Source organism: Silene latifolia, chromosome X (assembly GCF_048544455.1).
Source record: "Silene latifolia isolate original U9 population chromosome X, ASM4854445v1, whole genome shotgun sequence".
NCBI lineage: Eukaryota > Viridiplantae > Streptophyta > Magnoliopsida > Caryophyllales > Caryophyllaceae > Silene > Silene latifolia.
The window spans coordinates 295,225,630-295,297,718 of record NC_133537.1 but is presented as its reverse complement, the minus strand read 5'-3'; positions in this window follow the sequence as shown (position 1 = coordinate 295,297,718).

The window sequence follows — 72,089 nt, the reverse complement described above, 5'->3', positions numbered from 1 at the left end:
TGCCACAGTCAATTGCAACTAATAGGCAGGGGGCAAAAGGGCTGTCAAAAAAATCCTAGCTGAAGACACCGGAGTAGGCAGGGACACCCGGACTGAAATGAAGAAGTAGGCGGAGACAGCCGTAAAGGGCCTCTGACCGAAATACAGGAGAATGCAGGGACACCCGTAAAAGGACACCCGCGCCAAAACGAAGACGTAGGCGAAGACGCCCGTAAAGGAACAATCTGACCGAAATACTAGAGTAGGTAAGGACACCTGGACCGAAACGAAGAAATAGGCGGAGACACCTATAAAGGTACACTCTGGCCGAAATGGCCAGAGTAGGCAGGGACACCCGTGGAGGTACTCCCAGACCGAAACAATGGAGTAGGTAAGGACCCCACAAAATGATACCTTGACCTAAATTCTGGAGTAGACATAAACACTCGTAAAGAGACGATCCTGCTAAAACGAAGTAAGGAGGGGCACCAATAAAGGGACACCCAAGCTTAAGCGAAAAGGTGTAGGCAAAACAAGGAAGGGACAAAGCACGAAAACATTTAACAAAAGGAAATGTTCCAAAGTGTTACAAGCCAACTGGCCGAATAAAGTCCGAACAACTATAAGGAGTCAACCCATAAATCGGCGGCCGTCTGCCCAAAAAAGACCCAACTCCGTCTACGCTATGCTGAAAACCAAAGTAAGCAAAAAAGTAGATAAAAGGTAGGCAGGAAAAGGACAAATCATATCCCAACGAGAGGACTGCCCACCCGTGTCTTGAAGACTCAGATTAGGTTATCCCGGCAGGGCACGAACATCAGAACGACAAACCGAATCCTTATTTCGGTGATGTACTCGCCGGCTCCGGATCAGTAGTATTTTGGGCTTGAAGATCCCCATCGACCTCAAAATCTTGATCCACGGTATCGACAAACGGGGAAACAACTGCCCAGAAGCAGCGACATTATCAGCAGCAACGACGACAACATCATTGTTGCCCTCAGGGGCCAAAAAGGCATAACGAGCTTAGTTGAATTGGGATAAACACGATTGATGTGATCACGCATCTCCTGCTCACACTCGCCATAGCCCCTTACAACCGCTGCAGTTGACACCTTGGTCCACATAGGAACGGTCTCTTCCATCTCTGTCTGAAGCGCGGCAATACGAGAGGCCATCTTCTCCTCCATGTCATGGGCAGTAGCCCGCGCACCTTCCTTCTCGGACAGAACCCCCTGGTTAGCCAAACTAACCCAGTCAAACTCAGTTATCGGCTCTTCAGCTTTCCGCTCGAAGTGGACGAGCTGGTCCTCAAAGCCATAACTTGCGTCTCGGCATCCCTAATAGATGCATCAGAACAGGACAAGAGCTCCTTCAAGGACCCAACCTTCTGCTTAGCCAATTTAAGTGCAAAGTTTGCTGCTTCCAGGTTCTAGGACACAAGTTAGGCGTCGCCCTCGGCGTCCTCCTTAGCTTTCAACACTGACTCCTTCTCACGAAAAATGGCCCGGAGATCCAAAGATGAACCATATATATGCTGACAAGACTGAGAAATATATTCACAACTATTAGGGCCCTCTGCATAACGATGCCCAGATCTCCCACACGCCCAAAAACATCCTCAATGGGTCGGGGACATGGAGGAAGAGGATCAGGGAGGCCCATATATCTAACAAAATATCTCGAGAGGGGACCACCCATCACTGGTGTAGATGCCTCATTTTTACACCTTCCGCCAACCACCCAGTGATAATTGGGCAGCATGTTTGGTACGCGGAACGATTTATGACAGTCCATAAGTTTATCATCAAGTGATAGCTCAAACACTTGTGTCTACCCCTTGGTCATCATCTACGTGCCGATACGGTCGTTTTGACAGTAATTAGAGTTCATTTGGAGTCCGGGTCAAAAACGCTTCATTTTCTAAGAAACCATTTAAAATGCCGAGTCGGAATGTTCTAGAATATTCCAGATATTTATTCCATAATTTAATTTTATATCTTTTGGTAAAATATATCTCATATATGATATTTTACGGAATAAGGAATTAGAGATCTACCGCAATTCCCTAAAAGAAACGCGGAAATCTTTCTTCCGCAAGAGGAAACCTCTGGGAAATGACGCAGCAGGTGCTACGCCTCTTGGAAGGACCGCAGCAGGTTATGCGCCTCTTCTCCAGCCTATTTTTGCTGTTTACGGAATATTTCCATGATTTCTTTCTAAAGTTTGTGTCGTTCCAAAACTCTTCACATTTTTTAGTATAGATAGCGACCTCCGGTCTCCATATTTTTCACGTGAGTGTCCGCCCTTCTCTTATCCCTTTGCATTCTAGAACTTGCTCTAAGCATTCAAAGCCTACGTGCTTGATCAATCGACCACGTAAGCTCAGATCTTTCTGAGTACCAGTCACGTTGCATGACCGAACAATTTGACCACTACACATCAATCAATTTAATCTAAAATCCTCCAACGAGGGCACTTTCTACATACATTCGAGTCAAGCAATCACTAACGTTAACTTAGTCAATCTCGTTTCGTCAATCATGTAAGTCTGAGGGTGTAAATCCCATCTTTTTTATTGTATTTTATTTTTTGCAGTCATTAATGTAAGATTTACGTCAAAAGTATATTTAAAACCGATTTTATTGACCTTTATTACAAACTGTTTTTACAAAACAGCAGTAACCAGACGTCGAGAAGAAACGCAGCAGCAGCTGCACCTCTTCGAAGGGTTGCAGCTTTTGCTGCGCCTCTTCCAGAGGCTGCCGCTACTCCTACTCTTCTTCTTCTTCCTCGAGTTTCCTCTGTTTCGTTCTTTTCGCTTTATTTTCTTACTTTATTTCTTTTCTTCAGTACATAAATCATGTTCAATAATTCCTCTTAATTGTAACGTTTTATTCTCGACTTAAATCCCTTATAATTCGATATTTGCGGGTTTTCGTCATTAAATCAAACCCGGATTTTAGAAACTCGATTTGTTCATATCAAGTTCTGGGATTCGTCCTTGATACATAATTTCCTTGTTTAATTCCAGTTTATCAAGTTTATTCGATTTTCAATTTCGTTTCTTTTGTAATCCCGACATCGTAAATAAGTCTAACTCGTTCTAACTCGTCTTAATCCGTTTTTCATCACTCTTATGACGGTTCCAGATGTAATTAATATGCTAAACCACTTCAACTTGAGTCTAAACATCAATAATTAAACGTAATTATACCAATGAACATTAACAAATAGCGGTTCTGACTTCACAGCCAAAGCTCAACTCAAGAACAGACGCAGGAATAGCTGCGCCTCTTCCAAGGGACGCAGTAGATGCTGCGCCTGTTCTGAGATGATTTCGGTCCCTGGCCTTTTGTTCTCGCTTTGATGTAGCTTTAATTACGTGATTAATTAACTAATAATCGTAATATCACCCTTAACCTGGCTTATTTTGTCACTTTAATTTCCATCTTTTATTTTCTCTTTTATCTTCAAAATTCCGTCTTAAGTATACTTTTGACGTTGTTTATTCATCGTATTGTTTATGTATGGTTTATTTATTTGCTTTTTCACATGTAATTAATATAAATTCCAACTTTGTCATTATTAATTGCTAAATTACGTGTTAACCGACATAGTTTAATTCACATGCTAGGATTAATCTGTGGATGTTTCATTGGATGCATATAATCGACAACATATCAAATACGAACGATTTCCCTAATCATTTGTAGAGGCCGCTATCGAGGCGGGAGGGATTAGGTGTTCGATTAAAGAGCTTCCTAATACGTACCTCACCCCTTACTCCAGATCTCTATGAACATCCGTGTTCATTGGCATCCACGAGAGTCATTCTAGACATAGAATGCTAAGGGTAACGAGTTCTTAGTGTTCATGTCACTACTTTGTGTCTTGACATGGCACGAGTATTCGAACGGTTACAATTTTCCATATAAGAAATTCTTAGGGTTCAACGAGTCATTTTTATGGCTCCACTAGCAAGTTTGATGAGGTCAACCTTGTCGAATCATCTAAAAAGAATAGTCCGCCAAGGAAGTTCACAAACATTGGTGATTCATATTCCAACGCTTTGAAAAGGTTGATGAAACAAGGCAAGCTCCAACCCATAGGACCTATGCCCGACTCAGAGAAGAAGTCTAAATTATGGGATGAGAATGCATACTGCGAATATCATAGAGGCAAGGGACACGATACGGAGAAATGCTTCAAGTTGAAACATGTCATCCAGGATATGATTGAAGATGGTCATTTACCCATACCTCCCGGAGGTAAGCCTAACAATACTCAGAATCCTCTTGGAGTTCTGATGATCACAGATGAAGAATCCACCTTGGATTGTTCACACCTCATTTCCCCATTCGAGGATGAGATTCATGCTGTGGACATGGGCCACCTGCACGCCAAGCCAATCTGTGAACATGCAGCGGTCTTTTGAAAGCCACGCTCGGCGGCATAAAAATGCTTTCGACCGGATCGCTTTAGATCGGTCGGTTTCATCTCGGTAAAGGTCTCGAAATGTTATAGAGATGTTCGGAGTCGCCACCAAGCATTTGTGGGATGCTTGGAACCCGTTCGAAATCCACTTTATACCTCGGTCAAACGAAGCACAAAGCAGTGTTTGGCATAGGTACTAAAGATAAGGACTCGCCCCCCTTTAGCATTCTATGCCTAAAATGACTCTCGTACGCCCTGGATAAAGCCATCCACTATCCAAAGGCTGTGAGTAAGGGGTGAGGGTACGTATTGGGAAGTCCTTTAATCGGACACCCAATCCCGCCCGCGTTAGCGGCCTCTACTGATCGATCGTGGTTGTTTAAGTGCAAAAGTTTATAAAACGGTTTAAATGCATGAATGCGCATCCAAAAGTTTAACCTAACATGTGAAAGTTTGCTAAGTCGGTTTGTTTATCCACATAGCATGAAATTGATGTCAAAGTTGGACTTAGAATGATTTGCATGTGAAAACGAAAATTAAACATCCATTTACCAAATTCGGGTTATGATGCTTAACACGATCCATTATTCGAAAAAGGGTATCAAATGAAAAAGTGTAAAAACGTAAACTTGTCAATCTGACCCGTCATGTATTCGGGTTAACCGTAATCGGGATCGTCCTAGACAAGTGCTAAAACAAAACAGAACAGTGCCCGGCAGCCTTGTTAAGAGGCGAGCCTATTGGCGAGATAAAGGGCTCTGCCCAGGTATTAAAACATGAAAACAGACGGCCTCTTGGGACGCGAGTCAGACGACGACCCAAGGGGCGTCTCCTGGTTGTTAAAAAGGTTGTTTAAAACCGTTTTTTGTGATTAATGATTTGCAAGTATGATTTGCATGACTCGGAATAATTGCTATTATGTTAGTAATATTCGTTGTCGGATTTGCAAGTTTGAAAAGCATAGTTTACAAATAAAAATGTAAGATGTTTGATTTGAACTAAATATGTTAAGTTCATTTCTTTGTAATTAGTCAAGTTTGTCATCGTACTCGGATTAAACCGACATGGTATAAAGAACCAAGGATGATTATGAATTATGACTAATATGCTTACAAATGTAAATAAGTGAGGAAAATGGTAAATAAAGGAAAGGGTGTTAAAATACCCATTAACATGTAATTAACCAATAATATTATCGAGTCACGGAATAAACCGTCATGGTATAAAGAACCGAGGATGATTTTTGTAATGGTCAAAATATGTTTATCATAAAAATGAATTAAAATGGTAAATAAAAGAAAAGAATTTCCTTTAAAATGTAATTAACCAATTAATATCACCGAGTCACGGATTAAACCGTCATGGTATATGGAACCAAGGGTGATTATAATTTATGGCTAAAAAGTTTGTCATAAAAATGATTTGAAACATTTGAAATGGTAAAAACCGATTGCAAATAAGAAATGAAGTAAAGAGGAAAGATGAGAACAAACACGGATGAGTCTGACCTGGACACCTACAAGAGGCGCGAGCCTCTTTGCATAGCAAGGAGCTCCTGTCTCAGGCCAAAACTCGGTTTTGGCTCGTCTAACCTATATTTGAATCGTGTTATGCGTTGTTCATGCATATAAACTCATAAAAACAGTAAAGACATGAAATAAATAAGATATTTACACCCTCAAACTTACGTATTTTGATGTTTGCGACGTAGACGACTTTAGAGACGGTTTTCTCGTTGTGACTAATCGCGATCAAAGAAGTTTAAAAAAGGTGCCTTAAAAAAGGATTTTATTTTGAAAATGAGTTGAAAATATGTTAATTAAAACATGTTGATTGATGAATTGAGTTGGTCAAATGGGTCGGTCGAATGCACGGCGACGGTACCAAACAAAATGTGTAAGGCTTGTGTTTACGATCGGTTGGTCGTAAACACGTGTCGATTTTGTGACTTAGGAAGTCGGGTCTAGAAGTTTAAGGGAGAAAGAGGGGGCCGACTCTCGCGTGAGGATTATGGTGTGTGATGGTGGGTATTTATTGAGAAATGTGGGGAGGTAGGACGGTTGTGTTTGCTTAGAGGCTAAGCAGACACCCTAAAGAGGCGCGAGCTACCTTGAGATACAAGTGGGTGTATTGTCCCTTTCAGTTTGGACGTGGCCTTTGCTCTATCCATTTTTTGGTTTATGGTATGGAAATGCGATGTCGTGTAACAATATGGGCATCTAATAAGACGATTTTGGGTGTTACTTGAGGTAGGTGTTTTGTGTGCTTGACTCGGGTTTGACACGTGTGAGTCGGGACTTGAATTTCGAGTTGGTTTTTGGCTCGGTGTCGGTTTTGACTCTAATTAGGGTCATTTTAATGGAAATGACATGATTAAGACATTCATGGCATTATTTTTTACATTCGAGATTTGGGTTGACTCGGGTTGACTCAGGTTGACTCGAGTTACGGGTTTCTGAGTCGGTTTTGGGTCCGAAGACAGTTTTGACTCTAATTAGGGTCATTTTAATGGAAATGACATGATAAAGACACTCATGGAATTTTTTTTGACATCCAAAATTTGGGCTGACTTTGGTTGACTCGAGTTGCGGGTTTCTGAGTCGGGTTTGGGTGCAAAGACGATTTTAACTCTAAATAGTGTTATTTTAATACAAATGAAGTTAGAAAACTTTTGAAATCATTTTTCATATCCTAGTAATACATTAAACTGTCTCATGAATAGTCAATCCGCGCACGCATATCAAAAACACGTTATAGTCCGATCATCATCGGGTGGTTTTTGGAAGGTGCAGATACTGGGTATCTACAGAGCCCCCACTTTGACTGAGGCTTGGTCAGGGCGAAAGTCAAAGTATGATCTCCTGGTCAATCAAAGATTACAACATGAAGACCATTGCGACGTCAAGGCGACTCAAAAAGGTTTGAGCCAAGGACATGCCGTCGGGAAGGGCGACGTCGAGGCGACTCGAGGATTCGAGTCAAGGACATGTCGTCGGGAACAGTTTAGAGTGTGTCGACTTCCGGTTCGGGTCGTTTAAAGTCCATTAGACTACGTATAAAGGCTCGCCATCCATAAGAAGGAGTCATACCTGAGGCATCTTCGGGATATGTCCTTGAATCTTTTGCGCGCAAAGGCTCGCCAGCCGGTGTTGAAGGTGGTGCGTTTTGAGGCTTGCCAGCCATAGAAAGGAGTCATACCTGAGGCATCTTCGGGATATGTCCTTGAATTGTTTCTTTTGTACGTGCAAAGGCTCACCAGCTATGTTGATGGTATGTTTTGAGGCTCGCCAACCATATTGAAGGTGATACGTTTTAAGGCTCGCCAGCCATCGATGGTCGAATGATCAACTCTGGAAAATATCCTGTTTGACTTCCATTTAAAATTGGCACTCGCTGGGGAGTTAGAAACTTCTCAGGACTCGCCGGGGATATGAGTTGCTGCTCGTTGGGAGGTAGCGTATGCCATGTAATTGATGCGGTTAAAGCCCTTGGACTTGACGGGTCGCCGTTTGTTGGGAAGAACCCAATACTTAGTTGGAGTGAGTTTATCTTCTCAAGATTACCTGTATGGTTAGTGACCACACAAATCCGCAGTCGCATAGACAAGCACGTTGAATGCAAGCATATAAGCACGTAAGCACATAAACATGTAAGTAATTAGCACGTAATATCTCGCGTAATGGGAGATAAGAGTTTCGGAAGTTGTGAAGCTTAAAAGCTGTTAAGAGTTGGAGTTTGTTTCTCGTAGATTCGTGATTTGATAGATTGGAGACACGTGACCGTTACGATATTGACACACACAGACTCATACTGACAGACTGACAAATAGGCGGTCGTGGATGCGACACAAACTCAGTAGCGACACGACACGGGGGTTACTTTGACAGACTTTGCCAATGTAAGTGCAACTCCTTAGCCAAAAGAGGGTGACAACACGCATCAAATCCCTGAGGTTGAAGGTCCACTCGGCAGGGGAACACGAATTGATTATCTTCTTTAGACATCTTTGCCTCCGTTTGTTTGTTTTGAGATCCCTTCTCGAGTTTTGATGATTCGGAGAGCGGAGCAATGTAATACCCCGTATTTTAATAATAATTTATAAGAATAATTTATGTAATTTAATGGGTAATTAAATGACATTTCTAATAATAAATACAAGTGAGACGTTAATTAAATAATAAATTAATAATCCAAGTTGGGAGTTGGGTTTGGCTAGTATTTGTGCTTTGGGCTTAGTTGGTAATCGGGTGTTGGACAGTGTGGTATTATTATATGGGCCGAAGTTATTAAATTGGTGTTAGTATAATCGGGATTTATATCGGGAATTAATAATAATATAACAAGGAAATAATATTATATAAAGGTAATTATGATTATAATAATAATAATAATAATAAAGTTATGACAATAATAAATTAGTAAATATTATATGAGAAAATCATAGTTATGGTAGGATTAATAGTATATGATAAATAATAATGATATAATTATAATGACAATTCCTATACTAATTAGAATAAGGAAAGTTATGTAGTTTTCGTATTCTCTAAATCTTACACTATAAATACCCTATTAAATCTGAGAAATAAATCACAAATTAAGAGGAGGAGCTTTTGGAGACGGAATTAGCAAGCGATAATTAATAGGTAACAATTTTTAATCTTGTTTTATTTTCTTATACAGCTGATTGTCAGACGATCTTAAGACACTTTGAAACTGACCCAAACCTTGACGGAATGAGACCAAACTTTGGGAGGTGGTTCGTGGGGTTGCAAGGATTAGAATGGGTGTAGTGGTGGTGTCAGGGATGGCCTAGGGTGGCGGTGGCAGGCGGCTAAATGTGGCTGGTCAGGGGTGTTGCGGGTTAGGTCGTGGGTATTTGTAGTGGGTAATTGAACCCCTAATTGGCCGAGTCTTGACCTGGGCATGGTAGGGTTGTGATGGGGGGAGGTATTCGACCATGTTGTTGGTGTTGGAGTGGCGGCAGGTGGCGGTTTTTGGCGATGGTGGCGAAAACAGGGGAGTGACTCGTGTTTTGGGCAGGCTGTTTTGAGGGGGTTTTTAGTGGTTGTAAGAGGTCTGGGGTGGGGTGGTATTGGGTGGCTTTTGTCGAGGGTAGATTGGTGAGTTGATTAGTGGTTGTAGGTGGCGGTGAAGGTGGTGTTAGGTGGTGGTTTTGGGACGGGTTTTATGGGGTGTCAGGTGAGTGTTGCGGTTGGTGTCGTGTGATAGGGCGTGGGTTTCTGGGTTGTTGGTGGTGGTTTAGCTGGTAGTTAAGGATGAGTTGGATGCGTGGGGTTGTAGTCTAGGGGTGTCGAGGCTGGGTGGTGGCTGTGGCGGCGTGTGGTGTCGGGTTTGGTGGTGTTTGGGAGGGGTGTTGGCCACGGTTTATAAACCGTGTATGGGCGTGATGTGTGTTGTTTTTGTGACGGGTTTTAATTGTTTAATTGGTTCGGGTGAGTCGGGTTCGTAATTGAATCGGGTTTTTAGCTATCATAAATCTTTAATAATTATAATAAATAATTAGTGTGAATAATTAGATAAAAGGAATAAATAAACAAATAAAGTTAGTAATTATAATTGTTGTAATTGTTATTATTATATAGGCGACGGAAGTTGTGAAGAATTATAGTCGAATTGGATTTGCTTTATTTATTTGGATTGCGTAATTGGAAGTGCTTGCTTGCCAGGTAGGGATTATCCTACTCAACTATTTAATTGTGCAATTGTAATTGTTTGTGAATATATTGTTCTTGGAAAATTGTGGTTTCGATTATATGGAGTTGCGATTATGATGTTGGAGATGTAACGAGTATGATGAGAATTTGGATGCTGAGGAGTGGGTGATGGTGATATTATTTTGAAGGGACCGATATACCGCTAGTCCTTGTGAGTTATTTGTTGAAGGGACCGATATACCGCTAGTCCTTGGTTATTATTTTGAAGGAACCGGTCTGAGCAACCGCTAGTCCTTGTGGCGTCAGTTGATCACTGGCCGTCCCTCGAGTCTCTTCTCTAGTAGCCTCACTACTAGGGAGATGTGCACATTCGGAGCTGAGGAAGCGTTAAGATGGAGTTTACAGGAGTGGTTGTGATTGGAGTATATTGTGGACGGATGAATGTTACGGGTGTTACCATAACCTGTGATTGTATTGACAGGGTGGATCTATTAATATTGTGTTAGCACTGTGAGATTTATCATGCCGTTAATTATGTTGTTTAGTTTATTCCTACTCAACCTCGCGGTTGATCGTGTATTCGTGAACACTGCGGTGAACCGTTTTATGGGGAGCGATTTGACAGTACCAAAGATTAGCTGACTTGGGAGCTATGGGATGCGTGAGGACTTGGCCAATCTACCTAGAAGTCTAGACCACATAGAAGATTTTATTACTTTATTTATTTTCCGATGCGAGTTGTATTTATCTTATATTAAGTTTAGTTGGATAATTTGTAATAAACATGTAATCATTAAAGTTTTAATTTAAAGTACTTTGGTGAATTGGACTTTGTTATTCACTACCTCGGGAAACCGAGATGGTAACGGTCCTATTTATTTGGGAATGTCTAGCTAAAGGCTCCTAAATAAATGGGGGTGTTACAAAGTGGTATCAGAGCAAAACGATCCTCAGGCCTAACCAATGAACATAATAATGAACATACGATGTGTCTAATAAAATGAACCCGGATAGAAACTGTTAGGAGCCCACTTAAGGCTTGGGATGAGTAGGGCCCCTCACACCAAACTTCCGGCCCTTTTAGTTTTGAACCGGTAACCCTGAAAGAAATATTTGAGAGTGTGGGGTAATCTAAAATAAAAAACCGTTTGTTTGCCTTAAGAGTTTTGTTTGCCTTGTTTGAATATTGTTTCATTGATTAATGCGGTTACGGGGCCGTAACCTTGCCTTTAGGGAGAGGGGATGTGATATGGTTTTAAGCATTGATGTAGACATGTGATTATGAGATAAATATGTTGACATGTGTGATTAACATGTGAAGTATTAAGGGAATTGTGTGACATTGTGAAGAACGTAATTTAGTTGATTTCCCGGAATTTTACCCTTGATTGTGTTGACTGCCATTTACTACCTGTTTAAAGTTCTCGTATTCAAATTTTATGAGTAATAGCTTTATGAGTTAGCTTTCATATGCCACTGGTCTCATGTACAAATAATATACTGATTAGGAGAAATAAATATTTTAGTGGACAGTAGTCGAAATATTCTTGTGCAGTGATGTTTTCGCGCCATGTTTTTGTAAAATTTGCCATTTAAAAACTACGTAATTATTTGTTATAATTCCAACGCCACTATTTATTAGACTCATGTATGTTTCTATATTGGTAAGCCACGTTTTAAGAAAATATTTTGACAATTTATGGTGATTTTTACAAGTTGACCTAAGTTTCTGACAAGTTGCTGTAAAATTTCTGTTCCGACCAAGTAGTTTGTAAAATGCATTATAAATTGATCTTATGAGTTTTTGACTTGATTCTTTTTCTCATGATTTATTAACCCTTTTTATTTTCTAAAACGTATAAACTCTCAAGAAGTAATCGTGTTATTAGTTATTTATGATTTTTAGAATTGGTAACATGTTTTCCTTAGTTTTGAACAAATGACAGTTTTTGTTTCTTAATATTTTGATATTGAGAATTGTATGAAGTAGATTACTATGTCCAGTGATATGCGGAATGTGTTGCCCTAAGCCTATATATATGTTGCACTTAATCCTAAACCTAGAAAGCATAAATGGGCTCGTCTTGGAAATAGACTTAGGAGGGTCATTTGAGTTAAGAAAAGTAACTAAACACTTATGCTTAACTTTTGTGATAGTTTATTACTTATTTTGGCAATGTATTCGCCAAGAGTTTAAATAAAGATATTTTAAGTTGTGGTTTTGCTACTCGGAGGTAAATCAAATATTTTTGTATTCAGTTAACCATTGATTAGTGTTGGAAACAAAAGTTGTTTTATATTACAATGTGTGTTTCATGTTCTATATTATAATAATGATTTGGTTGTTCCATTTGTTTGTTATTCCGAACTTCGAGGATGAAGTTAATTTTTAGGGGGAAGGAATGTAATACTACGAATATTTTCAATTGTTGTTGTGATACCTTGTGATGCGATTGGTATGGATGATGATCGTAAATAGATGATGGTGTTGAAAGATGATTAGTTGTAAGAATGTTTATAAATGTTGTGGTGGTAGTTGTGAGCGAACTTCGGGACGAAGTTCATTTTAAGGGGGAAAGACTGTAATACCCCGTATTTTAATAATAATTTATAAGAATAATTTATGTAATTTAATGGGTAATTAAACAACATTTCTAATAATAAATACAAGTGAGACGTTAATTAAATAATAAATTAATAATCCAAGTCGGGAGTTGGGTTTGGCTAGTATTTGTGCTTTGGGCTTAGTTGGTAATCGGGTGTTGGACAGTGTGGTATTATTATATGGGCCGAAGTTATTAAATTGGTGTTAGTATAATCGGGATTTATATCGGGAATTAATAATAATATAACAAGGAAATAATATTATATAAAGGTAATTATGATAATAATAATAATAATAATAAAGTTATGGCAATAATAAATTAGTAAATATTATATGAGAAAATCATAGTTATGGTAGGATTAATAGTATATGATAAATAATAATGATATAATTATATTGACAATTCCTATACTAATTAGAATAAGGAAAGTTATGTAGTTTTCGTATTCTCTAAATCTTACACTATAAATACCCTATTAAATATGAGAAATAAATCACAAATTAAGAGGAGGAGCTTTTGGAGACGGAATTAGCAAGCGATAATTAATAGGTAACAATTTTTAATCTTGTTTTATTTTCTTATACAGCTGATTGTCAGACGATCTTAAGACACTTTGAAACTGACCCAAACCTTGACGGAATGAGACCAAACTTTGGGAGGTGGTTCGTGGGGTTACAAGGATTAGAATGGGTGTAGTGGTGGTGTCAGGGATGGCCTAGAGTGGCGGTGGCAGGCGGCTAAATGTGGCTGGTCAGGGGTGTTGCGGGTTAGGTCGTGGGTATTTGTAGTAGGTAATTGAACCCCTAATTGGCCGAGTCTTGACCTGGGTATGGTAGGGTTGTGATGGGGGGAGGTATTCGACCATGTTGTTGGTGTTGGAGTGGCGGCAGGTGGCGGTTTTTGGCGGTGGTGGCGAAAACAGGGGAGTGACTCGTGTTTTGGGCAGGCTGTTTTGAGGGGGTTTTTAGTGGTTGTAAGAGGTCTGGGGTGGGGTGGTATTGGGTGGCTTTTGTCGAGGGTAGATTGGTGAGTTGATTAGTGGTTGTAGGTGGCGGTGAAGGTGGTGTTAGGTGGTGGTTTTGGGACGGGTTTTATGGGGTGTCAGGTGAGTGTTGCGGTTGGTGTCGTGTGATAGGACGTGGGTTTCTGGGTTGTTGGTGGTGGTTTAGTTGGTAGTTAAGGGTGAGTTGGATGCGTGGGGTTGCAGTCTAGGGGTGTCGAGGCTGGGTGGTGGCTGTGGCGGCGTGTGGTGTCGGGTTTGGTGGTTTTTGGGAGGGGTGTTGGCCACGGTTTATAAACCGTGTATGGGCGTGATGTGTGTTGTTTTTGTGACGGGTTTTAATTGTTTAATTGGTTCGGGTGAGTCGGGTTCGTAATTGAATCGGGTTTTTAGCTATCATAAATCTTTAATAATTATAATAAATAATTAGTGTGAATAATTAGATAAAAGGAATAAATAAATAAATAAAGTTAGTAATTATAATTGTTGTAATTGTTATTATTATATAGGCGGCCAAGTTGTGAAGAATTATAGTCGAATTGGATTTGCTTTATTTATTTGGATTGCGTAATTGGAAGTGCTTGCTTGCCAGGTAGGGATTATCCTACTCAACTATTTAATTGTGCAATTGTAATTGTTTGTGAATATATTGTTCTTGGAAAATTGTGGTTTCGATTATATGGAGTTGCGATTATGATGTTGGAGATGTAACGAGTATGATGAGAATTTGGATGCTGAGGAGTGGGTGATGGTGATATTATTTTGAAGGGACCGATATACCGCTAGTCCTTGTGAGTTATTTGTTGAAGGGACCGATATACCGCTAGTCCTTGGTTATTATTTTGAAGGGACCGGTCTGAGCAACCGCTAGTCCTTGTGGCGTCGCTTGATCACCGCCGCCCCTCGAGTCTCTTCTCTAGTAGCCTCACTACTAGGGAGATGTGCACATTCGGAGCTGAGGAAGCGTTAAGATGGAGTTTACAGGAGTGGTGGTGATTGGAGTATATTGTGGACGGATGAATGTTACGGGTGTTACCATAACCTGTGATTGTATTGACAGGGTGGATCTATTAATATTGTGTTAGCACTGTGAGATTTATCATGCCGTTAATTATGTTGTTTAGTTTATTCCTACTCAACCTCGCGGTTGACTGTGTATTCGTGAACACCTGCGGTGAACCGTTTTATGGGGAGCAGATTTGACAGGTACCAAAGATTAGCTGACTTGGGAGCTATGGGATGCGTGAGGACTTGGCCAATCTACCTAGAAGTCTAGACCACATAGAAGATTTTATTACTTTATTTATTTTCCGATGCGAGTTGTATTTATCTTATATTAAGTTTAGTTGGATAATTTGTAATAAACATGTAATCATTAAAGTTTTAATTTAAAGTACTTTGGTGAATTGGACTTTGTTATTCACTACCTCGGGAAACCGAGATGGTAACAGTCCTATTTATTTGGGAATGTCTAGCTAAAGGCTCCTAAATAAATGGGGGTGTTACAAGCAAGACCTTGTCGTCGTCCGAACCGAGCACTAGGCTGTGGGCAGTTTATTTTGGATTGTAGTTGAGACTCAAAAGATGTTTGAAGACAAAGGACGGATGGCGTCTTGAAAGAGAAGCCCCCAGAGTGAGAAGACCGGAATTTAGAAAAAGGAGGAATGGGCGACGTCTTAAGAAAGAAGCCCCCAGTAAAGAGGTATAAGATTATTTTTGCAGCTGGGTGGGCTGCTTTTAAGGATTGAAAATTGGAAATGTTGTGAAAGGAGTATGCTGTTGTTCCCTTGTAATAGGACTGCCTACGTATTCGTGTGTTTGCGAAATCAAACCAGATCGTAGTTCTGCGTGTGTCTGCAATGGATTGCAAATTGAAGGTTTGAAAATTGAATGTGTGTGGTTGAATGGTTGTGCCCTCGTAATAGGACTGCCTACGTATTCGCGTGTTTGCGAAATCAAACCAGATCGTAGTTCTGAATGTGTGTGCCTAAGCGAGTTGTTAGGACCTTAAAGTGATTTCGAGGGGTATGGTTGTGTCCTTGAAGGACTGCCTACGTATTCACGTGAAGTGAAATCAAACCAGATCGTAGTTCTGAATGTGTGCCTAAGCGAGTTGTTAGGACCTTAAAGTGTGAGGGTCACGACAGTAAATTCCGTTTGGTGACTCGTCTGAATGTGTGCCTAAGCGAGTTATTAGGACCTTAAAGTATGAGGGTCATGACGGTAAACTCCGTTTCGTGACTCGAGAAATTGATTTGAGATAATTCCTCCTTGATCATGAATCGAAGAGGTGTAATTTGTGAAAATGTTCCTTATCATGTGAGCACACTAAAAAGTGGACCCTAAGGGTAGACTAGGTATGTCCCGTTCTCGGTAGCAAAGCATTCGAGGACTTCGTATCTGGGTCTGGGTAAAAAATGGCTTCGACATTATGAAATGTGGAGCTTGGTAATAATGGGTTCATTTGACAGATAAAAATCTGGAGCTGAGGGTCACCACGGTGAATTCCATTTGGTGACTCAAAGGTTGATTGGATAGAAATACCTCTTGATCATGAATCGAAGAGGCATAATTTATGAAAAAGTTTCTTGTTATGTGAGCACACTAAAAAGTGGTCTCTAGGAATGAAATGTGCGTGTCCCATTCCAGGGACCAATGTTTTTTGAAAACTCCGTATCTGGGTCAAGGTGAAAATGGCTTCGGCATTTTGGAATGTGAAGCCTGGTAATAAAAGGTTTGTTTGACAGATAAAAATCTGGAGTTTGTATTTTGGGGTGTTTAGGCCGGTGGGTTACGGCTTGTAATGTGGTGCGAAATGGGGTCTCCGGCTTGATGTAGCCTGAGCACGAAATGGTTGGTAAATAATGTGGGATCATATTCCCATTTCTGGACCTTAAAGGTTAAGGTGTGATATTACGAGCTTGAGGTGAATCCTCAGAAGCCTAGATAGTTCTCCCTGTAATAGTCTCTACAAGGACCTAGGGCTGAAGCAGTTTTGGTTGAGGTTTTAGTGTTTGGTGTTTTGGACTTGTCGGTCCTGGACTTGGTATTTTGTACTCACTTGTCCAGGATTTTGTGTGTTGGATGCTTTCTTTAGATTTTGGCCTTTTTGAGAAAAGGGTTTCAATCTTGTTTTGTTTTGATTTTGGCTTGGGTCTTGGCCTTCGCCTGAGTAGCTTTTGGCTATGGTTTTCGCTTTGATTTTTGCTTTGGCTTTGGCCTTGAGTGAATTGCTTTTGGCTTTGGTTTTGCCTTTGCCTTTTCCTCTGGCTTTGGCCTTGAGTGAATTGATTTTGGCTTTGGTTTTTGCTTTGGCCTTGAGCTTTGGCTTTGGGTGAATGGATATTGGCTTGGGCCTTTGATTTTGGCCTTTCGCTTTGACTTTCAGAGAATGGCTATTAGCTTGGGCCTTTGATTTTGGCCTTTCGCTTTGGCTTCGGGTGAATGGCTATTGGCTTGGGCCTTTGATTTTGGCCTTGGCTATGGTTTTGCTTTGGCTTTGGGTGAAAGGATATTAGCTTGGGCCTTTGATTTTGGCCTTTCGCTTTGACTTTGCTTTGGCTTTTGTTTTTTATTTATTGGTTCTTTGTCGTCCTTCATTCGAGGTTGGTAAAGGTGTAGACGGGGATGTACCCATTGGTGAGAGGTTGATACTTGGTGATGGGATGTTTTTGTGGGGAATGGGCTTGCCTTCCGTCATTCATCATAAACAAGGAGATGTTCCGGGTTGGTTATCTGGGTTCGTCGTAGAATCCCTTTGATTGACAGCTCGTTCTAGATCGGGTGCTAATGAAAGGTTTATATTGCCAGACATGGAATAGGTAAAGAGAATGGACACGGATTTTCGAGTCCTCCGCTTACTCGATACGGAACGTCACCCGAGTGTACTCACATTGAATTGGAACATTTTGTTTGTTTTAAATCATTTCTCAAATCAATTCTCTTTTCAACGGGAACTGGTAAAGTGGAGAATGTATGATTGTTGGAAATTGTGCTTTTATTTAGATAAATAAGATGTTAGCACAGACTCGATGAATACATGTGACTCATGGGGACAGCCCCCAGTTTGTCACTTAGGAATAAAACGACAGACACTAGGATAGATATAAGAAAGCCTAAGACTCGGACTCGGACTCAATCGTAGATACGAACTCCTAATCAACATGTTCCTCCTCGAAGGTCTTCTTCGCAGCATCCAGCGGCTTGAATATTTGGTCTTGAGCATTGACCCACTTGAGCACTTCACTCTCGTTGTTGGGAATTATATGAGAATAATAGTCCATGAGGCTTTCATCTCCTTACAGAAAGAGATGTTCATGAGGGTTGCCTTCATCATTTGGTTGGCCTAGGGATGAAGCTGTCAGTTCATGGTTGTTGATCATGTCTTGTATAGTATGCTTCAGTTTGAAGCATGTTTCAGTGTCATGACCTTTTCCTTGATGATATTGGCAATAGGCACTCTCATCCCAGAAACGGGTTTTCCTGCTTTCAGATGGGTCCGGTGTGGGCCCGATTGGTTGTAGCTTCCCTTCAGTCACAAGCTTTTGAAGAGCTGCGGCATAGGTTGTGTTGAGGTTGGTGAATGTCCTTTGAGAACGTTCAACCTTGCTTTTTGATTCGACACATTCAGGAGGATTGTCTTGACTGAGAGGTGAAATTATGATTTTGCCAGCCTCGATCATATCTTGAATGGCATTCTTGAGTTTGAAACAGGTTTCGGTGTCATGGCCCTTGCCTTGATGGTATTGGCAATAGGCATTACCATCCCAGGATCGGGCTCTTTTGTGTTCTGGTGGGTCCGAGGTCGGACCAATGGGTTGGAGTATTCTTTCTGAAGCAAGTATCCTCAGAGCGGTGCCATATGTTATTCCCAGATCCGTGAATTCCCTTTTATGTTTTCCCATGGTTCCCACATTGAAGTTTTTGGGGATGTTTTTGTGAGTTATGTTTTTGTCAACCATGAGCGGAAATAGGATTTGGTTGTTGTCAATGGGAAGTTTTTGGGATGTTGCTTGATATTTTGAATGGGATTTTGGTGAGGCAATTTCATGTTCTTTGTTGGTGGGTTCATGGGTGTGCCAACCATTAGATGAATCGTCATTTTCAAAAGTTATTGGTTGGTGAATGGAGGGTTGGTTTTCTCCTTGGTGGTCAGGTTCATTTTTGGTACTAACAAACCTCTCCTCCAAATTAGCTACCCGGGTATTCAAATCATCGATAGCCACTTGCAGCTTTGAGAATATGTTGTTGATGGAGATGGAGAGCATCATTATAGCGCTTTGTATGCCATCCTCATCAATTGCATGAATTTTCTCATCGTCAGGAGAGATGAGATGAGAGCAGTCTTGGGAAGATTCCTGACTGTGTTCAATGGGGTTTTCAGGATGGTTGTTATTGTTGTTTGTTGAGGAAGGTTGTGATAATTCGCCCTTTTCGATCATGTCAAGGATGACGCCTTTTAGGGGGAGACACGTTTCAGTGTCATGGCCGCGACCTTGGTGATATTGACAAAACAGTTTTCCGTCCCATATACGTCCTCGCTTGTTTGGTAGAGGGTCCGGAGCTGGACCAATTGGTTTGAGCTTTCCTTTGGAGATTAGCCTTTCCAAGGCTGTGGCATAAGGCATACCCAAATCAGGGAAGGACCTATGAGGTCGTCCGACTTTGGTTGGTGGAGCACCTAAGGAATTGGCTTCAGTGGTTTTGGTAGCCCTCCAACTAGGGTTGGTTTTATGGTTGGCAAGTAGCCGGCTTTCAAGGAGCTTAACCCGTTGCTCAATATCAGAAGAGGGAAGATTCCTGGTTATCATTTTATCCTCAACTTGGGAGAGACGAGTGCTCAAATTTTCCATGGTAGCTAGGAGTCGAAGGACCATGTTGTTGGTTTCGGCAGAAGTCATGGCGGATGAAGGTTGATCAGCTTCTTGAGTTTCTGATTGGCGATCGATGGCACCCAAGGGATTCCTAATTGACATAAAGATAGGCGTTATAACTTGTCTTGGCAAGGGATTGCACAAACAAAGGCAAGTACGACACATATGTACAAAAGGCAGTGTTGTTGTGGAGACGCGACGGTATGACTAGGTTATAAGTTCATTAAAGATCGTGAATGACCTCTTGTGTTCGAACTCTTGGTGCCAGACGTTGAACTTAGACTCGAGTGTCGACTTTGGCATAGTGATGCCTAGACAGACGACTTCTGACCGGATTTGGAGGTTTGTCGATGAAGTGACGCCGTTGGACAAGACATGTACACAAACTTGACCTTTGACCCGTAATGTAGGGGAAATGCGGGTTTAAAACCTGACAGGTTTTGACTCTGCTAACGCCATTGAAGATGTCTTAACAATTAGACGACACGACCTAGACCAAAAGGTAGGTACTAACTTCAGCAGGGACTCGACGTTATCGAGACGACTTGACTTGAAATCGACTGGACTCTAATCGACTCGAGGCTGAATCGGAAAAGTGGACTGAAATTTTCGAAAATAGAAATTTTCAAAAGGATTAATTTGTCGATTTATGGATGGCTTCCGAATAGTAGGGATCTTCAAAAGGTCGGCCAGTTGAAAGGGTTGTCTTAGGTTTGTTTTCAAAAGACGGTTTAAGTTGAGATTGCGGCTGCTCTGAAAACAATGTGTTGTTCACAAAGACAGTTTTTGAAATTCCGAATCACGAAATTGAAAATCGTATTTGGAATCGTCATCACAATGGCCATGAAAACGGTTAAATTTGTTTTCAAAGGATTTAAAATTGGGTTGAAAATTCGAAAACGGTTAAATTTGTTTTCGAAGATTTGATTTTGAATTGAAATTTGAAAACGTTTAAATTTGTTTTCAAAGATTTGATTTTGAATTGAAATTTGAAAACGGTTTAATTTGTTTTCAAATAATTTGATTTTGAATTGAAATTTGAAAACGGTTAAATTTGTTTTCAAAGATTTGATTTTGAATTGAAATTTGAAAACGGTTAAATTTGTTTTCAAAGATTTGACTTTGAATTGAAATTTGAAAACGATTATATGTGTTTTCAAAGATTTGATTTTAAATTGAAATTTGAAAATGATTAAATTTTTTTTCAAATGATTTGAAATTGGAAATTGTGAGGATTAAATTCGTTATTACGACGGGTTAGAAAACCGTTTTAACCTTTGAAAGACGGTATGCAAATCGAAGATTGTGAGAATTGAAATCGTCATTACGACGGCTTAGAAAAGCCAAATTTTATTTCGAAAACGGGATTTGAAATTAGGAAAGTTGCTCGGGATGAAATCGTCATTACGACGGTTTGAAAAACGTTTTTATTTGAAACTTGATTTCGAATTTTGAAAATTCGCTGGTACAATTCGTCATTCTGACGGCGTAAAAAGGCTGTTTGAGAATGCAACGGTCGGCGACAGACCGAGATTTGAAATGGCCATTACGACAACGTAAAAAGGGCTTTTGAAATGGTTATAAAAACCGGGTTTGAAAAGTCGTCATTACTGTTGGAGTTAGTGTCCTCCACAATAGTGCGTTTACATAATAAATCTCATTAAAGGAATATCATCAGATATTTAATTATTTGATCCTCATCAGTTGATTAACGTAAATCGATAACGGTTGGCTGACTGGAGTTTGACGTTATTGTCGTGAGACGGCGGTGATCAACTGACCCCTTTCGGTCACACCTAAAGGAACGAACCCTAATTGACAACTAATTAATTGTATGAGATACAATTTATTTAGTCCCTTGATTTATAGACTAAGAGGTTAGTCGATTATTTTTAGAGAGATTTCGAGTTGCGAACTCGAGGCACGGCAATTATTATTTAATTATGTGATAATTGAATAATAAATTTTGGGAGACGGTTTTTAGTTAATTAATTGTTAATTCACTAAAATTGTACTAATTGATTAATGTGATTAATATTAGTACGTAAATAATATGTGTAGTGGTACACGTATATTTACGGAGTGATTTGGACGAATTAATTATGGAAGTATTTAAACATGAAACGATGTTTAAAATAAAATTACACGTATTTGTGCGATAAATATAAGAACCAACATGGACCCGTAAATGGGCAAGTGGACCGTGTAATATAGAGTTGTGGATGATTAGGAACATAATCATTTCACCTTACTTTATATACTTCCATAAACTATCTTATAATAATTTTGCATGTGATGTAAGTTTGACTAAAATAAGAAAAATCACTCCCACACTCTACCTCTCACCTACCCGGCCCCCTTTCCCTCAATATAGACAAAGATTGTTTATTTTGTTACACTAGCTCACTTCACTTTTGCATGTGAACAAATATTTAGTCTATCTCTCTAAAATTATTACACATCTTTATTAAGAAGTTAGTAATCAAATTTTATTACTAAGAAGTGTTAGTAATATTACAAATAATATCAAGGGTATAATGTTAACAAGTTTCTAGTTAAATACTTGTTAGTTTTGGGTTAAGTTCTTGGGTGCACATTGTAAGGAGATCTTCTCTTTGAAGATTTTTTAGGAGGATCATCCTTTTATTATAAGCTCAAGAACAATCAAGGTAGGAGATCTTGATTGTGCCCATTTTACCATAAAAATCTATGTAAGGAAATTGTTTTTCCTTAACTTTCATTTCTATGCTTTTATATTTACTTGCATGTTACATAGATCATCAAAAATGATAAATTATGAGATAATTTAATTTTTATTAGAGAGTCTAATATGGTTCTATGATCTTTCAAGTGGTATCAGAGCTTAGGCTTGTAATTTGCATGTTGATTTTAAGCATATTAATGAATTATGAGATAAATTATAAAAACTCAAAAATTGTGTTAGAAGAGGTTTTAGCACGAAATTTTTGGGACATGCATACCTAATGATCTCAAAAGATTTGTGGTTAAGTTTGGTGATTTATGAAGTTATTTTGCTATTTTTAATGATTTTTGGTAGAAAACCGAGTCAAAATGCCGTATTTTAGTTAAAAATTGACTAACAATAGTTAAAAGTTGATTCGGTCCATGGAATATTTATGGTATTTCATGCATATTTTCTACTAATTGTATGCAAAAGGTTGAAGGTTGGTTCGAATTGTTTGCTTGTTTATTGATTTTATTAAATAAAAGTCGATAAAAGTGAAATAATTTAGTCATAATTTCGAAACAATTGATTCTGCCCTTGATAAATTTATGTACATTTAAAAATATTATTTAAATGTTAAAAGAGAATTTTAAAATGTGTTTTCACCTTGTCTTGATGTTTATTGGTTTTAGTGGTTAAAAACCGATAAATATCGATCTTTTCCTTCATAAATTTTATCCGGATTTTTGGGGCAATTTTTCTGACATTTTGGTATTCTTGGGAGTGTTCCATAATACTCAATATTTTTGTTTCAATTTTTTGGGTAATTTTTTAATTATTTTGGATTTTTACTTAAATATTATGATTTTACCGATTAAATTAGCAAAATATCACCAAATCAAACTAATTATTTATCATAAAATTAGTGAGGACTAATTTTGAGGTTCAAAACAGTTTGGACAATTAGTTTGGACTTAAATGAGATTTAAGAGTTGATTATTGATTTTTACATGTTAAAAATCGATTAAACCCACAAAAACCGAGATGGATACCAACGATTGATAGATAGCGCGATTTTGGCATGATTTTACAGCATTTTAAGCATATTTATTTAAGTTGAATGAATGATTGTCATTTATTTAAAGTATTTATCTTGTTGTACCTAGTATGGCCTAGTTTAATTTTAATCGTTATTACCTGAAATGAATGGGAATATCGATTTGTTTGTAATTAAATACGATCTCGTATCGTCGGTTTGTAATTAATTAATAGTTTTATTTATTTTATTAATTAATGTATAATAGGAATATCTATGTAATTCAATTGTAATAGTTATTTTTACCTAAAGCGTTTCAAAAGACGGATTACATCGAGATTTGTCTATTTTTGGAAGGTGTTCCAAATCCCACAAGAAGGAGCCACTTATGGAATGAAGAGGCAAGGGACCAAGGAGTTGGTTTCCGAAATGTAATAGACTAGTTTTTATTAACTAGGTGGCCATACTAGGATTTATTCATATGCTTACTTATTTGCTTGTTTTATTTTCGCGCATGCCAAAATCGCCATTCACATGCATTTTATTTTCGCGGTTGTCAATTCACGTCATTTACATTCACCGACTTAGTTCACTTATAGGGAATTTATGATTAAATTGACAAGATCTCTCACATAACTAAAATTGAGATTAGCCTTACCAATTAGTAACACCTATGAATTTCTTGTTCATTAGAGCCACGCTCGCCCAAGCGGGGTGTTCTCTTTTTACCTTGGGTAAGTAGGGTGGTAAACGGTTATCACACGCTAAAATTGCTTGGACTCAACGGGATATACGACGGTCTTGTGTTCCGGGGCTAGTAGATGGATTTAAGGAAATTCGTCGACCAAGAGTTCTAGAGGTAGAATTAGTCAACGTGACTTACCGAATTTACACAATTATGGGATGTTTCGCCCAAGCGATGCTCATTTTTGTTTAATATTTGGCTCTTGGAATCATTTATATAATTTAGTGGGAGATCATTATATAAATGCTAAAACTTGTTAAACATGTTTTCACAAGTAATTTTTAAAACAATGGATGTTAATTTTCCCTTTTTGTTGTAGCATTTTAATGCGCAATGGCAACTTCATCAACTCCATCGATTACTTCACTAGGCAAAAATTCATGGCTAAGGTCCGTAATGGACAAATGCATCTTAAAAGATGACGGTAGTAACTTTCTTGAATGGGAATCCAACATCAAAAGTGTCGCGTTGTCCGACAATGTGCTCACTTACTTGACCGATGCTCCTCCTATCGAGCCCGGTCCAAGAGCTTCATCGGCGGTGTGGAGCGCCTATGATGACCATGTGAGGATGTCGATTGATATCAAGAATGTGTTTATATGGTCGATGTCCCCAAAGCTCAAGCTATCATGCATTTCTTTAAATGCGTACGAGATATTCACTCGTATGATCACTATGTTTTCACAAATACCTAAAGTCCGTCAATACGATGCGGCGGCACGCTTCTTTGAAGCTAAGCTTGAGAGGGGCCAAAAGGTTGGTCCCCATGTACTCAAAATGGTCGAATATGTTGACATCCTAGAGCGTCTAGGGTGTAAGATTCATAAGACTCTTGTGGTGGATCGTATCCTCCACTCACTTCCCACCAAGTTTGCCCACTATAGGGTAAACTACAACATGAATGACATGGATAAGAGTTATCATGAAATTCATGCACTCCTCACCCAAGCTTAGAGGGATATGGAAGCTAGTGGGAGTGAAAAAGGAGATGTTTTAACCATGAAGTTAAAGAACATGTCCCTTGGAGTTAAGAAAGGAAAAGGGAAGGAAAGGTCCCAATTCAAGAAATCGTGAAAGAAACATGACAAGGGAAAGGGGAAGGCCATTGAGAATGGCAATCTCAAGGCAAAAAGTGTCAAACTCTCCGAGGCCGAATGTTTCCATTGTAATGGGAAGGGGCATTATAGGAGGAGTTGTCCCAAATACTTTGAGGATCTCAAGGAAGGGCGTGTGACGCCTATTGGTATGATTTTCTCTCTCTATGTGATAGACGTTAATTATGCTTGTACTTCCACTTGGGTACTTGATACCGGATGTGGCTCTCACCTTTGTAATCATTTGCAGGGTTTAAGGGACGTGCAAGCACTAGCAAAAGGTGATGTGGATCTCCACATGGGCAATGGAGCTAGAGTAGCCGCCGTTTCCGTGGGGACCTATGTCCTCACTTTAGCTAGTGGTCTAGAGTTGTATTTAAATAAATGTTATTTTGTGCCAACTTTAACCAAGAACATCATCTCCATTTCCACATTAGACGCGGAAGGCTTTTGTTTTATGATTAAGGACAAGTGTTGTACTTTTTCTTTAAATGATGTGGTTTATGGCAAGGCCATTTCAATTGGAGGCATTTATGTTTTAAATGATGTTAATGACGTTTATCATATGGAAACTAAAAAGCTCAAAACGGGTGATCCAAACGAATCCTACCTTCGGCATTGTCGTTTAGGCCACATAAACGAAAGACGCATTAAGAGACTTACTTCATCAAAAGTGCTCAAACCATTTGGTTTCGAATCTTATGGCACATGCGAGTCTTGCCTTCTAGCCAAGATGACTCGTGCACCTTTTGCGGGAAAAGGGACACGAGCTAGTGAGGTTTTGGCTCTCATACATACGGATGTGTGTGGACCATTAACCATCACCGCTAGAGGAGGTTTTCACTACTTCATTACTTTTACTGATGACTTAAGTAGATATGGGTATGTCTACTTAATGAAGAACAAGAGTGAAGCTTTTCACAAGTTCAAAGAGTTCCAAAATGAAGTAGAGAACCAATTGGATAAAAAGATTAAAACCCTACGGCCCGACCGTGGTGGTGAGTATCTAAATATTGAATTTGATTCACACCTAAAAGATTGTGGTATAGTATCACAATAGAATCCTCCTGGCACACCGCAATTAAATGGTGTGGCCGAAAGGAGAAACCGAACTTTACTAGATATGGTTCGGTCTATGATGAGTCTAACTGAGCTTCCTAGTTCATTTTGGGGGTTTGCCCTCTTGTCTGCAGTATTTTCACTAAATCGAAGCCCGACTAAAGCGGCCGATAAGACTCCATATGAGATATGGACAGGGAAAGTCCCACATTTGTCATTCATGCGTATTTGGGGTTGCGAAGCGTACGTTAAGATCAAGTCTGACAATAAGCTTGCACCCAGGTCTGACAAATGTCTTTTTGTAGGATATCCAAGGGAAACACCTGGCTATTACTTCTACAATAAACACGAGAGCAAAGTGTTTGTGGCTCGTGATTTTTGTCTTCCTAGAAAAGGAGTTTATTTCTAGGAGACAGAGTGGGAGAAAATTTGAACTTGAAGAAGTTCGAGAGCCACAAACCGAGAATGAGGTAGAGGAGAACGTGGAGGATAGCATTCCCTCTTCCTCTGAAACGGTAATTGTTCCTAGAAAGTCAGGTAGGATTTCTAATCCACCTGATCGCTACCTTGGTAACATCGAAGAGGATGGTGTTTTGTTACTTTTGGAAAGTGATGAACCCACTACCTACAAATCGGCCATGTCTAGTCCCGACTCCTCGCTTTGGCTAGAAGCCATGCGGTCCGAAATGGATTCCATGTACGAGAACCAAGTATGGGACTTGGTGGATTTACCTGAGGGAGTGCGACCCCTTCAGTGTAAATAGATATATAAAATTAAGCTCGGCGTGGATAAACATGTGGATGTTTACAAAGCTAGATTGGTGGCAAAAGGTTTCACCCAAGTTCATGGTTTACACTATGACGAAACCTTCGCTCCAGTCGCTATGCTTAGGTCCATTAGGATAATCTTAGCGGTTGCCGCATTTCATGATTATGAGATTTGGCAAATGGATCTCAAAACCGCCTTCTTGAATGGGATTCTGGAGAAGAGGTGTACATGATACAACCTGAAGGTTTTGTGGATACATCTAACCCTAAGAAGGTGTGTAAGCTTAAAAAGTCCATCTATCGTCTTAAGCAAGCATCTAGGAGTTGGAATCATCGCTTTGATCATGTTATTAAACAATACGGTTTCACTAGAAGTGTGGAAGAACCGTGTTTATACATGAAGTTTAGTGGGAGTAAGGTTGCATTCCTTGTTCTATATGTGGATGACATATTGCTCATTGGGAATGATGTTCCATCACTCACTTCCGTTAAGGAGTGGCTAGGGAAACACTTCCAAATGAAGGACTTAGGAGAGACCAACGAATCTTGGGTATCCAGATCTATAGGGATAGGTCCAAGAGGATACTAGCATTGAGTCAAGAGGCTTATATTGACAAAGTTCTTGACCGGTTCAATATGAGAGACTCCAAGAGAGGATTTCTACCTATGGGCCATAGGATTATTTTGAGCAAGTCACAATCTCCCTCCACCCCTAAGGAAATTGAACACATGAAGACCGTCCCTTATGCTTCCGCTGTTGGGTCTATCATGTATGCTATGATTTGCACTCGTCCCGACGTTGCGTATGCCTTGAGCATGACAAGTCGTTATCAAGCCAAGCCTGGTGAGAGTCACTGGATAGCCGTAAAGAACATCCTTAAGTACTTGAGAAGGACTAAGGATTCGTTCTTAGTGTTTGGAGGAGAAACTGAGTTGCGTGTAAGAGGTTACACGGACGCAAGTTTCCAAACCGATCGGGATGACATGAAATCCCAATCCAGCTATGTGTTTATGCTAAATGGAGGAGCTGTTTGCTGTAAGAGCTTCAAGCAAAGCGTTACCGCGGATTCTACAACAGAGGCTGAGTACCTTTCAGCGTCTGAGGCTGTGAAGGAAGCTGTTTGGATTAGGCAATTCATGGAGGGACTAGGAGTAGTCCATTCCGCCGAAGATCCTATCACTCTATATTGTGAAAACAGTGGACCTATTTTTCAAGCCAAAGTCTAGTAACAAATCTAGACACATTGAAAGGAAATACCATGTAATTAGAGATTATGTGGAAAGGAAGGAAATTGACATTTGTAAGGTTGGGACAGATGATAATATTGCTGATCCTTTAACCAAGCCTTTATCAAAGGCTAAGCATGATGGTCATGTCGTCGCAATGGGATTGAGACGAGTACCAGATTTTCTTTAGATTATGGATATGTAATAATTGGATAGTGTATCTCTTATTATATATATGATAATCACATTCATTGTTTTCGCATTCATTTAGTGTGACTAAATTTTAATACCTTGTTTATCTGAATAAGTTGTGGAGACAATGTTGAACACTATTCAAGTGAATAAGATGAACATTGTATTTTGTCCCTAGTCACTTAATGAGGTGACGTCTCGGAGTGACTATATTGTAAGTCGATTGATGGTTGTTCAACACCATAAGGTCATACGTGATGACTAGTCCATTACATAGGCAGAGTGTGTGACACTTTGCCGGACAGTAACCATTTAGAGAGTCCCTAAGTTCTATTATAGACGTCTGGTCGTGCGCGGGGATCTCTAAGATGTTCTAATGAGTCGATTCTTTTGACTGGAGACTATTATCTGAGCAAGTGCAGTTTCCGAGTGACTTTGGTTTTTGTCCTAGGTCGTGCCGTAAAAGGAAGCCAAAAGGGCATTTACTAGGTCATGGTGATCTGTATTGTGCAATAGGATAGATAGGGCATACAGGAATTGTCCACCCACATTGGGTAAACTATATCTCAAGGCCACTCGAGGAGTTAATGACTACAAATGCGTGGCCACGCTCGGAAGTAATCCGTGAGAGATTTTTCCGGTCAGGTAGTCACACTCCCGATCGAGAAAACCACTCGCGATATGTTCATGTGCAAGTGCGACCTGAAAGACACCTTGCATTGAGTGGGAGATTAAAACGGAAAAGAGAATTGGTAGCGCACACCTTGTGTCGGACAAGTGAGAGATTGTTGGAGTTAGTGTCCTCCACAATAGTGCGTTTACATAATAATCTCATTAAAGGAATATCATCAGATATTTAACTATTTGATCCTCGTCAGTTGATTAACGTAAATCGATAACGGTTGGCTGAATAGAGTTTGACGTTATTGTCGTGAGACGGCGGTGATCAACTGACCCCTTTCGGTCACACCTAAAGGAACGAACCCCAATTGACAACTAATTAATTGTATGAGATACAATTTATTTAGTCCCTTGATTTATAGACTAAGAGGTTAGTCGATTATTTTTCAAGAGATTTCGAGTTGCGAACTCGAGGCACGGAAGTTATTATTTAATTATGTGATAATTGAATAATAAATTTTGGGAGACGGGTTTTAGTTAATTAATTGTTAGTTCACTAAAATTGTACTAATTGATTAATGTGATTAATATTAGTACTTAAATAATATGTGTAGTGGTACACGTATATTTACGGAGTGATTTGGACGAATTAATTATGGAAGTATTTAAACATGAAACGATGTTTAAAATAAAATTACACGTATTTGTGCGACAAATATAAGAACCAACATGGACCCGTAAATGGGCAAGTGGACCGTGTAATATAGAGTTGTGGATGATTAGGAACATAATCATTTCACCTTACTTTATATACTTCCATAAGCTATCTTATAATAATTTTGCATGTGATGTAAGATTGACTAAAATAAGAAAAATCACTCCCACACTCTACCTCTCACCTACCTGGCCCCCTTTCCCTCCATATAGACTAAGATTGTTCATTTTGTTACACTAGCTCACTTCACTTTTGCATGTGAACAAATATTTAGTCTATCTCTCTAAAATTATTACACATCTTTACTAAGAACTTAGTAATGAAATTTTATTACTAAGAAGTGTTAGTAATATTACAAATAATATCAAGGGTATAATTTTAACAAGTTTCTAGTTAAATACTTGTTAGTTTTGGGTTAAGTTCTTGGGTGCACATTGTAAGGAGATCTTCTCTTTGAAGATTTGTTAGGAGGATCATCCTTTTATTATAAGCTCAAGAACAATCAAGGTAGGAGATCTTGATTGTGCCCATTTTACCATAAAAATCTATGTAAGGAAATTGTTTTTCCTTAACTTTCATTTTTATGCTTTTATATTTGCTTGCATGTTACATAGATCATCAAAAATGATAAATTATGAGATAATTTAATTTTTATTAGAGAGTCTAATATGGATCTATGATCTTTCAATTACGACGGCATAGAAAGGTGTATTTGAAATGGTTATAAAAACCGGGTTTTGAAATGGTCATTATAACGGCATAAAAAGGTGTATTTAAATGGTTATAAAAACCGGGTTTTGAAATGGCCATTATAACGGCCTAAAAAGGTGTATTGAAATGGTTATAAAAACCGAGTTTGAAAATCGTCATTACGACGGCCTAAAAAGGCGTGTTAAAATGGTTATAAAAACCGGGTTTGAAAATCGTCATTACGACGGCCTACAAAGGCGTGTTGAAATGGTTATAAAAACCGGGTTTGAAAATCGTCATTACGACGGCCTAGAAAGGCGTGTTGAAATGAAACGGTCGGCGAAGACCGAGGTTTGAAATGGCCATTATTACGGCGCAAAAGGGTGTTTTGAAAGTTGTAGGAAACCGGTTTTTAAAGTCGTCATTAGGACGACATAAAAAGATGCTTTGAAACGGTTGTAAAAACTGGTTTTGAAAATCGTCATTACGACAGCCTAAAAAGGCTTGCAACTGTCGGCGAAAGACCAAGGTTTGAAATGGCCATTATAACGGCACGAAAGGGTGTTTTTGAAAATGACACGGAAGGACTTATGATCACATTGTTGGAATATGTGTCCTCCGACAATAATGCGATCACAATTGTTGATCATGATGATCACATGTTTAAGTCTCATCATAAAGAATACAATTGGGAAGTAATATTTACTGTCAACTGGTCCACACATATCGGTAATGATTGGCTGACTAGAGTTTGACATTACTGTCGTGCGACGGTGGTGATCAGTTGATCCCCTAGGTCATACCTATAGGGCAACACTCTTAATTGATCAATTAATTGATCGTATAACGTTACGAATCAATTAATTTAATTAAAATTGACGGACGATTTTGGAAGTAATTTTTACGTATCTCATTGAAATTTGATTAAATGAGATACGGTCTGAGTAATCGAATCGTATCATTGCTCGGATGAAATTATTGTTTAAGGAAACAATTGAATTCGAATGAATAATTATAAATACAAGTTGTTGTGATTTATAAATTGGTAAAATATTTTGGTACAAGTAATTATGAATTACTAAGTCGATTTTTGTATATGACGTATTTTTTATTAATACGTTGATTTTTAATATGTTAAAAATACATAACAAATTTATGTTACATATGACATGTGACATAAGACAAGTTTGACAAAAATAAAATGGGTTCCATTTTATGAAGGTGCCGAAATTAGGAAGGGGATTAGGCTAAATATTGTGTTTATAATATGAGTGGAAAACATAATGATTACTTACCTTACTAGCCATGCAACCCTAATTTACATTGTGAAGATAAACAAAGGCATGCATTGGCTCCCTTTGCCCCTCCTACCACCCGGTTTTTAGAGGCAAAAACCACTTGGGTTTTCCTCTCAATTTTACCTTATACACAATAATGTTATTGTCTTGTTCATTCATTCATTCATCTCATCAAATATTTTTAGAGAGATAAAAATATTCCACTTCCTCTTCTCCTCTCCTAACCGGTTTTTGGGAGTAAAACCAAATTTATTTTGGGTCAATTTTCTACAAAATTAATATTATCTAGTACTCATAATATTAATTTTAATTAAGAGTGTGCTTTGGGTATTTAGCTTTGGGAGAGATCCTACACTTGGATCTTAGTTCTTCCATTAAAGGAAAGCACAAGAACAAGAGAGAAAGGTGATCTCTCTTGTGCCCATATTAACCGAATATCCAATGTAAGAACAATATTTCTTCTTTATTTTGTTTAAGTGTTTGCATGCATAAGATCATTCATTAATTTTATGACAAATTAAATTAAAATATATATGAGTATGTTAAGTATATAGATCTACTTTTCTTTCAATTGGTATCAGAGCCATGGTTGTTTGCATGCAAATCGGTTAAAAGTTTTTCCGAGTTATAAGAATAACATATAAAACTTGTAAAACTTGTGTTATTATGATATATCACGAAAATCATCATGCATGTTAAAATTTCTGGTCCTAAAATGTTTTTAAGATATTTTGGTTAATTTACGGATTTTTATTGTTCATATTATACATTAATGGCATTAAAATATGATTTTATGAGTAAAAATGTCATTTTTGGATTAAAATTAGCTAAATTTCGAATTTTCCAGTGATTTTTGGTTATGTTGTCACATATATTATTTTGAGATAACCTGTAAATTTTCATAATTTTTGGACTTCTTATGCTCGAAAAATGGATTTTTCATTATTAAATTCGGATTTAGGTGAAAAATAGGTTAATATGAGATAAATTTCGAATCTGGTCATAGAAATTTAGTATGTTGTCACATGCAATTTTAAAAGATTTGTGTAAAATAATAGGCTATATTGAAGTCTTTTTGCATAATTTATGGATTTTTTGAAGAAAAATGGCATGAATAGTGACTTAATTAGTGAAATATTAATAAAACATACTCTATGACTAAGGAAAAACATTATATGTTGCATTTTATTATCTTTTTCAGATCTAAAATTTAAAAGTTGATGTATATAATTTTTCACATGTTTTTATGATTATTTTAGTTAAAACCGATAAACCGCAACATTGTTTTTCCGGATAAATTTCGAAATTTTTAACCTAAGTTTTTTGAACATTATGAGTGTCATGGTATTTTTTTCCAGAATGTTCATGAGTTTAAATTTCAAATTTCAAATTTATTTGAAATTTTGTGATTTATTTGAAGTTTATAGCTTATTTTTGTATTTTTTGGTCCATTAATGAACAATTTTAGAAATATGAGTTAATTATGGTCAAATAATTAGTGAAGACTAAATTTTGAGTCCTAAGAGGTTAGGGTAATTAACTTATGCATAAATATGAATTTATGTAATTTTTGTGATTATAAAATGTTGAAATCATGCAAATCCGTAAAAACCGAGTAATATACGATATTGGCTAATTAAAGGCGATTTAGCATAAAATTGGGCATGTTCAGACATATTATAATGCTGCATTTTCTTTATGATTGTCATAATTTTAATTTATGTAATTTTTGAATTATGTAATTTTTGCTTAGTATGGCCTTAGTTTTTAATTGGTATTTCCCGAAATGTATGGGAATATCGATTCGGTTGTAATTTTATTGTGATCTCGTATCACCGTTTTGTAATTTAATAGATTTATTTTATTTTAGTTACAGATGTATAATAGGAAATTATGTAATTTATTATATAATTTTATTCATCTCGGAGTTCCCAAAGACGGATTTCTTCAAGATGGCGATACATAAAGACGGTGTTACCTCGAGATGCGTGCCACAACCGAAGTTCAAGGAACAAATTATTATCATAAGAGAGAATATGACATCTTATTATAATGTGATTAAATGAGATTTTATTAGTAATTTAACAAGTTATATTACTAAAATTAATCGGTGTTCGCGAAACACGCGAGATGAGAATGATAAGTTAGTTATAATTACAAGATGTTGTGAATTATACTAACTAGTAATTAAATGACCATTTTATGTGAAAGTAATTTTGTATTACTAGTCAATTTGCTAAATGTGATTTATTTAATTTGTAAATGATATTTAATTTGTTAAATATGCATTTTAAATTAAAACATGACATAAGACATGTCACATGTCACATGACATACAATTGTACAATTGACAAAAATAAAATGGAATCCATTTTACTACATAAACCGAAATATTGGTGAGCTTTAGAGTAGTTTTGTCTTTTTCCATTTGTCTTATTCATTTGTCCAAAATGCTTGATAGTGACATGACTATGGACAAAGACTTACACATTTTGTCTTGTGAAGACAAAAAGGAAAAAGAGAAATGGTCTATATGGCCATTGTGCCAACCGGTTTTTGTGTAGTAAAAATAGAGAGATTTTTCTCTATTATTCATTCTTACACTTTTTATGAAAATACCTCTCTCTCTCTCTCTCTCTCTCTCTCTCTCTCTCTCTCTCTCTCTCTCTCTCTCTCTTGTTCTTCATAAAAGTCTTTTTTTATGAATCTAATTTGTTCATATCAATCACTAATAATACTAGTAGTAGTATATGAGTATTAGTAACCGATTTTAAGGTAAACCACATTACAAATATCTAGTACATATTAGTTTGTGGGATTTCGGGATAGTCTTGGGTGCTACTAATTGGAGGGCTTCTATTTTGAAGTCATGAATGTTCATCCATTATTGGAAAGCTCAAGAACTAACAAGAAGGAGATCTTGTTGGTGCCCATATGATGACCGAAATTTAGATGGTAAGGAAAACGATTTCTTCACTTATCTATTTTAGTTTGCATGCATAAGATTTGTATTTAATTTTATGACTAAATTAAATTATCACATATATGAATATGTCAAGTAATGAGATATAGATTTCTAACAAGCGGTATCAAGGGCCTTTGGTTGTTTGCATGAAAATCGGTTAAAGTTTTTCCGAGTTATACGATTAACATATAAAACTCATAAATTTGTGTTATTATGATATATCACGAAATAAATTATGCATGTTAAAGTTTCTGGTCCTAAAATGTTTTTAGGATATTTTGTTTAATTTATGGCATTAAAAATGTGATTTTATGATTAAAATGTCATTTTCGGACTAAAATTAGCTAAACTTCGAATTTTCCAGTGATTTTTGGATATGTTATCACATGTTTTATTTTTAGATGACCTGTAATTTTTCAGAATTTTTGGAGTTTTTTGCTCGAAATATGGATTTTTCATGATAAAAATCGAATTTAGATGAAAAATAGGTTAATATGAGATAAATTTCGAGTATGGTCATTTAAATTTAGTATGTTGTCACATGCAATTTTACAAGATGTGTGTAAAATAATAGGCTATATTGAAGTCTTTATGCATGATTTATGAATTTTTGATGAAAAATAGCATAAATAGTGACTTAATTAGTGAATAATTCCTAAAACATACTCCATGACTTAGAAAAAACGTCACATGTTGCATTTTATTATCTTTTTTAGATCTAAAATTGAAAAGTTGATGAATATAATTTTTCTCATGTTTTTTATGATTTTAATTGATAAATCCGATAAACCGCAACATAGTTTTTTCGATAAATTTTCGAAATTTTAACCTAAGTTTTTTGAACATTATGAGTGTCATGGTATTTTTTTCCAGAATTTTCATGAGTTTAAAATTCAAATTTCAAATTTATTTGAAATTTTGTGATTTATTTGAAGTTTATAGCTTATTTTTGTATTTTTTGGTCCATTAATGAACAATTTTAGAAATATGAGTTAATTATGGTCAAATAATTAGTGAAGACTAAATTTTGAGTCCTAAGAGGTTAGGGTAATTAACTTATGCATAAATATGAATTTATGTAATTTTTGTGATTATAAAATGTTGAAATCATGCAAATCCGTAAAAACCGAGTAATATACGATATTGGCTAATTAAAGGCGATTTAGCATAAAATTGGGCATGTTCATACATATTATAATGCTGCATTTTCTTTATGATTGTCATAATTTTAATTTATGTAATTTTTGAATTATGTAATTTTTGCTTAGTATGGCCTTAGTTTTTAATTGGTATTTCCCGAAATGTATGGGAATATCGATTCGGTTGTAATTTTATTGTGATCTCGTATCACCGTTTTGTAATTTAATAGATTTATTTTATTTTAGTTACAAATGTATAATAGGAAATTATGTAATTTATTATATAATTTTATTCATCTCGGAGTTCCCAAAGACGGATTTCTTCAAGATGGCGATACATAAAGACGGTGTTACCTCGAGATGCGTGCCACAACCGAAGTTCAAGGAACAAATTATTATCATAAGAGAGAATATGACATCTTATTATAATGTGATTAAATGAGATTTTATTTAGTAATTTAAGAAGTTATATTACTAAAATTAATCGGTGTTCGCGAAACACGCGAGATGAGAATGATAACTTAGTTATAATTACAAGATGTTGTGAATTATACAAACTAGTAATTAAATGACCATTTTATGTGAAAGTAATTTTGTATTACTAGTCAATTTGTTAAATGTGATTTATTTAATTTGTAAATGATATTTAATTTGTTAAATATGTATTTTAAATTAAAACATGACATAAGACATGTCACATGTCACATGACATACAATTGTACAATTGACATAAATAAAATGGAATCCATTTTACTACATAAACCGAAATATTGGTGAGCTTTAGAGTAGTTTTGTCTTTTTCCATTTGTCTTATTCATTTGTCCAAAATGCTTGATAGTGACATGACTATGGACAAAGAAGGCTTACATTTTGTCTTGTGAAGACAAAAAGGAAAAAGAGAAATGGTCTATATGGCCATTGTGCCAACCGGTTTTTGTGTAGTAAAAATAGAGAGATTTTTCTCTATTATTCATTCTTACACTTTTTATGAAAATACCTCTCTCTCTCTCTCTCTCTTGTTCTTCATAAAAGTCCTTTTTTTATGAATCTAATTTGTTCATATCAATCACTAATAATACTAGTAGTAGTATATGAGTATTAGTAATCGATTTTAAGGTAAACCACATTACAAATATCTAGTACATATTAGTTTGTGGGATTTCGGGATAGTCTTGGGTGCTACTAATTGGAGGGCTTCTATTTTGAAGTCATGAATGTTCATCCATTATTGGAAAGCTCAAGAACTAACAAGAAGGAGATCTTGTTGGTGCCCATATGATGACCGAAATTTAGATGGTAAGGAAAACGATTTCTTCACTTATCTATTTTAGTTTGCATGCATAAGATTTGTATTTAATTTTATGACTAAATTAAATTATCACATATATGAATATGTCAAGTAATGAGATATAGATTTCTAACAAGCGGTATCAAGAGCCATTGGTTGTTTGCATGAAAATCGGTTAAAGTTTTTCCGAGTTATACGATTAACATATAAAACTCATAAATTTGTGTTATTATGATATATCACGAAATAAATTATGCATGTTAAAGTTTCTGGTCCTAAAATGTTTTTAGGATATTTTGGTTAATTTATGGCATTAAAAATGTGATTTTATGATTAAAATGTCATTTTCGGACTAAAATTAGCTAAACTTCGAATTTTCCAGTGATTTTTGGATATGTTATCACATGTTTTATTTTTAGATGACCTGTAATTTTTCAGAATTTTTGGAGTTTTTTTGCTCGAAATATGGATTTTTCATGATAAAAATCGAATTTAGATGAAAAATAGGTTAATATGAGATAAATTTCGAATATGGTCATTTAAATTTAGTATGTTGTCACATGCAATTTTACAAGATGTGTATAAAATAATAGGCTATATTGAAGTCTTTATGCATGATTTATGAATTTTTGATGAAAAATAGCATAAATAGTGACTTAATTAGTGAATAATTCCTAAAACATACTCCATGACTTAGAAAAAACGTCACATGTTGCATTTTATTATCTTTTTTAGATCTAAAATTGAAAAGTTGATGAATATAATTTTTCTCATGTTTTTTATGATTTTAATTGATAAATCCGATAAACCGCAACATAGTTTTTTCGATAAATTTTCGAAATTTTAACCTAAGTTTTTTGAACATTATGAGTGTCATGGTATTTTTTTCCAGAATTTTCATGAGTTTAAAATTCAAATTTCAAATTTATTTGAAATTTTGTGATTTATTTGAAGTTTATAGCTTATTTTTGTATTTTTTGGTCCATTAATGAACAATTTTAGAAATATGAGTTAATTATGGTCAAATAATTAGTGAAGACTAAATTTTGAGTCCTAAGAGGTTAGGGTAATTAACTTATGCATAAATATGAATTTATGTAATTTTTGTGATTATAAAATGTTGAAATCATGCAAATCCGTAAAAACCGAGTAATATACGATATTGGCTAATTAAAGGCGATTTAGCATAAAATTGGGCATGTTCATACATATTATAATGCTGCATTTTCTTTATGATTGTCATAATTTTAATTTATGTAATTTTTGAATTATGTAATTTTTGCTTAGTATGGCCTTAGTTTTTAATTGGTATTTCCCGAAATGTGTGGGAATATCGATTCGGTTGTAATTTTATTGTGATCTCGTATCACCGTTTTGTAATTTAATAGATTTATTTTATTTTAGTTACAAATGTATAATAGGAAATTATGTAATTTATTATATAATTTTATTCATCTCGAGTTCCCAAAGACGGATTTCTTCAAGATGGCGATACATAAAGACGGTGTTACCTCGAGATGCGTGCCACAACCGAAGTTCAAGGAACAAATTATTATCATAAGAGAGAATATGACATCTTATTATAATGTGATTAAATGAGATTTTATTTAGTAATTTAAGAAGTTATATTACTAAAATTAATCGGTGTTCGCGAAACACGCGAGATGAGAATGATAACTTAGTTATAATTACAAGATGTTGTGAATTATACAAACTAGTAATTAAATGACCATTTTATGTGAAAGTAATTTTGTATTACTAGTCAATTTGTTAAATGTGATTTATTTAATTTGTAAATGATATTTAATTTGTTAAATATGTATTTTAAATTAAAACATGACATAAGACATGTCACATGTCACATGACATACAATTGTACAATTGACAAAAATAAAATGGAATCCATTTTACTACATAAACCGAAATATTGGTGAGCTTTAGAGTAGTTTTGTCTTTTTCCATTTGTCTTATTCATTTGTCCAAAATGCTTGATAGTGACATGACTATGGACAAAGGCTTACACATTTTGTCTTGTGAAGACAAAAAGGAAAAAGAGAAATGGTCTATATGGCCATTGTGCCAACCGGTTTTTGTGTAGTAAAAATAGAGAGATTTTTCTCTATTATTCATTCTTACACTTTTTATGAAAATACCTCTCTCTCTCTCTCTCTTGTTCTTCATAAAAGTCCTTTTTTTATGAATCTAATTTGTTCATATCAATCACTAATAATACTAGTAGTAGTATATGAGTATTAGTAATCGATTTTAAGGTAAACCACATTACAAATATCTAGTACATATTAGTTTGTGGGATTTCGGGATAGTCTTGGGTGCTACTAATTGGAGGGCTTCTATTTTGAAGTCATGAATGTTCATCCATTATTGGAAAGCTCAAGAACTAACAAGAAGGAGATCTTGTTGGTGCCCATATGATGACCGAAATTTAGATGGTAAGGAAAACGATTTCTTCACTTATCTATTTTAGTTTGCATGCATAAGATTTGTATTTAATTTTATGACTAAATTAAATTATCACATATATGAATATGTCAAGTAATGAGATATAGATTTCTAACAAGCGGTATCAAGAGCCATTGGTTGTTTGCATGAAAATCGGTTAAAGTTTTTCCGAGTTATACGATTAACATATAAAACTCATAAATTTGTGTTATTATGATATATCACGAAATAAATTATGCATGTTAAAGTTTCTGGTCCTAAAATGTTTTTAGGATATTTTGGTTAATTTATGGCATTAAAAATGTGATTTTATGATTAAAATGTCATTTTCGGACTAAAATTAGCTAAACTTCGAATTTTCCAGTGATTTTTGGATATGTTATCACATGTTTTATTTTTAGATGACCTGTAATTTTTCAGAATTTTTGGAGTTTTTTTGCTCGAAATATGGATTTTTCATGATAAAAATCGAATTTAGATGAAAAATAGGTTAATATGAGATAAATTTCGAATATGGTCATTTAAATTTAGTATGTTGTCACATGCAATTTTACAAGATGTGTATAAAATAATAGGCTATATTGAAGTCTTTATGCATGATTTATGAATTTTTGATGAAAAATAGCATAAATAGTGACTTAATTAGTGAATAATTCCTAAAACATACTCCATGACTTAGGAAAAACGTCACATGTTGCATTTTATTATCTTTTTTAGATCTAAAATTGAAAAGTTGATGAATATAATTTTTCTCATGTTTTTTATGATTTTAATTGATAAATCCGATAAACCGCAACATAGTTTTTCCGATAAATTTTCAAAATTTTAACCTAAGTTTTTGAACATTATGAGTGTCATGGTATTTTTTTCCAGAATTTTCATGAGTTTAAAATTCAAATTTCAAATTTATTTGAAATTTTGTGATTTATTTGAAGTTTATAGCTTATTTTTGTATTTTTGGTCCATTAATGAACAATTTTAGAAATATGAGTTAATTATGGTCAAATAATTAGTGAAGACTAAATTTTGAGTCCTAAGAGGTTAGGGTAATTAACTTATGCATAAATATGAATTTATGTAATTTTTGTGATTATAAAATGTTGAAATCACGCAAATCCGTAAAACCGAGTAATATACGATATTGGCTAATTAAAGGCGATTTAGCATAAAATTGGGCATGTTCATACATATTATAATGCTGCATTTTCTTTATGATTGTCATAATTTTAATTTATGTAATTTTTGAATTATGTAATTTTTGCTTAGTATGGCCTTAGTTTTTAATTGGTATTTCCCGAAATGTATGGGAATATCGATTCGGTTGTAATTTTATTGTGATCTCGTATCACCGTTTTGTAATTTAATAGATTTATTTTATTTTAGTTACAAATATATAATAGGAAATTATGTAATTTATTATATAATTTTATTCATCTCGGAGTTCCCAAAGACGGATTTCTTCAAGATGGCGATACATAAAGACGGTGTTACCTCGAGATGCGTGCCACAACCGAAGTTCAAGGAACAAATTATTATCATAAGAGAGAATATGACATCTTATTATAATGTGATTAAATGAGATTTTATTTAGTAATTTAAGAAGTTATATTACTAAAATTAATCGGTGTTCGCGAAACACGCGAGATGAGAATGATAACTTAGTTATAATTACAAGATGTTGTGAATTATACAAACTAGTAATTAAATGACCATTTTATGTGAAAGTAATTTTGTATTACTAGTCAATTTGTTAAATGTGATTTATTTAATTTGTAAATGATATTTAATTTGTTAAATATGCATTTTAAATTAAAACATGACATAAGACATGTCACATGTCACATGACATACAATTGTACAATTGACAAAAATAAAATGGAATCCATTTTACTACATAAACCGAAATATTGGTGAGCTTTAGAGTAGTTTTGTCTTTTTCCATTTGTCTTATTCATTTGTCCAAAATGCTTGATAGTGACATGACTATGGACAAAGGCTTACACATTTTGTCTTGTGAAGACAAAAAGGAAAAAGAGAAATGGTCTATATGGCCATTGTGCCAACCGGTTTTTGTGTAGTAAAAATAGAGAGATTTTTCTCTATTATTCATTCTTACACTTTTTATGAAAATACCTCTCTCTCTCTCTCTCTCTCTTGTTCTTCATAAAAGTCCTTTTTTTATGAATCTAATTTGTTCATATCAATCACTAATAATACTAGTAGTAGTATATGAGTATTAGTAATCGATTTTAAGGTAAACCACATTACAAATATCTAGTACATATTAGTTTGTGGGATTTCGGGATAGTCTTGGGTGCTACTAATTGGAGGGCTTCTATTTTGAAGTCATGAATGTTCATCCATTATTGGAAAGCTCAAGAACTAACAAGAAGGAGATCTTGTTGGTGCCCATATGATGACCGAAATTTAGATGGTAAGGAAAACGATTTCTTCACTTATCTATTTTAGTTTGCATGCATAAGATTTGTATTTAATTTTATGACTAAATTAAATTATCACATATATGAATATGTCAAGTAATGAGATATAGATTTCTAACAAGCGGTATCAAGAGCCATTGGTTGTTTGCATGAAAATCGGTTAAAGTTTTTCCGAGTTATACGATTAACATATAAAACTCATAAATTTGTGTTATTATGATATATCACGAAATAAATTATGCATGTTAAAGTTTCTGGTCCTAAAATGTTTTTAGGATATTTTGGTTAATTTATGGCATTAAAAATGTGATTTTATGATTAAAATGTCATTTTCGGACTAAAATTAGCTAAACTTCGAATTTTCTAGTGATTTTTGGATATGTTATCACATGTTTTATTTTTAGATGACCTGTAATTTTTCAGAATTTTTGGAGTTTTTTTGCTCGAAATATGGATTTTTCATGATAAAAATCGAATTTAGATGAAAAATAGGTTAATATGAGATAAATTTCGAATATGGTCATTTAAATTTAGTATGTTGTCACATGCAATTTTACAAGATGTGTATAAAATAATAGGCTATATTGAAGTCTTTATGCATGATTTATGAATTTTTGATGAAAAATAGCATAAATAGTGACTTAATTAGTGAATAATTCCTAAAACATACTCCATGACTTAGGAAAAACGTCACATGTTGCATTTTATTATCTTTTTTAGATCTAAAATTGAAAAGTTGATGAATATAATTTTTCTCATGTTTTTTATGATTTTAATTGATAAATCCGATAAACCGCAACATAGTTTTTCCGATAAATTTTCGAAATTTTAACCTAAGTTTTTTGAACATTATGAGTGTCATGGTATTTTTTTCCAGAATTTTCATGAGTTTAAAATTCAAATTTCAAATTTATTTGAAATTTTGTGATTTATTTGAAGTTTATAGCTTATTTTTGTATTTTTGGTCCATTAATGAACAATTTTAGAAATATGAGTTAATTATGGTCAAATAATTAGTGAAGACTAAATTTTGAGTCCTAAGAGGTTAGGGTAATTAACTTATGCATAAATATGAATTTATGTAATTTTTGTGATTATAAAATGTTGAAATCACGCAAATCCGTAAAACCGAGTAATATACGATATTGGCTAATTAAAGGCGATTTAGCATAAAATTGGGCATGTTCATACATATTATAATGCTGCATTTTCTTTATGATTGTCATAATTTTAATTTATGTAATTTTTGAATTATGTAATTTTTGCTTAGTATGGCCTTAGTTTTTAATTGGTATTTCCCGAAATGTATGGGAATATCGATTCGGTTGTAATTTTATTGTGATCTCGTATCACCGTTTTGTAATTTAATAGATTTATTTTATTTTAGTTACAAATGTATAATAGGAAATTATGTAATTTATTATATAATTTTATTCATCTCGAGTTCCCAAAGACGGATTTCTTCAAGATGGCGATACATAAAGACGGTGTTACCTCGAGATGCGTGCCACAACCGAAGTTCAAGGAACAAATTATTATCATAAGAGAGAATATGACATCTTATTATAATGTGATTAAACGAGATTTTATTTAGTAATTTAAGAAGTTATATTACTAATATTAATCGGTGTTTATGAAACACGCGAGATGAGAATGATAAGTTAGTTATAATTACAAGATGTTGTGAATTATACTAACTAGTAATTAAATGACCATTTTATGTGAAAGTAATTTTGTATTACTAGTCAATTTGTTAAATGTGATTTATTTAATTTGTAAATGATATTTAATTTGTTAAATATGCATTTTAAATTAAAACATGACATAAGACATGTCACATGTCACATGACATACAATTGTACAATTGACAAAAATAAAATGGAATCCATTTTACTACATAAACCGAAATATTGGTGAGCTTTAGAGTAGTTTTGTCTTTTTCCATTTGTCTTATTCATTTGTCCAAAATGCTTGATAGTGACATGACTATGGACAAAGGCTTACACATTTTGTCTTGTGAAGACAAAATAGAAAAAGAGAAATGGTCTATATGGCCATTGTGCCAACCGGTTTTTGTGTTGTAAAAATAGAGAGATTTTTCTCTATTATTCATTCTTACACTTTTTATGAAAATACCTCTCTCTCTCTCTCTCTCTCTCTCTCTCTCTCTCTCTCTCTCTTGTTCTTCATAAAAGTCCTTTTTTATGAATCTAATTTGTTCATATCAATCACTAATAATACTAGTAGTAGTATATGAGTATTAGTAACCGATTTTAAGGTAAACCACATTACAAATATCTAGTACATATTAGTTTGTGGGATTTCGGGATAGTCTTGGGTGCTACTAATTGGAGGGCTTCTATTTTGAAGTCATGAATGTTCATCCATTATTGGAAAGCTCAAGAACTAACAAGAAGGAGATCTTGTTGGTGCCCATATGATGACCGAAATTTAGATGGTAAGGAAAACGATTTCTTCACTTATCTATTTTAGTTTGCATGCATAAGATTTGTATTTAATTTTATGACTAAATTAAATTATCACATATATGAATATGTCAAGTAATGAGATATAGATTTCTAACAAGCGGTATCAAGAGCCTTTGGTTGTTTGCATGAAAATCGGTTAAAGTTTTTCCGAGTTATACGATTAACATATAAAACTCATAAATTTGTGTTATTATGATATATCACGAAATAAATTATGCATGTTAAAGTTTCTGGTCCTAAAATGTTTTTAGGATATTTTGGTTAATTTATGGCATTAAAAATGTGATTTTATGATTAAAATGTCATTTTCGGACTAAAATTAGCTAAACTTCGAATTTTCCAGTGATTTTTGGATATGTTATCACATGTTTTATTTTTAGATGACCTGTAATTTTTCAGAATTTTTGGAGTTTTTTGCTCGAAATATGGATTTTTCATGATAAAAATCGAATTTAGATGAAAAATAGGTTAATATGAGATAAATTTCGAATATGGTCATTTAAATTTAGTATGTTGTCACATCCAATTTTACAAGATGTGTGTAAAATAATAGGCTATATTGAAGTCTTTATGCATGATTTATGAATTTTTGATGAAAAATAGCATAAATAGTGACTTAATTAGTGAATAATTCCTAAAACATACTCCATGACTTAGGAAAAACGTCACATGTTGCATTTTATTATCTTTTTTAGATCTAAAATTGAAAAGTTGATGAATATAATTTTTCTCATGTTTTTTATGATTTTAATTGATAAATCCGATAAACCGCAACATAGTTTTTCCGATAAATTTTCGAAATTTTAACCTAAGTTTTTTGAACATTATGAGTGTCATGGTATTTTTTTCCAGAATGTTCATGAGTTTAAAATTCAAATTTCAAATTTATTTGAAATTTTGTGATTTATTTGAAGTTTATAGCTTATTTTTGTATTTTTTGGTCCATTAATGAACAATTTTAGAAATATGAGTTAATTATGGTCAAATAATTAGTGAAGACTAAATTTTGAGTCCTAAGAGGTTAGGGTAATTAACTTATGCATAAATATGAATTTATGTAATTTTTGTGATTATAAAATGTTGAAATCATGCAAATCCGTAAAAACCGAGTAATATACGATATTGGCTAATTAAAGGCGATTTAGCATAAAATTGGGCATGTTCATACATATTATAATGCTGCATTTTCTTTATGATTGTCATAATTTTAATTTATGTAATTTTTGAATTATGTAATTTTTGCTTAGTATGGCCTTAGTTTTTAATTGGTATTTCCCGAAATGTATGGGAATATCGATTCGGTTGTAATTTTATTGTGATCTCGTATCACCGTTTTGTAATTTAATAGATTTATTTTATTTTAGTTACAAATGTATAATAGGAAATTATGTAATTTATTATATAATTTTATTCATCTCGGAGTTCCCAAAGACGGATTTCTTCAAGATGGCGATACATAAAGACGGTGTTACCTCGAGATGCGTGCCACAACCGAAGTTCAAGGAACAAATTATTATCATAAGAGAGAATATGACATCTTATTATAATGTGATTAAATGAGATTTTTGTAGGGTAATATCCGTATAAGACCCTTTAAATTTAAGGATTATAACGTAAATTTAACATGTGAATAAAGGTCATAAACGAAATATAACGAAGAACGATTAAGCAATAGAAATAACCTTCGGTCCTAGTGCAAAATGGCAATGAGAGATCAAGGTAGATCTCCTCCTAATTGTTGCACCCAAGATTATCCGAGAAATGCCCTTGTGCTAGAATGAATCCTCTAATTGCCTTGCAATATAGAGAGGATTGTTTTGTGAGTTTTGGTTAGATGAGAGATCTAGAATTTTGAGAGAGACAATTCCCAAAACCCTAATTTGTTTTAGCAAATGACAATTAGGTTAAGCAAGAGGAGAAGCTCTCCTTTTGTTCTCCTAATCTCGGCCAAACCGAGTGAGAGGAAGAGAAATGGGCTTTTCCATTTCCTCTTCACTTAAACTCGTGGTACGACCCGAAATGCGCTAAATGTATATGACACGGTTTAATTATAAATCGTCATCGTTTATCGGTTATTAAAGCATCAACTAATAATACGAATTAGTTGAATTATTAATACATGTCCGACAAAGACAATATTGTATAATTATATTCAATATACATTAATCAAATATAAATCGTTTATATTCAATCTTACGAATTAATCGTTAAATTCGTCTTAGCCATTTTTATTTAATCCGTATTAAATAGAATATCTCAACATCACATTTTTGACTAATTAATAGTCAAATAACTCAGACTAACTGGTTAGTCGAATTTGGCATCTACATGACTGTATTTACATACCGTCACATTTCTCAAACGTATCCTATAGGTGTGACTTTTAGGGACCAGTTGATCACCGCCATCTGTATGACAATAACGTCAAACTTATCTAGCAAGCCAACCGTTATTGATAAACGTGGACCAACTGATTATGAAACAAAAGTATACCCTTTGATCCTTTTAGAGATTTATAAGTCCTTGCACTAACTGTTAAGGACACCAGCCCCAACAATTTTATTTAGTAATTTAAGAAGTTATATTACTAAAATTAATCGGTGTTCGCGAAACACGCGAGATGAGAATGATAAGTTAGTTATAATTACAAGATGTTGTGAATTATACTAACTAGTAATTAAATGACCATTTTATGTGAAAGTAATTTTGTATTACTAGTCAATTTGTTAAATGTGATTTATTTAATTTGTAAATGATATTTAATTTGTTAAATATGCATTTTAAATTAAAACATGACATAAGACATGTCACATGTCACATGACATACAATTGTACAATTGATAAAAATAAAATGGAATCCATTTTACTACATAAACCGAAATATTGGTGAGCTTTAGAGTAGTTTTGTCTTTTTCCATTTGTCTTATTCATTTGTCCAAAATGCTTGATAGTGACATGACTATGGACAAAGGCTTACACATTTTGTCTTGTGAAGACAAAAAGGAAAAAAGAGAAATGGTCTATATGGCCATTGTGCCAACCGGTTTTTGTGTAGTAAAAATAGAGAGATTTTTCTCTATTATTCATTCTTACACTTTTTATGAAAATACCTCTCTCTCTCTCTCTCTCTCTCTCTCTCTCTCTCTCTCTCTCTCTCTCTCTCTCTCTCTCTCTCTCTCTCTCTCTCTCTCTCTCTCTCTCTCTCTTGTTCTTCATAAAAGTCCTTTTTTATGAATCTAATTTGTTCATATCAATCACTAATAATACTAGTAGTAGTATATGAGTATTAGTAACCGATTTTAAGGTAAACCACATTACAAATATCTAGTACATATTAGTTTGTGGGATTTCGGGATAGTCTTGGGTGCTACTAATTTGAGGGCTTCTATTTTGAAGTCATGAATGTTCATCCATTATTGGAAAGCTCAAGAACTAATAAGAAGGAGATCTTGTTGGTGCCCATATGATGACCGAAATTTAGATGGTAAGGAAAACGATTTCTTCACTTATCTATTTTAGTTTGCATGCATAAGATTTGTATTTAATTTTATGACTAAATTAAATTATCACATATATGAATATGTCAAGTAATGAGATATAGATTTCTAACAAGCGGTATCAAGAGCCTTTGGTTGTTTGCATGAAAATCGGTTAAAGTTTTTCCGAGTTATACGATTAACATATAAAACTCATAAATTTGTGTTATTATGATATATCACGAAATAAATTATGCATGTTAAAGTTTCTGGTCCTAAAATGTTTTTAGGATATTTTGGTTAATTTATGGCATTAAAAATGTGATTTTATGATTAAAATGTCATTTTCGGACTAAAATTAGCTAAACTTCGAATTTTCCAGTGATTTTTGGATATGTTATCACATGTTTTATTTTTAGATGACCTGTAATTTTTCAGAATTTTTGGAGTTTTTTGCTCGAAAAATGGATTTTTCATGATAAAAATCGAATTTAGATGAAAAATAGGTTAATATGAGATAAATTTCGAATATGGTCATTTAAATTTAGTATGTTGTCACATGCAATTTTACAAGATGTGTGTAAAATAATAGGCTATATTGAAGTCTTTATGCATGATTTATGATTTTTTGATGAAAAATAGCATAAATAGTGACTTAATTAGTGAATAATTCCTAAAACATACTCCATGACTTAGGAAAAACGTCACATGTTGCATTTTATTATCTTTTTTAGATCTAAAATTGAAAAGTTGATGAATATAATTTTTCTCATGTTTTTTATGATTTTAATTGATAAATCCGATAAACCGCAATATAGTTTTTCCGATAAATTTTCGAAATTTTAACCTAAGTTTTTTGAACATTATGAGTGTCATGGTATTTTTTTCCAGAATGTTCATGAGTTTAAAATTCAAATTTCAAATTTATTTGAAATTTTGTGATTTATTTGAAGTTTATAGCTTATTTTTGTATTTTTTAATTATGGTCAAATAATTAGTGAAGACTAAATTTTGAGTCCTAAGAGGTTAGGGTAATTAACTTATGCATAAATATGAATTTATGTAATTTTTGTGATTATAAAATGTTGAAATCATGCAAATCCGTAAAAACCGAGTAATATACGATATTGGCTAATTAAAGGCGATTTAGCATAAAATTGGGCATGTTCATACATATTATAATGCTGCATTTTCTTTATGATTGTCATAATTTTAATTTATGTAATTTTTGAATTATGTAATTTTTGCTTAGTATGGCCTTAGTTTTTAATTGGTATTTCCCGAAATGTATGGGAATATCGATTCGGTTGTAATTTTATTGTGATCTCGTATCACCGTTTTGTAATTTAATAGATTTAATTTATTTTAGTTACAAATGTATAATAGGAAATTATGTAATTTATTATATAATTTTATTCATCTCGGAGTTCCCAAAGACGGATTTCTTCAAGATGGCGATACATAAAGACGGTGTTACCTCGAGATGCGTGCCACAACCGAAGTTCAAGGAACAAATTATTATCATAAGAGAGAATATGACATCTTATTATAATGTGATTAAATGAGATTTTATTTAGTAATTTAAGAAGTTATATTACTAAAATTAATCGGTGTTCGCGAAACACGCGAGATGAGAATGATAAGTTAGTTATAATTACAAGATGTTGTGAATTATACTAACTAGTAATTAAATGACCATTTTATGTGAAAGTAATTTTTTATTACTAGTCAATTTGTTAAATGTGATTTATTTAATTTGTAAATGATATTTAATTTGTTAAATATGCATTTTAAATTAAAACATGACATAAGACATGTCACATGTCACATGACATACAATTGTACAATTGACAAAAATAAAATGGAATCCATTTTACTACATAAACCGAAATATTGGTGAGCTTTAGAGTAGTTTTGTCTTTTTCCATTTGTCTTATTCATTTGTCCAAAATGTTTGATAGTGACATGACTATGGACAAAGGCTTACACATTTTGTCTTGTGAAGACAAAAAGGAAAAAGAGAAATGGTCTATATGGCCATTGTGCCAACCGGTTTTTGTGTAGTAAAAATAGAGAGATTTTTCTCTATTATTCATTCTTACACTTTTTATGAAAATACCTCTCTCTCTCTCTCTCTCTCTCTCTCTCTCTCTCTTGTTCTTCATAAAAGTCCTTTTTTATGAATCTAATTTGTTCATATCAATCACTAATAATACTAGTAGTAGTATATGAGTATTAGTAACCGATTTTAAGGTAAACCACATTACAAATATCTAGTACATATTAGTTTGTGGGATTTCGGGATAGTCTTGGGTGCTACTAATTGGAGGGCTTCTATTTTGAAGTCATGAATGTTCATCCATTATTGGAAAGCTCAAGAACTAACAAGAAGGAGATCTTGTTGGTGCCCATATGATGACCGAAATTTAGATTGTAAGGAAAACGATTTCTTCACTTATCTATTTTACTTTGCATGCATAAGATTTGTATTTAATTTTATGACTAAATTAAATTATCACATATATGAATATGTCAAGTAATGAGATATAGATTTCTAACAAGCGGTATCAAGAGCCTTTGGTTGTTTGCATGAAAATCGGTTAAAGTTTTTCCGAGTTATACGATTAACATATAAAACTCATAAATTTGTGTTATTATGATATATCACGAAATAAATTATGCATGTTAAAGTTTCTGGTCCTAAAATGTTTTTAGGATATTTTGGTTAATTTATGGCATTAAAAATGTGATTTTATGATTAAAATGTCATTTTCGGACTAAAATTAGCTAAACTTCGAATTTTCCAGTGATTTTTGGATATGTTATCACATGTTTTATTTTTAGATGACCTGTAATTTTTCAGAATTTTTGGAGTTTTTTGCTCGAAATATGGATTTTTCATGATAAAAATCGAATTTAGATGAAAAATAGGTTAATATGAGATAAATTTCGAATATGGTCATTTAAATTTAGTATGTTGTCACATGCAATTTTACACGATGTGTGTAAAATAATAGACTATATTGAAGTCTTTATGCATGATTTATGAATTTTTGATGAAAAATAGCATAAATAGTGACTTAATTAGTGAATAATTCCTAAAACATACTCCATGACTTAGGAAAAACGTCACATGTTGCATTTTATTATCTTTTTTAGATGTAAAATAGAAAAGTTGATGAATATAATTTTTCTCATGTTTTTTATGATTTTAATTGATAAATCCGATAAACCGCAACATAGTTTTTCCGATAAATTTTCGAAATTTTAACCTAAACTTTTTGAACATTATGAGTGTCATGGTATTTTTTTCCAGAATGTTCATGAGTTTAAAATTCAAATTTCAAATTTATTTGAAATTTTGTGATTTATTTGAAGTTTATAGCTTATTTTTGTATTTTTTGGTCCATTAATGAACAATTTTAGAAATATGAGTTAATTATGGTCAAATAATTAGTGAAGACTAAATTTTGAGTCCTAAGAGGTTAGGGTAATTAACTTATGCATAAATATGAATTTATGTAATTTTTGTGATTATAAAATGTTGAAATCATGCAAATCCGTAAAAACCGAGTAATATACGATATTGGCTAATTAAAGGCGATTTAGCATAAAATTGGGCATGTTCATACATATTATAATGCTGCATTTTCTTTATGATTGTCATAATTTTAATTTATGTAATTTTTGAATTATGTAATTTTTGCTTAGTATGGCCTTAGTTTTTAATTGGTATTTCCGAAATGTATGGGAATATCGATTCGGTTGTAATTTTATTGTGATCTCGTATCACCGTTTTGTAATTTAATAGATTTAATTTATTTTAGTTACAAATGTATAATAGGAAATTATGTAATTTATTATATAATTTTATTCATCTCGGAGTTCCCAAAGACGGATTTCTTCAAGATGGCGATACATAAAGACGGTGTTACCTCGAGATGCGTGCCACAACCGAAGTTCAAGGAACAAATTATTATCATAAGAGAGAATATGACATCTTATTATAATGTGATTAAATGAGATTTTATTTAGTAATTTAAGAAGTTATATTACTAAAATTAATCGGTGTTCGCGAAACACGCGAGATGAGAATGATAAGTTAGTTATAATTACAAGATGTTGTGAATTATACTAACTAGTAATTAAATGACCATTTTATGTGAAAGTAATTTTTTATTACTAGTCAATTTGTTAAATGTGATTTATTTAATTTGTAAATGATATTTAATTTGTTAAATATGCATTTTAAATTAAAACATGACATAAGACATGTCACATGTCACATGACATACAATTGTACAATTGACAAAAATAAAATGGAATCCATTTTACTACATAAACCGAAATATTGGTGAGCTTTAGAGTAGTTTTGTCTTTTTCCATTTGTCTTATTCATTTGTCCAAAATGTTTGATAGTGACATGACTATGGACAAAGGCTTACACATTTTGTCTTGTGAAGACAAAAAGGAAAAAGAGAAATGGTCTATATGGCCATTGTGCCAACCGGTTTTTGTGTAGTAAAAATAGAGAGATTTTTCTCTATTATTCATTCTTACACTTTTTATGAAAATACCTCTCTCTCTCTCTCTCTCTCTCTCTCTCTCTCTCTCTCTTGTTCTTCATAAAAGTCCTTTTTTATGAATCTAATTTGTTCATATCAATCACTAATAATACTAGTAGTAGTATATGAGTATTAGTAACCGATTTTAAGGTAAACCACATTACAAATATCTAGTACATATTAGTTTGTGGGATTTTCGGATAGTCTTGGGTGCTACTAATTGGAGGGCTTCTATTTTGAAGTCATGAATGTTCATCCATTATTGGAAAGCTCAAGAACTAACAAGAAGGAGATCTTGTTGGTGCCCATATGATGACCGAAATTTAGATTGTAAGGAAAACGATTTCTTCACTTATCTATTTTACTTTGCATGCATAAGATTTGTATTTAATTTTATGACTAAATTAAATTATCACATATATGAATATGTCAAGTAATGAGATATAGATTTCTAACAAGCGGTATCAAGAGCCTTTGGTTGTTTGCATGAAAATCGGTTAAAGTTTTTCCGAGTTATACGATTAACATATAAAACTCATAAATTTGTGTTATTATGATATATCACGAAATAAATTATGCATGTTAAAGTTTCTGGTCCTAAAATGTTTTTAGGATATTTTGGTTAATTTATGGCATTAAAAATGTGATTTTATGATTAAAATGTCATTTTCGGACTAAAATTAGCTAAACTTCGAATTTTCCAGTGATTTTTGGATATGTTATCACATGTTTTATTTTTAGATGACCTGTAATTTTTCAGAATTTTTGGAGTTTTTTGCTCGAAATATGGATTTTTCATGATAAAAATCGAATTTAGATGAAAAATAGGTTAATATGAGATAAATTTCGAATATGGTCATTTAAATTTAGTATGTTGTCACATGCAATTTTACACGATGTGTGTAAAATAATAGACTATATTGAAGTCTTTATGCATGATTTATGAATTTTTGATGAAAAATAGCATAAATAGTGACTTAATTAGTGAATAATTCCTAAAACATACTCCATGACTTAGGAAAAACGTCACATGTTGCATTTTATTATCTTTTTTAGATGTAAAATAGAAAAGTTGATGAATATAATTTTTCTCATGTTTTTTATGATTTTAATTGATAAATCCGATAAACCGCAACATAGTTTTTCCGATAAATTTTCGAAATTTTAACCTAAACTTTTTGAACATTATGAGTGTCATGGTATTTTTTTCCAGAATGTTCATGAGTTTAAAATTCAAATTTCAAATTTATTTGAAATTTTGTGATTTATTTGAAGTTTATAGCTTATTTTTGTATTTTTTGGTCCATTAATGAACAATTTTAGAAATATGAGTTAATTATGGTCAAATAATTAGTGAAGACTAAATTTTGAGTCCTAAGAGGTTAGGGTAATTAACTTATGCATAAATATGAATTTATGTAATTTTTGTGATTATAAAATGTTGAAATCATGCAAATCCGTAAAAACCGAGTAATATACGATATTGGCTAATTAAAGGCGATTTAGCATAAAATTGGGCATGTTCATACATATTATAATGCTGCATTTTCTTTATGATTGTCATAATTTTAATTTATGTAATTTTTGAATTATGTAATTTTTGCTTAGTATGGCCTTAGTTTTTAATTGGTATTTCCCGAAATGTATGGGAATATCGATTCGGTTGTAATTTTATTGTGATCTCGTATCACCGTTTTGTAATTTAATAGATTTATTTTATTTTAGTTACAAATGTATAATAGGAAATTATGTAATTTATTATATAATTTTATTCATCTCGGAGTTCCCAAAGACGGATTTCTTCAAGATGGCGATACATAAAGACGGTGTTACCTCGAGATGCGTGCCACAACCGAAGTTCAAGGAACAAATTATTATCATAAGAGAGAATATGACATCTTATTATAATGTGATTAAATGAGATTTTATTTAGTAATTTAAGAAGTTATATTACTAAAATTAATCGGTGTTCGCGAAACACGCGAGATGAGAATGATAAGTTAGTTATAATTACAAGATGTTGTGAATTATACTAACTAGTAATTAAATGACCATTTTATGTGAAAGTAATTTTGTATTACTAGTCAATTTGTTAAATGTGATTTATTTAATTTGTAAATGATATTTAATTTGTTAAATATGCATTTTAAATTAAAACATGACATAAGACATGTCACATGTCACATGACATACAATTGTACAATTGACAAAAATAAAATGGAATCCATTTTACTACATAAACCGAAATATTGGTGAGCTTTAGAGTAGTTTTGTCTTTTTCCATTTGTCTTATTCATTTGTCCAAAATGCTTGATAGTGACATGACTATGGACAAAGGCTTACACATTTTGTCTTGTGAAGACAAAAAGGAAAAAAGAGAAATGGTCTATATGGCCATTGTGCCAACCGGTTTTTGTGTAGTAAAAATAGAGAGATTTTTCTCTATTATTCATTCTTACACTTTTTATGAAAATACCTCTCTCTCTCTCTCTCTCTCTTGTTCTTCATAAAAGTCCTTTTTTATGAATCTAATTTGTTCATATCAATCACTAATAATACTAGTAGTAGTATATAAGTATTAGTAACCGATTTTAAGGTAAACCACATTACAAATATCTAGTACATATTAGTTTGTGGGATTTCGGGATAGTCTTGGGTGCTACTAATTGGAGGGCTTCTATTTTGAAGTCATGAATGTTCATCCATTATTGGAAAGCTCAAGAACTAACAAGAAGGAGATCTTGTTGGTGCCCATATGATGACCGAAATTTAGATGGTAAGGAAAACGATTTCTTCACTTATCTATTTTAGTTTGCATGCATAAGATTTGTATTTAATTTTATGACTAAATTAAATTATCACATATATGAATATGTCAAGTAATGAGATATAGATTTCTAACAAGCGGTATCAAGAGCCTTTGGTTGTTTGCATGAAAATCGGTTAAAGTTTTTCCGAGTTATACGATTAACATATAAAACTCATAAATTTGAGTTATTATGATATATCACGAAATAAATTATGCATGTTAAAGTTTCTGGTCCTAAAATGTTTTTAGGATATTTTGGTTAATTTATGGCATTAAAAATGTGATTTTATGATTAAAATGTCATTTTCGGACTAAAATTAGCTAAACTTCGAATTTTCCAGTGATTTTTGGATATGTTATCACATGTTTTATTTTTAGATGACCTGTAATTTTTCAGAATTTTTGGAGTTTTTTGCTCGAAATATGGATTTTTCATGATAAAAATCGAATTTAGATGAAAAATAGGTTAATATGAGATAAATTTCGAATATGGTCATTTAAATTTAGTATGTTGTCACATGCAATTTTACAAGATGTGTGTAAAATAATAGGCTATATTGAAGTCTTTATGCATGATTTATGAATTTTTGATGAAAAATAGCATAAATAGTGACTTAATTAGTGAATAATTCCTAAAACATACTCCATGACTTAGGAAAAACGTCACATGTTGCATTTTATTATCTTTTTTAGATCTAAAATTGAAAAGTTGATGAATATAATTTTTCTCATGTTTTTTATGATTTTAATTGATAAATCCGATAAACCGCAACATAGTTTTTCCGATAAATTTTCGAAATTTAAACCTAATTTTTTTGAACATTATGAGTGTCATGGTATTTTTTTCCAGAATGTTCATGAGTTTAAAATTCAAATTTCAAATTTATTTGAAATTTTGTGATTTATTTGAAGTTTATAGCTTATTTTTGTATTTTTTGGTCCATTAATGAACAATTTTAGAAATATGAGTTAATTATGGTCAAATAATTAGTGAAGACTAAATTTTGAGTCCTAAGAGGTTATGGTAATTAACTTATGCATAAATATGAATTTATGTAATTTTTGTGATTATAAAATGTTGAAATCATGCAAATCCGTAAAAACCGAGTAATATACGATATTGGCTAATTAAAGACGATTTAGCATAAAATTGGGCATGTTCATACATATTATAATGCTGCATTTTCTTTATGATTGTCATAATTTTAATTTATGTAATTTTTGAATTATGTAATTTTTGCTTAGTATGGCCTTAGTTTTTAATTGGTATTTCCCGAAATGTATGGGAATATCGATTCGGTTGTAATTTTATTGTGATCTCGTATCACCGTTTTGTAATTTAATAGATTTATTTTATTTTAGTTACAAATGTATAATAGGAAATTATGTAATTTATTATATAATTTTATTCATCTCGGAGTTCCCAAAGACGGATTTCTTCAAGATGGCGATACATAAAGACGGTGTTACCTCGAGATGCGTGCCACAACCGAAGTTCAAGGAACAAATTATTATCATAAGAGAGAATATGACATCTTATTATAATGTGATTAAATGAGATTTTATTTAGTAATTTAAGAAGTTATATTACTAAAATTAATCGGTGTTCGCGAAACACGCGAGATGAGAATGATAAGTTAGTTATAATTACAAGATGTTGTGAATTATACTAACTAGTAATTAAATGACCATTTTATGTGAAAGTAATTTTGTATTACTAGTCAATTTGTTAAATGTGATTTATTTAATTTGTAAATGATATTTAATTTGTTAAATATGCATTTTAAATTAAAACATGACATAAGACATGTCACATGTCACATGACATACAATTGTACAATTGACAAAAATAAAATGGAATCCATTTTACTACATAAACCGAAATATTGGTGAGCTTTAGAGTAGTTTTGTCTTTTTCCATTTGTCTTATTCATTTGTCCAAAATGCTTGATAGTGACATGACTATGGACAAAGGCTTACACATTTTGTCTTGTGAAGACAAAAAGGAAAAAAGAGAAATGGTCTATATGGCCATTGTGCCAACCGGTTTTTGTGTAGTAAAAATAGAGAGATTTTTCTCTATTATTCATTCTTACACTTTTTATGAAAATACCTCTCTCTCTCTCTCTCTCTCTTGTTCTTCATAAAAGTCCTTTTTTATGAATCTAATTTGTTCATATCAATCACTAATAATACTAGTAGTAGTATATGAGTATTAGTAACCGATTTTAAGGTAAACCACATTGCAAATATCTAGTACATATTAGTTTGTGGGATTTCGGGATAGTCTTGGGTGCTACTAATTGGAGGGCTTCTATTTTGAAGTCATGAATGTTCATCCATTATTGGAAAGCTCAAGAACTAACAAGAAGGAGATCTTGTTGGTGCCCATATGATGACCGAAATTTAGATGGTAAGGAAAACGATTTCTTCACTTATCTATTTTAGTTTGCATGCATAAGATTTGTATTTAATTTTATGACTAAATTAAATTATCACATATATGAATATGTCAAGTAATGAGATATAGATTTCTAACAAGCGGTATCAAGAGCCTTTGGTTGTTTGCATGAAAATCGGTTAAAGTTTTTCCGAGTTATACGATTAACATATAAAACTCATAAATTTGTGTTATTATGATATATCACGAAATAAATTATGCATGTTAAAGTTTCTGGTCCTAAAATGTTTTTAGGATATTTTGGTTAATTTATGGCATTAAAAATGTGATTTTATGATTAAAATGTCATTTTCGGACTAAAATTAGCTAAACTTCGAATTTTCCAGTGATTTTTGGATATGTTATCACATGTTTTATTTTTAGATGACCTGTAATTTTTCAGAATTTTTGGAGTTTTTTGCTCGAAATATGGATTTTTCATGATAAAAATCGAATTTAGATGAAAAATAGGTTAATATGAGATAAATTTCGAATATGGTCATTTAAATTTAGTATGTTGTCACATCCAATGTTACAAGATGTGTGTAAGATAATAGGCTATATTGAAGTCTTTATGCATGATTTATGAATTTTTGATGAAAAATAGCATAAATAGTGACTTAATTAGTGAATAATTCCTAAAACATACTCCATGACTTAGGAAAAACGTCACATGTTGCATTTTATTATCTTTTTTAGATCTAAAATTGAAAAGTTGATGAATATAATTTTTCTCATGTTTTTTATGATTTTAATTGATAAATCCGATAAACCGCAACATAGTTTTTCCGATAAATTTTCGAAATTTTAACCGAAGTTTTTTGAACATTATGAGTGTCATGGTATTTTTTTCCAGAATGTTCATGAGTTTAAAATTCAAATTTCAAATTTATTTGAAATTTTGTGATTTATTTGAAGTTTATAGCTTATTTTTGTATTTTTTGGTCCATTAATGAACAATTTTAGAAATATGAGTTAATTATGGTCAAATAATTAGTGAAGACTAAATTTTGAGTCCTAAGAGGTTAGGGTAATTAACTTATGCATAAATATGAATTTATGTAATTTTTGTGATTATAAAATGTTGAAATCATGCAAATCCGTAAAACTCGAGTAATATACGATATTGGCTAATTAAAGGCAATTTAGCATAAAATTGGGCATGTTCATACATATTATAATGCTGCATTTTCTTTATGATTGTCATAATTTTAATTTATGTAATTTTTGAATTATGTAATTTTTGCTTAGTATGGCCTTAGTTTTTAATTGATATTTCCCGAAATGTATGGGAATATCGATTCGGTTGTAATTTTATTGTGATCTCGTATCACCGTTTTGTAATTTAATAGATTTATTTTATTTTATTTACAAATGTATAATAGAAAATGATGTAATTTATTATATAATTTTATTCATCTCGGAGTTCCCAAAGACAGATTTCTTCAAGATGGCGATACATAAAGACGGTGTTACCTCGAGATGCGTGCCACAACCGAAGTTCAAGGAACAAATTATTATCATAAGAGAGAATATGACATCTTATTATAATGTGATTAAATGAGATTTTATTTAGTAATTTAAGAAGTTATATTACTAAAATTAATCGGTGTTCGCGAAACACGCGAGATGAGAATGATAAGTTAGTTATAATTACAAGATGTTGTGAATTATACTAACTAGTAATTAAATGACCATTTTATGTGAAAGTAATTTTGTATTACTAGTCAATTTGTTAAATGTGATTTATTTAATTTGTAAATGATATTTAATTTGTTAAATATGCATTTTAAATTAAAACATGACATAAGACATGTCACATGTCATATGACATACAATTGTACAATTGACAAAAATAAAATGGAATCCATTTTACTACATAAACCGAAATATTGGTGAGCTTTAGAGTAGTTTTGTCTTTTTCCATTTGTCTTATTCATTTGTCCAAAATGCTTGATAGTGACATGACTATGGACAAAGGCTTACACATTTTGTCTTGTGAAGACAAAAAGGAAAAAAAAAATGGTCTATATGGCCATTGTGCCAACCGGTTTTTGTGTAGTAAAAATAGAGAGATTTTTCTCTATTATTCATTCTTACACTTTTTATGAAAATACCTCTCTCTCTCTCTCTCTCTCTCTCTCTCTCTCTCTCTCTCTCTCTCTCTCTCTCTCTCTCTCTCTCTCTCTCTCTCTCTCTCTCTCTCTCTTGTTCTTCATAAAAGTCCTTTTTTATGAATCTAATTTGTTCATATCAATCACTAATAATACTAGTAGTAGTATATGAGTATTAGTAACCGATTTTAAGGTAAACCACATTACAAATATCTAGTACATATTAGTTTGTGGGATTTCGGGATAGTCTTGGGTGCTACTAATTGGAGGGCTTCTATTTTGAAGTCATGAATGTTCATCCATTATTGGAAAGCTCAAGAACTAACAAGAAGGAGATCTTGTTGGTGCCCATATGATGACCGAAATTTAGATGGTAAGGAAAACGATTTCTTCACTTATCTATTTTAGTTTGCATGCATAAGATTTGTATTTAATTTTATGAATAAATTAAATTATCACATATATGAATATGTCAAGTAATGAGATATAGATTTCTAACAAGCGGTATCAAGAGCCTTTGGTTGTTTGCATGAAAATCGGTTAAAGTTTTTCCGAGTTATACGATTAACATATAAAACTCATAAATTTGTGTTATTATGATATATCACGAAATAAATTATGCATGTTAAAGTTTCTGGTCCTAAAATATTTTTAGGATATTTTGGTTAATTTATGGCATTAAAAATGTGATTTTATGATTAAAATGTCATTTTCGGACTAAAATTAGCTAAACTTTGAATTTTCCAGTGATTTTTGGATATGTTATCACATGTTTTATTTTTAGATGACCTGTAATTTTTTAGAATTTTTGGAGTTTTTTGCTCGAAATATGGATTTTTCATGATAAAAATCGAATTTAGATGAAAAATAGGTTAATATGAGATAAATTTCGAATATGGTCATTTAAATTTAGTATGTTGTCACATGCAATTTTACAAGATGTGTGTAAAATAATAGGCTATATTGAAGTCTTTATGCATGATTTATGAATTTTTGATGAAAAATAGCATAAATAGTGACTTAATTAGTGAATAATTCCTAAAACATACTCCATGACTTAGGAAAAACGTCACATGTTGCATTTTATTATCTTTTTTAGATCTAAAATTGAAAAGTTGACGAATATAATTTTTCTCATGTTTTTTATGATTTTAATTGATAAATCCGATAAACCGCAACATAGTTTTTCCGATAAATTTTCGAAATTTTAACCTAAGTTTTTTGAACATTATGAGTGTCATGGTATTTTTTTCCAGAATGTTCATGAGTTTAAAATTCAAATTTCAAATTTATTTGAAATTTTGTGATTTATTTGAAGTTTATAGCTTATTTTTGTATTTTTTTGTCCATTAATGAACAATTTTAGAAATATGAGTTAATTATGGTCAAATAATTAGTGAAGACTAAATTTTGAGTCCTAAGAGGTTAGGGTAATTAACTTATGCATAAATATGAATTTATGTAATTTTTGTGATTATAAAATGTTGAAATCATGCAAATCCGTAAAACTCGAGTAATATACGATATTGGCTAATTAAAGGCAATTTAGCATAAAATTGGGCATGTTCAAACATATTATAATGCTGCATTTTCTTTATGATTGTCATAATTTTAATTTATGTAATTTTTGAATTATGTAATTTTTGCTTAGTATGGCCTTAGTTTTTAATTGGTATTTCCCGAAATGTATGGGAATATCGATTCGGTTGTAATTTTATTGTGATCTCGTATCACCGTTTTGTAATTTAATAGATTTATTTTATTTTATTTACAAATGTATAATAGGAAATTATGTAATTTATTATATAATTTTATTCATCTCGGAGTTCCCAAAGACAGATTTCTTCAAGATGGCGATACATAAAGACGGTGTTACCTCGAGATGCGTGCCACAACCGAAGTTCAAGGAACAAATTATTATCATAAGAGAGAATATGACATCTTATTATAATGTGATTAAATGAGATTTTATTTAGTAATTTAAGAAGTTATATTACTAAAATTAATCGGTGTTCGCGAAACACGCGAGATGAGAATGATAAGTTAGTTATAATTACAAGATGTTGTGAATTATACTAACTAGTAATTAAATGACCATTTTATGTGAAAGTAATTTTGTATTACTAGTCAATTTGTTAAATGTGATTTATTTAATTTGTAAATGATATTTAATTTGTTAAATATGCATTTTAAATTAAAACATGACATAAGACATGTCACATGTCACATGACATACAATTGTACAATTGACAAAAATAAAATGGAATCCATTTTACTACATAAACCGAAATATTGGTGAGCTTTAGAGTAGTTTTGTCTTTTTCCATTTGTCTTATTCATTTGTCCAAAATGCTTGATAGTGACATGACTATGGACAAAGGCTTACACATTTTGTCTTGTGAAGACAAAAAGGAAAAAGAGAAATGGTCTATATGGCCATTGTGCCAACCGGTTTTTGTGTAGTAAAAATAGAGAGATTTTTCTCTATTATTCATTCTTACACTTTTTATGAAAATACCTCTCTCTCTCTCTCTCTCTCTCTCTCTCTCTCTCTCTCTCTCTCTCTCTCTCTCTCTCTCTCTCTCTCTCTCTTGTTCTTCATAAAAGTCCTTTTTTATGAATCTAATTTGTTCATATCAATCACTAATAATACTAGTAGTAGTATATGAGTATTAGTAACCGATTTTAAGGTAAACCACATTACAAATATCTAGTACATATTAGTTTGTGGGATTTCGGGATAGTCTTGGGTGCTACTAATTGGAGGGCTTCTATTTTGAAGTCATGAATGTTCATCCATTATTGGAAAGCTCAAGAACTAACAAGAAGGAGATCTTGTTGGTGCCCATATGATGACCGAAATTTAGATGGTAAGGAAAACGATTTCTTCACTTATCTATTTTAGTTTGCATGCATAAGATTTGTATTTAATTTTATGACTAAATTAAATTATCACATATATGAATATGTCAAGTAATGAGATATAGATTTCTAACAAGCGGTATCAAGAGCCTTTGGTTGTTTGCATGAAAATCGGTTAAAGTTTTTCCGAGTTATACGATTAACATATAAAACTCATAAATTTGTGTTATTATGATATATCACGAAATAAATTATGCATGTTAAAGTTTCTGGTCCTAAAATGTTTTTAGGATATTTTGGTTAATTTATGGCATTAAAAATGTGATTTTATGATTAAAATGTCATTTTCGGACTAAAATTAGCTAAACTTCGAATTTTCCAGTGATTTTTGGATATGTTATCACATGTTTTATTTTTAGATGACCTGTAATTTTTCAGAATTTTTGGAGTTTTTTGCTCGAAATATGGATTTTTCATGATAAAAATCGAATTTAGATGAAAAATAGGTTAATATGAGATAAATTTCGAATATGGTCATTTAAATTTAGTATGTTGTCACATGCAATTTTACAAGATGTGTGTAAAATAATAGGCTATATTGAAGTCTTTATGCATGATTTATGAATTTTTGATGAAAAATAGCATAAATAGTGACTTAATTAGTGAATAATTCCTAAAACATACTCCATGACTTAGGAAAAACGTCACATGTTGCATTTTATTATCTTTTTTAGATCTAAAATTGAAAAGTTGATGAATATAATTTTTCTCATCTTTTTTATGATTTTAATTGATAAATCCGATAAACCGCAACATAGTTTTTCCGATAAATTTTCGAAATTTTAACCTAAGTTTTTTGAACATTATGAGTGTCATGGTATTTTTTTCCAGAATGTTCATGAGTTTAAAATTCAAAATTCAAATTTATTTGAAATTTTGTGATTTATTTGAAGTTTATAGCTTATTTTTGTATTTTTTGGTCCATTAATGAACAATTTTAGAAATATGAGTTAATTATGGTCAAATAATTAGTGAAGACTAAATTTTGAGTCCTAAGAGGTTAGGGTAATTAACTTATGCATAAATATGAATTTATGTAATTTTTGTGATTATAAAATGTTGAAATCATGCAAATCCGTAAAACTCGAGTAATATACGATATTGGCTAATTAAAGGCAATTTAGCATAAAATTGGGCATGTTCATAAATATTATAATGCTGCATTTTCTTTATGATTGTCATAATTTTAATTTATGTAATTTTTGAATTATGTAATTTTTGCTTAGTATGGCCTTAGTTTTTAATTGGTATTTCCCGAAATGTATGGGAATATCGATTCGGTTGTAATTTTATTGTGATCTCGTATCACCGTTTTGTAATTTAATAGATTTATTTTATTTTATTTACAAATGTATAATAGGAAATTATGTAATTTATTATATAATTTTATTCATCTCGGAGTTCCCAAAGACAGATTTCTTCAAGATGGCGATACATAAAGACGGTGTTACCTCGAGATGCGTGCCACAACCGAAGTTCAAGGAACAAATTATTATCATAAGAGAGAATATGACATCTTATTATAATGTGATTAAATGAGATTTTATTTAGTAATTTAAGAAGTTATATTACTAAAATTAATCGGTGTTCGCGAAACACGCGAGATGAGAATGATAAGTTAGTTATAATTACAAGATGTTGTGAATTATACTAACTAGTAATTAAATGACCATTTTATGTGAAAGTAATTTTGTATTACTAGTCAATTTGTTAAATGTGATTTATTTAATTTGTAAATGATATTTAATTTGTTAAATATGCATTTTAAATTAAAACATGACATAAGACATGTCACATGTCACATGACATACAATTGTACAATTGACAAAAATAAAATGGAATCCATTTTACTACATAAACCGAAATATTGGTGAGCTTTAGAGTAGTTTTGTCTTTTTCCATTTGTCTTATTCATTTGTCCAAAATGCTTGATAGTGACATGACTATGGACAAAGGCTTACACATTTTGTCTTGTGAAGACAAAAAGGAAAAAGAGAAATGGTCTATATGGCCATTGTGCCAACCGGTTTTTGTGTAGTAAAAATAGAGAGATTTTTCTCTATTATTCATTCTTACACTTTTTATGAAAATACCTCTCTCTCTCTCTCTCTCTCTCTCTCTCTCTCTCTCTCTCTCTCTCTCTCTCTCTCTCTCTCTCTCTTGTTCTTCATAAAAGTCCTTTTTTATGAATCTAATTTGTTCATATCAATCACTAATAATACTAGTAGTAGTATATGAGTATTAGTAACCGATTTTAAGGTAAACCACATTACAAATATCTAGTACATATTAGTTTTTGGGATTTCGGGATAGTCTTGGGTGCTACTAATTGGAGGGCTTCTATTTTGAAGTCATGAATGTTCATCCATTATTGGAAAGCTCAAGAACTAACAAGAAGGAGATCTTGTTGGTGCCCATATGATGACCGAAATTTAGATGGTAAGGAAAACGATTTCTTCACTTATCTATTTTAGTTTGCATGCATAAGATTTGTATTTAATTTTATGACTAAATTAAATTATCACATATATGAATATGTCAAGTAATGAGATATAGATTTCTAACAAGCGGTATCAAGAGCCTTTGGTTGTTTGCATGAAAATCGGTTAAAGTTTTTCCGAGTTATACGATTAACATATAAAACTCATAAATTTGTGTTATTATGATATATCACGAAATAAATTATGCATGTTAAAGTTTCTGGTCCTAAAATGTTTTTAGGATATTTTGGTTAATTTATGGCATTAAAAATGTGATTTTATGATTAAAATGTCATTTTCGGACTAAAATTAGCTAAACTTTGAATTTTCCAGTGATTTTTGGATATGTTATCACATGTTTTATTTTTAGATGACCTGTAATTTTTCAGAATGTTTGGAGTTTTTTGCTCGAAATATGGATTTTTCATGATAAAAATCGAATTTAGATGAAAAATAGGTTAATATGAGATAAATTTCGAATATGGTCATTTAAATTTAGTATGTTGTCACATGCAATTTTACAAGATGTGTGTAAAATAATAGGCTATATTGAAGTCTTTATGCATGATTTATGAATTTTTGATGAAAAATAGCATAAATAGTGACTTAATTAGTGAATAATTCCTAAAACATACTCCATGACTTAGGAAAAACGTCACATGTTGCATTTTATTATATTTTTTAGATCTAAAATTGAAAAGTTGATGAATATAATTTTTCTCATGTTTTTTATGATTTTAATTGATAAATCCGATAAACCGCAACATAGTTTTTCCGATAAATTTTCGAAATTTTAACCTAAGTTTTTGAACATTATGAGTGTTATGGTATTTTTCCAGAATGTTCATGAGTTTAAATTTCAAATTTTGAATTTATTTGAAATTTTTGTGATTTATTTGAAGTTTATAGCATTTTATTGTAATTTTAAGTCCATTAATGAACAATTTTAAGAACTATAAGTTAATTATTGTCATAAGTTAGTGGAGACTAATTTTGAGTCCTAAGTTGGTTAGGGTAATTAACTTGTGCATAAATATGATTTTATGTAATTTATTGTGATGTTAAAAGGTTGAATCACGCAAATCCGTAAAACCGTTTAATATACGATATTGGCTCCTTAAAGGCGATTTAGCATAAAATTGGGCATGTTCAAACATATTATAATGCTGCATTTTATTTATGATTGTCATAATTTTATTTTATGTAATTATGAATTATGTAATTTTTACTTAGTATGGCCTTAGTTTTTAATTGGTATTACCCGAAATGTATGGGAATATCGATTCGGTTGTAATTTTTGTGATCTCGTATCACCGTTTTGTAATTTAATAGATTTATTTTATTTTAATTACAAATGTATAATAGGAAATTATGTAATTTGTTATGTAATTTAATTATTTCGGAGTTCCTTAAAGACGGTGTCACTCAAGAAGGCGATTCATAAAGACGGTGTTACCTCGAGATGCGTGCCAAGAACCGAAGTTCAAGGGACCAATGAAGTTGGTTTCCGAATATGTAATAGTTAATTATATTTTCTATTTTAGAAATGCCATACTAGGATTTAATTTATGCTTTGCATTTTATTTATATGTCACATGCATCGCTAAATCGCCATAACTAAAACATGCATCATCATCTAATCGAGTTCATCGACCGTGTCAACTACAATTATCGTAGTTCACCGCTTTAGTTCACTTAAAACGTGATAGATAATAAATTGACGTGACCTCTCGCTAAAACAATTAATTGAGACATAGCCTTACCAAATAGTAGAAACCATGAAAACCTATTTGGCGAGGGAGTGCACTCGGCCATCCCGAGGTACAAACCTTGTTACGTAGGGGAAGTGGGTGATGAATGTCTATCCACCGAATTCGTGTTGATGAGGGTTTCATCGGCCATCCCGTGCCCAAATTAATGTGAATTTGGATCATGGACACAATTATTAGAAATTTGGATTGACCTCAACGGAAGTATTCGTGACCGTAGTCGCATGTGTTCCGGGCTATAGATAAACATTAGAGTAATTTTATCGACCAAGAGTTCTAAAAGTAGAATCGATTAAATGTTAATCCACCGAGTTATATTAATAAGGGTTCCATCGGCTATCCCGTGCCTAAGTTAATATGAATTTGGGTCTTGGAATCATTTATCTAGTTGGGTAGAGGTCACTAGAAAAATGCTTAAAACTTGTTTAAATTAAATTTTTACGAGTATTATATTAAAACGACATTTGCTATACTCCTTCTATTTTGTTTTGTAGACCACTTCTTTTTCTCATAACAAATGGCAACACCAACCCCTAACGCCACGCCACTCGCTAATACATCATGGCTCCGATCCTTCATGGATCGATGTAAACTTGAAAAGAATGGGTCAAATTTCTCCGATTGGGATGCCCAACTCAAATTAGCCACCCAAGGTGACGACAAGCTTCGTTACCTTACCGAGGCCTCTCCACCCGAACCTACTACTAGGTCGACCGCCGCCACTAGGGAAGCATATGAGGCTTACCAAAAGGAGTCCGCCGCAATGAAAAATGTCTTGATATTTGCGATGGAGGCGGATCTCCAAAGGAGAGCCTTTAAAATGGGCAACGCTAATGAGATTTACTCCAAACTTGTGACAATGTTTTCACAAACTCCGCGGATCGTCCAATATGAGGCGGCCGCGGCATTCTTTGATCTCGACTTCAAAGAGGGCCAAAAGGTTAGCCCTCATGTGCTCAAACTTATGGAGCTTGTCGAGACCTTGAAAATTCAAAAGGTTGAAATCCCCAAAGAACTCATTGTAGATAGGATTCTACACTCCTTGTCCAAAGTCAAAGCGTATGTTCAATTCCGGGTGAATTTTAACATGCAAGACAAGGATGTGTCTCTTGAAGAATTGCACAAGTTACTTGTGCAAGCCGAAAGGGACATGGGGTTAAATGTGAACCCACCCAAGGATGTGCTTAACATAAGCACTAAGAGTAAGGGGAAGTTCAAGAAGAATGGGAGGAAGGGTAAGAAGCAAGCTCCCACTTTCACCAAAGCTAGGACTTGTGAAGCTAGCACTTCAAAAATCAAGAAGGGTCCTCTTGATAAATGCCATTATTGTAATGGTATGGGACATTGGAAAAGAAATTGTTCCAAATACCTTGGTGATATTAAGGCTGGAAAGATTACTCCAGTAGGTAAATGACTATCCTTTCTTTTATGTTTCTAATTCAACTATGGTATTGTGATACAAAGTTGTGATAATGTATCTCCCTAATATGTTGCTCAAAACTAATCTTTCCTAATATGATAGGACTTGTAAGAAGTGCTAGGCTAATCATCTTGACAAATTGTTGCAAGACTCTGCAAAACATATACCTAGTGCATTGTGTGTGGATGGAGTACTTGATCAGTACAAGTTATATCATTCACCACAAATTCGTTCGTTATGTGATAATCGATAAGGAAGTTCTTTCAAGATAAAGAACCGAAACCAAGGTCGGGAACCTTGATGTGTACTTGGTAAGGTTCATGCTATGAGAGAGAACATGAAAGTAAAGGAAAATGCAAGTATAAAAAGTTTGAACACATGGACACATGGCATGTTAAACTTCTATTGTAATCAATAAGTGTTTACACTTACGATATACATCTCAAGGTTGTAATATTGTATTGACTACCCGAGTGTGATGTCGACATTTGTCGTTTGAGTTATTATTAACTCACCATACACTTTATTACATCCAAACGGGTTGTGGAGACAATTGAACCCCGTTAAAGTGAACATGGATTAACATTGTATTTGCCCATAGTTACTTACATGAGGTGACGTCTCGAAGTGACTAGAGTGTGATGCGATTGATGGCAAGTTCAAGTGCCATAGAGTCATGTGAGATGACTAGTCGATCACATAGGCAGACTGTTAGGAACATTTTGTTGGGCCTTATGACCGCTTATAGAGTTCTGGCAAATTTATATAGCCTGGTCGTGGCGAGAGCTACTATAGTATTCAAATGAGTCGATTCTTTTGACTAAAGACTGTTCGCCTAAGATGGCACAGTTTCAGATTAACTTTGATTAGTGTTACTACGACCTTCGTAAATGGGGTCAAATGGGCATATTTTGGGTTATGATGGCTGTGGTTAGTTGAAAGGAATGAGTGCGATAGGAATTGTCCACCCCTAGTCAGGGTTATAACAATATCTCAAGGCCACTCGAGGAGTAATGAACTGGAAATGCGTGGCCACACTCGGAATGTATCCATTGTGGATAAATCCGGTCAATCAGTTATTCTCCAGATCGAGGAAACCACTCTCGATATGATCGATTTACAAGCACGACCTGAAAGACACCTTACATTGAGTGGGAGATAGTAATAGGACAAGAGAATTGGTGACGCACACTTGTCGAGGACAAGTGGGAGATTGTTGGAATATGTGTCCTCCGACAATAATGCGATCACAATTGTTGATCATGATGATCACATGTTTAAGTCTCATCATAAAGAATACAACTGGGAAGTAATATTTATTGTTAACTGGTCCACACATATCGGTAATGATTGGCTGACTAGAGTTTGACATTACTGTCGTGCGACGGTGGTGATCAGTTGATCCCCTAGGTCATACCTATAGGGCAACACTCTTAATTGATCAATTAATTGATCGTATAACGTTACGAATCAATTAATTTAATTAAAATTGACGGACGATTTTGGAAGTAATTTTTACGTATCTCATTGAAATTTGATTAAATGAGATACGGTCTGAGTAATCGAATCGTATCATTGCTCGGATGAAATTATTGTTTAAGGAAACAATTGAATTCGAATGAATAATTATAAATACAAGTTGTTGTGATTTATAAATTGGTAAAATATTTTGGTACAAGTAATTATGAATTACTAAGTCGATTTTTGTATATGACGTATTTTTATTAATACATTGATTTTTAATATGTTAAAAATACATAACAAATTTATGTTACATATGACATGTGACATAAGACAAGTTTGACAAAAATAAAATGGGTTCCATTTTATGAAGGTGCCGAAATTAGGAAGGGGATTAGGCTAAATATTGTGTTTATAATATGAGTGGTAAACATAATGATTACTTACCTTACTAGCCATGCAACCCTAGTTTACATTGTGAAGATAAACAAAGGCATGCATTGGCTCCCTTTGCCCCTCCTACCACCCGGTTTTTAGAGGCAAAAACCACTTGGTTTTTCCTCTCAATTTTACCTTATACACAATAATGTTATTGTCTTGTTCATTCATTCATTCATCTCATCAAATATTTTTAGAGAGATAAAAATATTCCACTTCCTCTTCTCCTCTCCTAACCGGTTTTTGGGAGTAAAACCAAATTTATTTTGGGTCAATTTTCTACAAAATTAATATTATCTAGTACTCATAATATTAATTTTAATTAAGAGTGTGCTTTGGGTATTTAGCTTTGGGAGAGATCCTACACTTGGATCTTAGTTCTTCCATTAAAGGAAAGCACAAGAACAAGAGAGAAAGGTGATCTCTCTTGTATAACACCCCGGCCCAAACCGGGTCGGGAGCGGTTACTTATGATAGCTCACCAGGCTGTGTACATGGCCCACAGATCAACACAGGTCCTTTATAGCGCATTTTGTCCTCACTCATGCGCATCCCGGGAACCTTCCCAGGAGGTCACCCATCCTAAGACTACTACCAGCCAAGCACGCTTAACTTTGGAGTTCTTTTGCATGGATGACCATAAAAGAAAGTGCACTTTGTTGATATGAGTAGTACTTCCAATCCCTTTAAGCACTAGTCATTTAAGCCTATCACTGGACCTCTTCAATTACCGTGGGGTGTTACAGTCACCCCCACTTGAAGAACGCAACGTCCTCGTTGCGCCTGGGAGCATAACCGCTAACCCATAATCCTTCCCCTCTAGGTGTGTGATCACAATGGAGCGTATAACCACTGCCTCCAGGAGCGTATAACAACTGCCTCCGATCACCACACGGTCGCAGGGTTGCTCTGATACCACTTGTAATACCCCAGCCCAAACCGGGTCGGGAGCGGTTACTTATGATAGCTCACCAGGTTGTGTACATGGCCCACAGATCAACACAGGTCCTTTATAGCGCATTTTGTCCTCACTCATGCGCATCCGGGGAACCTTCCCAAGAGGTCACCCATCCTAAGACTACTCCCAGCCAAGCACGCTTAACTTTGGAGTTCTTTTGCATGGATGACCATAAAAGAAAGTGCACTTTGTTGATATGAGTAGTACTTCCAATCCCTTTAAGCAGTAGTCATTTAAGCCTATCACTGGACCTCTTCAATTACCGTGGGGTGTTACATCTTGTGCCCATATTAACCGAATATCCAATGTAAGAACAATATTTCTTCTTTATTTTGTTTAAGTGTTTGCATGCATAAGATCATTCATTAATTTTATGACAAATTAAATTAAAACATATATGAGTATGTTAAGTATATAGATCTACTTTTCTTTCACACATAACACATAAGCACTCGCAGTTCATTATATTATGCATAATGCTGGCACGGGTTTTGGGCTTAATAAGGGTGGTTACACACCAAGCGATTAAACCCCGATTTGCGAGAGGGATACCAATCCAAACAAAATGTGTAAGGAGGGTGCCCTAGCCTCGTGCTCGAAGGTGATGAAAGCTCTTTGACGAAACAAAAATGTGTAACGTCAACGGTATGCTTGACTCAATCGGGATTCGAAATGCGGGGATGAGAAAACTCAGACCGACGGGACGAGCCAATTGGTCGATAAAGGTTAGGTTGTGGGCCCGGACAAGGAA